Genomic DNA, 72,089 nt, shown 5'->3' on the forward strand with positions numbered 1-72,089 from the left:
CCTCTCACCTCTGCTCCTGTTGCCACATCTTCTTCTCTAAAGTTGCCCCTTGGCCTTCCTCCCATAAGAGCCGTTGTGGTTACATTTGGGGCCTCTCTGGATCATCCAGGGTGACCTCCCATCTCAAGATCCTTAACTTGTAAACATCTTCAAAGTCCCTTTTGCCATGTGAGAGATTAGGACAGGGATGTCTGTCAGGGGTGGGACACTACTCTCTCTACCACATAAATCTATTCTAATTATTGCCATGTGATTAAGGAATTGGCTTTAGGAACAGAAAAGTGACCAACTGACCAGCTAATCCTAAGAGGGAGCCCAGAAGCTGCTCTACAGATCAGTGCAAAATGAGAGTCCTCACGGGCTCTGGGAGGTCCGGGTGTGTAAGCAGGAAGAATGCCCGCTTCATTCCACACGCACGAGGTGTCCCAGGGGACTAAAGGCTTCCAGGAGAACTCGGGAGCCTCTACCTGACCTTCATGTAGGTAAATCTGAAACAAGAAACAAAAAGCACTAATTGCTCTGGAAAGGATGGATAAATTATTACACTGAAGCTACATTAAAATCTAAAGCTGCTCTTCATCAGAGAAGAGTGTGTGGACAGAACAAAAATAACAGCCCCAAAGTGGAGAAAGATATTTGCGAGCAAACGTGACTAACAGCGGGTTGTGGTTCTCAACCTAGAACGGACCAGTAGAAAGAGCGGGAGAGTCACATAAGAAGACATTTCCCAGAAACACGAGTGTCAGCAGACGTGTGAGCTGCAGGCAGCCACGTGTGCTTTCACAGCACTTCTGTGCATATGCGTAGAAGATATTTACGCTTTAGGACATATCAAAACGCTCATAAAAAGCTAATTGAAAATGAACTTAATTAGATTAGTTGTAATGAATTTCCCGTTATTTCCAAATAATGCTAAGGATCATATGAAATAAAGCGTTTTCATGTCAAAATGGATCCGTAAAACTTAAGTGTAGAAATATATTGAATTACTTTATCATTAGAGATATTTTTCCCTCCAGATGAGAATTGGGAAATGATCCTAAGCTCTTACTGAGTGCCTAGTGTGTACCGGTCTCTGCTCTCAGCACTTCATTGGGACTGGTGAAGTCCTCACCACACCATTATCACCCTGATGATAGCACCTCACTTTACATTTGGGGAGGCTGAGGCACACAGGGTGAAATAACTAACCTGCTGGAAGAGGCAGTGCGTGCCTCCCCTAAATGCCCACCCCTTGTCCGCATGTCACCTGGGGGTGTGCATCCCGGATGGAGCTGCCTGAGTGGTGGAGGTGCTGTGGGTACCAGAGGCAGAGGGAGCAGAGCCTGGACCACCACCTGCCACCCCACCCCACCCCACCCCACCTCGCTCTGCACAGGAATATTTCTGAGGTTGCTTCCCCCTCGGAGTCCCTGGAGACATCTGGCTTCCAGGTGGTGTGTCCCAGGGCTGATCTGGAGCTGGCTCTGCAGAGTGAGCAACCTTCCGAGCCCTCAGGTGAGCATCCCTCAGCTGTGGCAGATGACCCGGTGCGCCAGCCCAGGTGCTGCCCTGTGACCCCAAGTGGGTGGCAGTCCCCAGACACTTCAGCAAGAGCTGGCAGAGTGGGTGGCGGCTGCTCCCACCCTCTAGAGGAGAGAATTCGGGGTGAGGACAGGAGTCTGTTATTCCACCACTGCCATCGAGACCCCTCAGGACGGCTCCCTTCTCCTGCCCACCTGTCTCCAATGCTGGCCGCACCGCATCCTCTGTGTGCAATCTGGTGGCTTCTCCTGTCGGGACAACACATGGTTCATCCTGTTCCCGAGAGACACCGCTCACGGTCTTCACTCTCAGATGCAGGTGATTTTGTGGACCATGCCCTGGACTCTGCTGTATCGTGACACAAAAAGACTGGGGAGTTGAGATGTTTCTAACAATCCCAAATTAAAACATAAAGTTCAGTGAATTAAAAAATGTACTTCACAGTTCAAAGAGATTGCATTAAATTGCCTTCTCCACTGGTTTTAATGAATTTGCATTAGTTTCTTACATCCTGTAACTGAAATCCTTAAAACACAAAAGCCGCAATAGCTGTGATTCATTGGTGACAAGTGAGGACTGAGGCCGGGTCGTCCCCGCTCCCTTTCTGGCAGCGCAGACCTGCACCTGGTGTGGCCGGAGGAAAGCCGAGTCTCAGGGAAGAAACAGGGGACTCGGGACTGCAGCAGGATTTCGGGAGGGGGGCTCCCGAGCTGAGCGACAGGGGACGCGCTGCAGCTTCCGGTCTCCCACCCAGGGTGGCACATTTCCTCGTTCTCTGTCATTCCCTAATATGGGAACAGTTTATAAAAACCCAGTAGATAACTTCTCATTACTAGAGGAGAGAGACGACTCGATGAAACTTAGGTATTTATCATTTTCCTAACAGAGCCAAAATCATTAAATAAGTTTACTAAGAAGAAAATCGAGGAACTTTCTATATGCTGGGCGTGATTGGCTTGTTTTGCTGCTGGTTGGCAATACCGGCTCTCTTAGGACTTTGTGCAGGTGCACGACGGGTGACTATTAACCTCTGTGGCTGCATAGGTTGCATTTTCTTTCCAATCTAAAATTGGTGTTATAAAAGAAAGCATCAGGGAGTAAATAAAGGCATGGAACCTGTATTCCCAAAGCTGAGAGGCCACGGATAATTGAGAACAATGCCTTTCTACTTATATATGCGAGGAAATGGATAAATTTGTCCTGTCACCACTTCTGCTAAAATGTGAAGTGAAAGATGTTGCCATAAAAGAGATGATTTTTACTACTGCCTTGTTTCTTCATAAATCTTACCACGTTTCACTTGTAATAAAATAAATGTCTGAAAGGTGAAAACACTTTATAGCCAGCTCTTTGGAGTGTGAAATAATCCTTCCTCCCCCGTGACTGCACAGCAGCGTCACAGTCACTCCATCTCTGTGGCCTCAGAGGTGGAGCGTCCGCAATGTCGGCTCATATATTTTGTATCCTTTTGTTTTTGGGTACAAAAATATATGTGCTAAGTTTTCTCAGCAAACTTACATGAAAATCACTCATAGGAGAACTTTGCGAGCCTGATGCAGGGATCTCACACTTGCCATAATGTGGTCGGTATTAAAAAAGGTGTAGTAGCCTTACAGGGTCATTCAGGATTTTTTTTTTTTCACTGCTGAAAACCAGCAATAAAGAAAATTTTTATTTTTTATTTTTATGCCTTGCATATCCACTTTACTTATTTTTATTTTATTTTATTTTTTAAAGATAATTTATTATACATACATGTGGAGTGCAAAGTAGATTTTCAATAGTTGTGTACAAAGTATGATGGATCAGGTTAGTTAGCTTCTTCATCGTTACAAGACGGAATCATTCTTCGTGTCCATTAACCAATTTCTCATTAATCCCCCCTCCTCTCCCTCCCCTCCCCTTTTCTACCTCTAGTGACCACAGTTCTTTTCTCTCCTTCTAAAAGTTTGATGTATTATTGTGACTGTCATTTCTTTCTCTCTCTCTCTCTCTTTATTGTTTATTTGCTTATTTATGGATTCAGCTCCCACTTATGAGTGAGAACATGCAGTATTTCTCTTTCTGCATCTGGGTTGTTTCATTTAGGATAACTTTCTCCAGGCTCACCCGTGTTGCTGCAAATGGCAGAATTTCATTCTTTTTTTTTTATGATAGAGTAGTATTCTATGGTGCATATATTCCATGTTTTTCTTATCCAGTCATGCATTCATGGACATTTATGTTGGTTTCATATCTTGGCTATTGTAAAAAGAGCTGTGAAGAACATGGGGGTGCAGGTATCCCTTTGACATGATGATTTCCAATCCTCTGGATATATCCCCAGTAGTGGGATTGCTGGATCATATGGAAGTTCTTTCTGTATTTGTCTAAGGAACCTCCATACTGTTCTCTATAATGGGTATATTTACAGTCCCACCAACAGTGCAGAAGGGTTCGCCTTTCTCCACATCCTCGCCAGCATTTGTTATTCTCTGTCTATTTTATAACAGCCAGTCTGACTGGGGTGAGATGATATATCAAAGTGGTTTTGACTTGCATTTTTCTGATGATTAGCGATGTTGAGTTGAGCATTTTTTCATACCTGTGGGCCATTTGTATGCCCTCTTTGGAGAAATGTCTATTCAGCTCCTTTGCCCATTTTAAAAATTGGATTATTTTATTATTAATTATTATTGAGTTGTTTGAGTTCTTTGTATATTCTGGATATCAATCTCTTGTCAGATATATAGTTTGCAAATATTTTCTCTCATTCTGTAGGTTGTCTTTTCACTCTGTTGATTGTTTCCTTTGCTGTGCAGAAGCTTTTAGTTTGATAGAATTCCATTTGTTTTTCTTTTGTCGTCTGTGCTCTTGGGGTCTTATGCATAAAGTCTTTGCCCAGCCCTACATCCTGGAATGTTTCCCCTATGTATTCTTCTAGGAGTTTCAAAATTTCAGGTCTTATATTTAAGTCTTTAATCCATTTTGAGTTGATTTTGGTATATGGTGAGAAGTACGGGTCAAGTTTCATCCTTTACATATGGATATCCAGTTTTCCCAGCACCATTTTTTGATGAGGCAGTCTTTTCCCCAATGTATGTTCATGGTGCCGTTGTTGAAGATCAGTTGGTTGTAAATACGTATGTGGATTTCTGGGTCCTCTATTCTGTTCCATTGGTCCATGTGTCTGTTTTTATGCCAGTACCATGCTGTTTTTGTCACTATAGATTTGTAATACAGTTTGAAGTCAGGAAGAGTTATGCCTCTGGCTTTACTTTTTGCTCAGGATTGCTTTGGCTATTTGGGGTCTTTCATTGTTCCATATAAATATTAGGGTTTTTTTTTCTTCTGTTTTTGTGAAGAATGTCATTGACATTTTGATGGGGATTGCATTGAACCTGCAAATGGCTTTTGGTGGTACGAACATTTCCACAGTGCTGATTCTTCCAATCCATGAGTGAGGAATGTTTTTCCATCTTTTGTGTCCTCTTTAATTTCTTTCAGTAGTGATTTGCAGTTCTCATTGTAGAGATCTTTCACCTCCATGGTTAGATTTATTCCTAAGTATTTTATTTTTCTGGTGACTGTTTTAAATGGGCTCACTTTCTTGATTTCATTTTCTTCTAGTTTGTTGTTGGAGTGTAAAAAATGCTACAGATTTTTGTATATTGATTTTGTATCCTGCAACCTCACTGAATTCATTTCTCAGCTCTAAGAGTTTTTTGATAGAGTCTCTCAGGTTTTCTATATATGGAATCATGTCATCTGCGAACAGGGACAATTTGATTTCATCTTTATCTATTTGGATGCCCTTTATTTCTTTCTCTTGTCTAATGCTATGTTAAATAGGAGCAGTGAAAGCAAATGTCCTCTTGTTCCTGTTTTTAGTGGGAAAGATTTCAGCTTTTCTCCATTAAAGATGATACTGGCTATGGGTTTGTTGTATATAGCTTTTACTGTGTTGAGATACCTTCCTTCTATACCTAATTTGCTGAGAAGCTTAATCACGAAGAAATTTTGAATTTTGTCAAATGCTTTTTCTGCATCTATTGAGGTGATCATATGGCTTTTGTTCTTGATTTGTTGATGTGGTGTATAACATTTATTGATTTGCATGTATTTAACCAACCTTGCATCCCTGGGATGAGTCCCACTTGATCATGGTGTACTATGATTTTTACGTGTTGCTGTATTCTGTTTGCTAGTGTTTTCTTCAGTATTTTTGTGTCTAAGTTCATCAAGGATATTGGCCTGTAGTTTTCTCATTTGTTTTATCTTTTTCTGGTTTTGGTATCAGGGTAGTGCTGGCCTCATAGAATGAGTTTGAAGAATGGCTGCTGTTTCAAGTTTTTGGACTAGTCTGAAAATAATTGGTATTAATTCTTCTTTGAAGGTTTGGTAGAATTCAGCAGTGAAGCCATCCAGTCCTCAGCTTTTCTTTGTTGGGAGATATCTGATTACTCCTTCCATCTCATTACTTGTTATCAGTCTGATGGAATTTGGATGTATCCTCCTCCCAGAACTCATGTGGAAATCTGGTCCCCACTGTGGCAGTGTTGGGAGCTGTTTGAGTCATGAAGGTGGATCCCTCATGAATGGAATAATGCTCTCCCTGGGGTTGGGGTAGTGAGTGAGTTCTTGCTCTATTAGTTCCTGCAAGAGCTGGTTGTTTAAAAGACCCTGGCACCTCCCCCACTCTCTCTTGGTTCCTCTCGCCATGTGATCTGCTTGTACCTGCTGGTTGCGGTTGTGCCAGGTGCAGCTGTCCCAGACTCATAAGCCAAATAAACATCTGTTTTCTATAAATTACCCAGTCTCAGATATTCTTTTATAGCAACACAAAAAGGACTAATACACTGTCTGTTCAGTTTTTCTGTTTTCTGAGTCCAGTCTTGGTAGTTTGTATATGTCCAGAAATTTATCCATCTCCTCCAGGTTTTCATATTTGTTGGCATGTAGTTGTTCATAGTAATCTCTAGTGATTCTTTGTATTTCTGTAGTATCAGTTGTGATGTCTCCTTTTGCATTTCTGATTTTTGATTTTGGGTCTCTGCTCTATTTTTAGTTAGTCTGGTTAGTGGTTTGTCTATTTTGTTTATCTTCTCAGGAAACCAACTTTTTATTTCATTGATCTTTTGTATCATATTTTTGGTCTCTATTTCATTTAGTTCTGCTCTGATTTTAATTATTTCTTTCTGTCTACTAAGTTTGGAATTGGATTGTTCTTTTTTTCCTAGTTCTTTGAGGTGTAATGTTAGGTTGTTTATTTGAAGTCTTTCTTTTCTCTTTATGTAAGCATTTATTGCAATAAACTTTCCTCTTAGTACTGCTTTTGCAGTATCCCACAGGTTTTGGGATGATGTGGCATTATGATCATTAGTTTTGAGAAATTTTTTGATTTCCTGTTTGATTTCTTCTTTAACCCACATTTCATTCAGGAGCATGTTGTTTAATTTACAAGTGTTTGTATGGTTGCCAAAATTTTGTTTGTTATTGATTTCTAGTTTTAATCCATTGTGGTCTCAGAAGATGCATGAAATGATTTCAGTTTTTAAAAAACTTTTTGACACTTGCTTTGTGACCTAACATGTGGTCTAACTTGGAGAATGTTCCACGTGCTCATGAGAAGAATGTGTATCCTCTAGTTGTTGGGTGAAATGCTCCATATATATCCACCAAGTCCAACTGGTCTAAAGTGTAGTTTAGATCCTGTGTTTCTCTGTTGGTGTGTTGCCTAGATGATCCGTCCAGTGCTGATGGGGGTGTTCAGGTTCCCAGCTATTGCTGTATTGAGGTCTACCTCTCTCTTTAGGTGTAACAATGTTTGCTTACACCTTTATCATTGTTTAATGGCATTCTTTGTTCTTTTTATGGTTTTGCTTTAAAATCTATTTTATCTGATATAAGAATAGCTACTCCTGCTCATTTTTGGTTTCCATTTGTGTGGAATATCTTTTTCCATCCTTCCACTATTAGTCTGTGAGAGTCTTTACAGTTGAGGTGGGTTTCTTATAGGCAGCATATAGTGGGTTTAGTTTTTTAATCCATCTGACCACTCAATGTCTTTTGAGTGGGCAGTTCAATCTATTAGCATTTAGTGTTGCTATTGAAAAGTATTGTCTAACTCCTGTCATTTAACTGCTTTTGTGTGGTTGTTTTAAGTATCTTTTTTTCCTTTCTTTACCTGCTGTTCTAAGACTTTGGAGTTTATTGGTTTTTCGAGGTGGTAGAGAATAGTTTTTTTTTCTTTGCTTTCTCATTTGCCTATAGTTTTTTTTTTCTATGCTTTCTCATTTGCCTAAGACTTTGGGGTTTGTTGGTTTTTCAAGGTGGTACAGAATAGTTTTTTTTCATTGCTTTCTCATTTGCCTATGAACTTTACCTGTGGGGTCTGTTCTTCACTGTGTATTTATGGTGACAATAATTATTATTTTTTTGGATTCCAGGTGCAGAACTCCCTTGAGGGGTTTTTGTAGGGCTCTTTGTGTGGTGCTGAATTCCTATAGCTTTTGTTTATCTGGAAACACACTATTTCTCTTTCATATCTGAAGGATAGCCTTGCTGGGGATAGTATTCTTGGTTGACAGGTTTTTTTTTTTTTCGTTTAGTACTTTAAATATATCATCCTATTTGCTTCTGGCCTGTAGAGTTTCCGCTGAGAAGTCTTCTGTTAGTCTGATGGTGACTCCCTTATAGTTGACTTGACATTTTTCTCTTGCTATTTTTAGGACTCTCTTTGTCTTTGACTTTTGCCAGTTTAACAACAGTGTGCCTTGGAGAAGACCTTTTTAGACTGAATCTTTTTGGGATCTTTGAGTTTCCTGAATCTGGAAATCCATTTTTTCTACTAATACCTGGTAAGTTTTCTGCTATTATTTTGTTGAATAGGTTTTTAATGACTTTTTCTTTTTCTTCCCCTTCTGGAACAGCCATGGTTTGGATGTTTGTGCACTTGAGGATGTCTGATAGCTCTCGAAGATTTTCTTCATTTAAAAATTTTTTTTCTTTTTTTTGTCTGTTTCAGTTATTTCAAAAACACTGTCTCCAAGATCAGAAATTCTTTCTTTTGCTTGCTCTAGCCTTCTGCTAAAGCTGTTGAATGTAGTTTTTATTTCATTGAATTAGTCCTTCAGTTCCAAGACTTCTGCCACATACTTTTTAAAGGCATTAATCTCTTGCAGATTTCGTTCTTCATGTCTTGGATTGTTTTTCTCATTTCTTTCTGTTGTTTATGTGACTCTTCTCACTGATTTCCTTAAGATTGTTGCTTGGAATTCCTTTTCAGACATCTCAAGTGTTTCTTATAGATTGGGGTCTGGTATTTGAGAGTTACTGTATTCCTTTGGAGGTGTCATAGTTTCTTGTTTTTTCATATTTCTGGTATACCTACATTGATGTCTCATCATCTGATGGAGTGGTTGCTTCTTCAGTTACTCAAGTGTCTTTTCAGGAGAGACAATCCCTCCTACAGATTTGTTTTATGTTGCCTGTTAGGTAGGATGTTTCAGTTTTGATCACAGGTAGACTTTATAGTTCTAGAAGTTTTAGGTATACTCAGATGTTTCAGGTAGAGTCAGCAGACTGGGGCATGCTGACAGGTGGAGTGGGGCTGAGCATGACAGGGTCCTCATGGACGGGGACTCCTGGTGCTATGGCCTATCAGTGCTGGACTTCTGCAGTGGGAACTGTGAGGGGTGGAGCTCCAGAGGCTATGGCCTGGTGGTATGAGATTCCTGTTGCTTGACCACATGGGACAAGACTACAGAGGGTGTAGCTGAGTGGAGGCCAAGTGGGGCAGTGCTCTGCTGGCTGCTGCCTGGTGGCTAAAGGCTCCCATGGTGGAGAACATGTAGGGTGGGGTGCTGGAGGCTGTTTCCAGGAGGCCCCAGGCTCCTGTGGTGGAGGACACATGGGGTGGCAGGCTCCTGGGGCAGCTGTCCAGCAGTTCAAACCTCCCAGGGTGGGAGCTACAAGGGTAGGCCTCCCAGGGCTGGTCCTGACCAATTCTGGTCTCTAGTGGTGAAAGCTGCAAGGGGAGGGGCTCTGGGAATTGTTGCCCCCTGTCTCCAGCCTCCTGCAATGGAAGCCACGCAGGGTGGGGCTCTGGAGGCTTCAGTGGGTGGCTCGGCACTCCAATGTCCAGGACTAGGGGCCACACAGTGGCTGTAGCTGGATCTGTCCAGTGTGTGGTTCCAGAGGCTGGGGCTTCAGCTGCAGGTGTCATGGGCCATGCAGTGGTGTATGCCAGTGGCTGCTGCAGGGAGCAGGAAGAACTCCCATAGGGGGAGATGGATCCCCATTCTGGGGACAGATATGGTGCTGGCAACCTTGGTGTTGGTGAGGGTGGGCAGGAGCAGAAGCAATATTGGGTTACCTCTGGGAAGTGCTCACAGCTGAGTAGACTCTTCTCGTCTCAAGGGAGATTCTCTCCTGCGCTGATCCCAGCTGTTCACTCCCTGCTCTGGACCTTTTCTGTGGGAGAACTGCATGCTGGGCATCTGTAGTCCACCATCTCGAGCCAACAGAGGCATAATCTTACAACCTTAATGTGCACCTGCGCTGTGCTCTCCACAGGTCATTATTATAGGAAAAGAAATGATGGTCACAGGTGCTGCAGGAGGAGAGTGACCCCACACCAGTTTCTTCAGCAGTGACTGGCGGGCTCCATTCCCAGCCCAGGAGCCTCAGAACTGCCCGGAACAGTCTCCTCAGAAACAGATGTCCACGAAGATGCTTGGAGTCACAATGCAGCAAGAAGCAGCTGCTCCTGGGGTGGCAGCTGGGTGGGCTTGTGGGGGCGCAGCTCAGTCAAGGTCTGATGCTTGGATGCTCTGCTGTGGCCACTGTGAGATACTCAATAGTCATGTGCTTGAGCTTGGATTTAGGAGTGAGCCCCCGAGCACGATCCAGCATACCCCAGAGGGAGGCAGCAAGACGCTTGGGTGCACGTGGAAAGTGGGTTCTATCCAGTATAGGTCTGCACCTCCCACTTGAACTGCATCTGATCCCAGAGTAGGAAGAATGCCCAGCATTCCAGAGGCATGGAGGACTGTGGAGCCCCGTGCAGTCCTCTTGGGAAAGCCAGGCCCCTACCCTCCGCCTCCTCAGTAGAACCCAGGCAGAGTGCTGGGGGTGTGCACACAGGGAGGAGGGAAACTCGAAACGTCCAGCTGGTTCTGTGCAGCATTTCCTCTGTTCTGAGAAGAGCCAAATACACACAGATGTAGCAACCAGCAAAACCCAAATAGTGTAATTTCAGGTGGTTCTGCATACAAGTTAGACACTGTTATGTTTGCCTGTGAAACTGCATTATGCCATATAAAAACAAATGGTGAAATTCATGTTAATAATTTAAATTTTTAATTATTTTTACTTATAATAACATTAAATAGCAAATAAAAACACCACAACAAGTCTAGAGAGAGAGCATGGAGAAGAAAGGGAAAAGCATTCCTTCTATAAGTTCTATTTTGTGACTTTAGAGATGTGTTTTTGTGCTTCTGTGTTTTGCACTGGGCCCCACAAGTCGCCCTCGGGTGCCCTCACTGAAAATCCACGTGAGGGCCTCGGCTCGGCCTCAGGGCTGGAAACACGGTTCCAGTTCAATCCAGAGCAAAGTCACACTGAGAGGAGTGGCCGAGAGGCACGCAGGCAAGGGGAGAGAGGCGCAGGAGGGAACAGCAGAGACTGGAGTAAAGAGAAGCACTTTGAGGATTTGAGTCAAGGACTGGTGAGCCTGGTCTGGAGACGCACAAGGGAGGAAAATACGGGAGGATCAGACAGCGTGGGAGGAGCCGTCCGCCGCACTGCACCCCTGCAGCACCGTGCATGGCCCCATGTCCTGATGCAGATTTGATGCAGAATTTTGGGAAACATCGAGAGCTTTCCATGAAGACCCTTTTTCATTGCAGAGAATACTATGCATTAGTAATTCAAACTGACCCCACAGCGTCAGCCTTACAAGGCATCGTGTGGTTAGGCCCTTCTGCAAGGCTGGACGTTTTCTCAGCACCGTCTCCTCCATCAGCCACCCCCAGTCACCCAAACCCAAACCTGCAACCGGGGAGTTTATCTTGAGCCTCGTGACTGGGAATGGGGGTGACGTTTATAGAAACAAGCCATTTGGAAGAACCTAATCTGAGAGAGGAAATTCAGGAAGCTACGGAATGTTACATTTGATATCGGTTAATCATCCCAAAAGTCTTCTAGAAATGAGGGATTGACAATTAGGTTTAGGGATAAAACAACAGCAACCCCAAACCTGTATGTCACAGTTGAATTCACCAAGTTATCGTTTAGTCATGTGGAGAAGATGCGGAGGAAACACCCAGCGTTTGTTCCGTCTCTTATGATCCCCTTGCACCTGGCTTGGGTTTCTACCTGGGGCGAGTCACCCGTGCACACAGCTCGGAGTGCCCCACACGCTGCCTCACACACGCGGCCTTTCGTCGAGCGGGTGGCACCCCACCCAGAGGGCAGAGAATAAGCTGAAGTGAGAGTTGCTCAAGAAGCCACTGGCTTTAAAACAAGGAGTCGGGGACAGCTTTTGAGAAGGCAGAGACAGCTTCTGTGTTTCCAGGAAAGGGTTTCCTCCTTCCCACATGAGGGCTCCTGTCTCTCAAGCACGTGTCAGTTGTCACACAGAGTGTTGGGAGGTGGCATTTTCTCTTTCTGAAGGACCTGCACCAGCTGAGACCACCGCCTCACTCTCCCTGCTCCCAGCCCGGGTGTCTTGGGCAGTTTTCTCTGAGTGAAGGTGGCAAACACCGGAGGAGCTGGGAGCTGGGGACATTGTTCAGGGAGGAATGAACAGAATGAAATGCCTGCCAAGGGTGGTCTCTGTAGTTCAGTGACTCCATTTCATTCTGAGAAACCTTGATGCCAGGGACAGCAGGGCAGCCTCGCTGGTGCTCCCACAGCCAGCAAGAGCAGGTGCAGATGCTTTTCTGCCACAGCCCTTCCCTCCCGGGAGGTGTCCAAAGTTGCTCAGCAGCAGTGGAATGATGACTTCATGTGTGTCAGGCGGCACTGGGCTAAACGTATTTGTACACGTGTGTTCTGTCAGTGTCTTTTGATCTGGTGTGCGCTAAGGAGCTCCCGAAGAGACAGCTGCACCAGGCACAGGACAGAAGCCGGTTTCCCCAGTGGGCACAGCTGCCTGCAGGGATGCTTGGTCCTGAGCTGGGGCGTCCCCGCTGGGAATGTGCTGCGCTGGTGAGCGCGGAGGAAGTTAGCAGCCTGGGGTTTACCTCTGGGCTGGAGGTCTCTGGGCTGCATTCTGGGGATGAGTGAAGGATGTGGATGCAAATGAAGATCCAGCAGAGAGAACTGCACCAGGGCATGAGGAGAAGACCAGATGCTCTGGCACCTGCTGGCCACTTCATGCACATTTTACGTGTTCCATTTGTTACTCAGATGCCTCACTTTGCAAATGTGGATGTAGACTGAGCCACGTGGCAGGTATGGACGTGGACGCTGGCCCAGGTGTGCGCCGTGAACGCTCACATCCCGTGGCTGCTGACGAGCGCAGCCGTGCGGCCCACAGCCTGGTGCTCGATGCCCCTCACTCTGTGACTCCCTGGGTGCCGGGGTGAGGGCAGCCGTTTTGCTTCATTCCCATGTGACAGCAGCAATGAAGACTGTGTTCACCACATCAAAAGTATGTGAGAAATGCACGGATGGGGCTCCTGCCACAGGTCATCTTGCTGGGGAAGAGCAGGTGTGAGTTTCTGATGTCAGGAATGACAAAGCCCTGTTCCAGGGGCAGGAAGGTGACGTGTCCATGGCTGTGACGCAAAGCAGATGCCACACTTAGTGGACACCGATGCATGTTTGAGGACTGATACATGCATGTGTCTGTTATTACATGGTGTGTATGTCCCAGTACAATAGAATTTGGGGTTGTAATAAGCATTAAACCACTCACTCTAGCCTCTTTTTCTTTACAGAGGAATAAATGAGACTCATGGAAATGAGGAGACGATGTTTAAAAAAGGGTCCAGCCGGGTCTGCACTGATGTACAGACCCTCGAGGCCACACACTGCATCTTCCCATCCCATGCACTACGCTGACCGTCCATGCAAAGACATGTTTAGTGCATGCTCCAGGCTAATGTGGTCTCATAAAACCATTAGTAGCCTTTGTTAGGACACTTCTTCTAAGGATTCATGAAGTCTGGTTCTTAGTCAGAAATGCTGAGGCTGTTTTAAGAGGAAAACAAACAGAGGGGAGTTGGAGGGAGGTGGCCTCCTTGCACCCTGTGGACACGGGCCAGGGACAGCAGATGGAGCGTGAGACCTCAGGCAGATGGAGCCCTTTCCTCTGGGTTCCTGCCTGATTCGGTGAGAAAAGCGGATGCAGAGCATCCCCCGGCTGGGTTGCCCAACCCAGTCCTCCCTGGGGCTGGGGGGGGGTCTTGCTCACTGTGATAATGAAAGTGATGGGTGTTTATAACGTGTGTGTATATGTGTGTGTGTGCTGTGTGCATGTGCGTGCCTCTGTGTGTGCATGTTTGTGTGTGATGAGCGCCCGAATCCAAGGATCCCCTCTCCCTTTGCAGGGCAGCCCTCAAGCAGCAGCTCATTTCTGTGTGCACATCGACATACGTGTGTTCACAGAGGGGGTGGGTCTGTGTCTAACCCAGATGTACCGTCCCTGTTTGCAAACTTATGCAGAAGTTGACTCATGAGACAGTTCTCCTCACTCGCGTGATGTGGCAGACGACACTATCTTCTGAGTCTCCCGTGACACACACACAGTACACAGTGTGGCTGACTTCGCAGCCTTCCTGCTGGATTCTGCGGCTTCACTCCATTCAACCAAACCTTAGAAATGAGCCTCAGAGCTTTCTTGCAATTTTATGCAAATATTTCAAATTAAAATTGCATAAAGTCCAATAGATTACACAGCCAAATGTTAGACATGTACACTTCACTACATCCTGAGCTCTACGTTTGTCAGAAGCTGTCACTCACAACTTAGGTCTTTTAAAATTAAAAGAGCAGTTAAACAATTTTCCACATTTTTTGATTACATAAATACTGAATACATTATGACATCTCATCACCAAAAATTGATGTTAAATTTTAATTCAGACATGCAAATAAATGGATAAAATGAATGTTTAAACCTTCCCAACATGAGATGTGAGAACAAATGATTAAGATTAGAAATTCCATTCTAAAATGGCCAGAAGCTCAGCAGGTGATGTCCAGCAGATAAGGGTTGGGGACTTGAACCAACTCATCGTGAAAACTTGAGTGGGAAGAGAAAAGCACTTTGATGTAGGAAATAGCAAAAATGCCCTGAACAGCTCAAACAAACTAAGGGAGCCCCTGGCTCTAGCCCTGAGCGGGGGTCCCTGAGCTGGGAGGGAGTCTCTGTCCCCAGCAGTGGTGATGCCAGAGCACAGAGGCCCCCTGGTGTGGACATGCTCTGCTGGGGGAGCCAAGGGCTGGCTGCCCCCTCCCAGCTCTGAGGACCTGTTTGGTTCAACCCTTCATCTCATGTCTGGTAGATGGAGAATCCCAGCACCAGCAGAGCTCCAGGCCTCCAGAGCTCCCTCTGGGGGTACGTCACTCCAGAGTCCACTGGCTTTGTTTTCTGCGAGAGGCAGCTCTGCTAGCGCAGGCTCACCACAGTCGCTCCCGGCACCTGCTCCAGACCACTGGGATTCCAGCTGTCCCACCGCTATGTCCATTCAGAGGTGGGCGACTGATTCCAGCAGAGCCTGGAGATTCTGGGTGGCTTTTAATGATAGTTCCAGCGGAGGGGTAGAGACACAGAGACAGACAGACAGGGAGACAGACAGACACAGAGACAGAGAGACACACAAGTGGAAACTGGAAATGAAACTTCACACTGGATTCTGCATAAGATGGTGTCCCACGTCAGACGGCGGAACTGGCGCCCAGCCAAGGCCAGGGGTCAGTGCAGGAATGGGCCTGAGAGTTTAAGCTCCCAGCAGTGGCTTCCACCCTCTCCTGTTGTTTCCTGCCCCTCAAAGAGCCTCGAGGATGCACCTGAGCATTCCTATGGCAAAGATGAATCCAGCCAGCTAAAAGGAGGATCCAGGAAGCCCGCAGGTGCTATTGTGGGTCTCCACACGGCAGTTCAGGGGGGTCTCATCCTCGACAGCCATCGGGGGGAGTAACTCTGTCCCTCCCTCTTTGCTGAGCTTAATCAAACCACACGAGCGGATTCCCTTCTGCAAACACTGCACGTCAGGGACGCTGGAGCTGGAGCACGAATATGAACAAGAGACAGCGTCCGCCTTGCAGCCTCCAGCTGCACGGGGCAGACAGTGTGTTTCACGTGATCGGGAACCCGAGGCGAGGCTGCTGCCACGGGAAGGTGTGAGCTCTTGAAACTGGAGGTTGTAGGACCTCAGGCAGTGAGCGACCCTGGGGACTGCAGAGGCAGAGCAGGAAGCTGTGCTGGCAAACACACAGGAGACGGCGGCAGTCAGCAGAATTAAGAATAAATTGGCTGCAGCAACACTGGCTATTCAAGGAAGCTTTTAGAAGGTTCTTTAACACGTTATGAACACTGCATCTACCTAACTGACAGTAACGTGCCCACAGTTAACCCACACACTTGCCTTTCCCCTGTGGTCGGGTGTTCCGTACACGAATCACTCCTGATCCGGAGCATCTCAGCTTCCCCAGGCCCTGGCCGTGCACCCGGGGAACTGGGGACCGAGCGCGGCTCCCCCTCCATGCAGGCACCACGGGATGCAGGGCTCCCTGCAGGGTACAGGACACGCGACGCCGGCAGGACACAGGCGCAGCTCTCCTGCTTGGCTCTGGTGGCACGAGGCAGTCCTGGGGCCTTGGGGCAGGACTCACCCTCCGGCTGTGACCAGCGGGCACCCCCGGTTGGTCTCAGAGGAGGCAATCTGGACATGGCATGGCTGGGTGCCCTGGAGGCATCCACACAGGCCACAGGGCAGGATGCAGGGAAAAGGAGTCATGGACCTCCTGCCAGTGCTTCACAGGGAAAGGGGGCATCAGAGCAGAGCGGGCCCCTTTCTGGGCAGCCGTTGTCCTGCTCGGGCCACCTTCCTGCCTGGTGTCCCCCCATGCAGTCTCCTTGGAGAGGATGGCAGGGTGGGGTGTCCTTTTCCTTATGAGCTGCCTGCCTGGGGGACACAGCTGGCCCTGCGGAGGTCTCCTTCCTGCCTGGGCCCGGGAAAGCTGGGGCCGTCCAGGGGCTTCTTGTCCTGCTGAGGAGTGGGCTCTTCTGTGCAGACCATGGCACTCAGACGCTGGAGGGACAGAGACCTGGCGGTCAGGTGCCCCTGCTGACCCATGGGAGTGAGAGGGACTGCGGGCTGCAGACCTGCTCATCCTGTCCCCGGGGAGAATGGCTCTGGGCACCTCCTTTTCTTTTCTCTTTCCCTTTCTTTCACTTTCCTTACCCTAGCTGAGCTTCGGACCTTGTCCTGAAGGCCGTGGCTTCTGTTTCCATTCTCTTCACACCGTCTTTTACAAAGCAGAACTTTTTACTTTTAATGAAACACAACTTATCAATTTTTTCTTTCATGAATCATGCTTTTGGTGTTATATCTATGAAATCATCACCAAACCCAAGGTCATTTAGATTTTCTTGTATGTTATGTTCTAGGAATTTTATAACTTTTTGTATTTACTCTTAGATCTGTGATCCATTTTGAGTTTCTTTTCTTGAAGAGTGCAAGGTCTGTGTCCAGATACATTTTTTGTTTTTTGCATGTGGCTGTCCAGTCGCATTGCCCAAAATCATTGTTGAACACACTACCTTGGCTCCTCTGTTGAAGATCAGCTGACTGTCTTCATGTGGGTCTATTTCTGGTCTCTCTGTTCTGCTCCATTGGTCTATTTGTCTGTTCTTTCACCAATACCACATCAGCTCGATCACTGCAGCTTTACTATAAATCTTGAAGTTGGGTAGTGTCAGCCTCCAATTTTGCTCTCTTTCAGCATTGTGCTGGCTAATCTGGTCTTTTGTGTCTCCATGTAAACTTTAGAATCAGTTTATCAACACCCACAAAATAACTTGCTGGGACTTTGATTGGGATTGCACTGAATCTATCGATCAAGTAGGGAAGAAATGACATTCTGACACTATTGAATCTTTCTATCCATGAACACGGAATATATCTCCATTAATTAAGTTTTAAAATTTCATTCATGGGAGTTTTGTAGTTTTCCTTATATAGATATTATACATATTTTGTTAGATCCATACCTATTTCTTTCTTGGAGGTGCTAATGCAAGTGTTTTTGTGTTCTTAATTTTAAACTACACTTGTTCATTGCTAGTATATAGGAAAGAGAATGACTCTTGTATATTAACCTTGTATCCTGCAACCTTACTATCATAATAGTCTATTATGGTTATTATTATTATTACCATAAATAATATTATTAGTGGCTTGTAGTACTGGGAGTTTTTCAGTCCATTCTTTCTGATTTTCTACATAGATAATCATGTCATCTGGGAATAAAGACGATTTTATTTCTCCTTTACTATCTGTATACTTCTTATTTCCTTTTCTTGTCTTATCGCATTAGCTAGAACTTCCAGTGTGATGTTGAAAAGCTGCAGTGAGCAGAACATTCTCACCTTGCTCTATCTGAGCAGGAAAGCTTCTAGTTTCTCAGGTATATGTTCTTTGTAGATGTTCTTTATCAGGTTGAGGAAGTTTCTCTCTATTCCTAGCACACTGAGAGTTTTTATTATGAATCGTTGTTGGACTTGTTGAATAATCTTCTCTGCATCTGTTGATAAGACCATGTGATTTTTCTTTTTTACCCTGTTGATGTGATGGATTACATTAATTGAATTTCATATATTGAACCAGCCTTGCATACCTGGGATAAATCCCAGTTGGTTGTGGTTTGTAATTCTTTTATACATCACTGGGTCTAATTTACTAATATCTTGTTGAGAATTTTGCATTTATGTTTGAGAGGTATTGCTCTGTAGTTTTCTTGTAATGTCTTTGCCTGGTTTTGGTATTAGGGTAATGCTGGCTTCATAGAACAAGTTCGTAAATATTCTTTCTGTCAATTATTTTTTTCTCATAACTTAAGACAATGAAACACTCAAACCAGGGTGACGTTGTACTTCAAGAAGCAAAAGTAAAAAAATATATGTAACTGCAATTTAAACAAAATTTTTTATATGTAATTGAATGGGTCTTTAGTGACATTTTCATTAATTTGTACTTTGCCTGTTATTTTCAAACTTTACATTGTTTCTCTTCATCCACATAACAATGTTCAAAGTCAGCTAGACAGGAATCTTCAGCATTTGACAACTGAATAAAAAATTTTGAGAAAGGTTTTTCTTATTTGAGTCATAAAGTGAGCAGGAGACAAAGAGGATGAGGTGTGGTTTCTGTGACTGTTTTTAGTTGTTATTTTGATTTTATTCTCTCTGTGTTTGACAGAGGGCCCTCCCTTTTAGCCACATTGCAACTTCTTCCTAAAGTGGAAACTTGTAGAATGGGCACACTTTTTGAACCTGGGTGTTATTTCCCATGTGATTAGATGCGCTTAAATTTTGGCACTTTATCAAATGTGTCTCAGTGTCACCCTGAATTTGTGTAAAACACCAAGGGAGGAGAGGGTGGGGGGCTGCTGTTACAATAGCTTTCTGGTTTTCACAAGCTGATGAAATCCTATGAAAATAAGCTGCCAGGATTTTGCTCACAGCTAGGACCAATAAAAACCTGGGAAGAATTTAAAGAGATTATGTGACTCTGTGGGAGGCATTCAATATTTCTTGACTTTCATTGAAAATAAACAGCTCTCCCAAGCTAACTTACCCCAATCACAAATGTCAGCAACAAAGGACATAAGACCATTTCCTACTGATGGTTCTTCTATTTCCTTTCTCTTTCTTCTTAAGAATTGAATTACAGTGTGCCAGTAGTTTAGATTTAATTGATATTTCCTTCATTATCTGCACCCTCTCAACACTGCAAAAATTGCTACAGATTCAACCAACTATAAACAAAATTTAAAATGAAAGATAAAAATTTTACTCACTTCACTTCCATTCTTTATTGAATCAACTAAAAAGACAAGATTTATTGCTCACTGTGTACACCCAGATTTAATTATGAGGGTGTTTGCTTATAAAAACAAAACATTTTTATCAGAGCCCTGGACAATAGCACATATGCCACTGACTTTATTTATGGATATATACCATATTTGCTGTTTTCTGTACAGCTATACATTTGTTTAAATGGTCTTCAATCATAGCACACTCTCTTCAATTTATTTTAAAGAGATAGGAGCAGTTAAAATAAACAAAGAAAAATAGATCTATCTCTTCGTGCTGCAGAGATTTCAAAATGCTCAGCAGGAGCAGATGCCTACATGCCAAGCTGAAGGTCTCAGGTCTGGTTCTCACAGAATGCACCTGATGTAAGGCCTTGGGGCATGTGATTTGTCAAGGCAACGTTCCCAGGGGAGATGGATGAGGGAGCAGGAGACCAGGAGAGGGAAGGGGGCAGCCCAGCATGTGTGACCTCAGGCACAGTGTGCCAGGGAGCACCTCAGCCTGGCTCCGTGGGGGGCTCTGAGTTGTCCTAGCCTGAGGACAGGGGCTGGACCGTCATATCCTCATCCCCAAGCTGCTGGCAGAGGTGCCAGTGGGGCAGTCAGATACCAGGAATGTCCAATGAGCCTGCAGGGCACCCAGGGGAGCCCCAGCACTCCAAAGGTGTTCCTCAAGTAAGAGCTAAAGCACTGCTGGTGAAAGAAAAGCATGTATGCACAAGCACACACACACCACACATATACATGCTACACAACCACACACAACACACACAACCAAGACACAGGCAGAGGCACATGCACACACAGACAAGGTACACACATACATAAACATCACATGTACACACACAACACACACACAACCACTACACAGGCACAGGCACATACACACACAGAATCACACAAACAAGGGCACCTCAAAAAGTTAACAGAAAAATAGAATAGAAAGATCATATGAATCTTTCTGTTTTGAGGTACCTTTGTAACTATACACACAACCGTACACACATGCACACACACGTGCATCACATGCACACACAACCACACACAGCACATGCACACACATCACATGCACACACATACACAACCATCTGCAGACCAAGTGCACACATCATATGCACCTGCACATGTATACACATCCCACATGCACACACACGCCACATGCCCATACACATACATGCACACATCATATTCACACAGACCCACCTGACAACACACACCCCATGAACACACACACACACTTATGATGATCACGGCCCAGAGACACAGTTCACTGAAAGACTGGGATTTAATCACAAGATTACACAACGCTCCCCCTACCCCACACTGTGCCCACATGCCAACAGGGTCCTGGTGTGATAACTGTGGGCTGCAGAGGAGAGAGCTTGGAGACACAGGTCCTCTCTGAGGAGGAGCACCGAGGGAAGCCCGAAGGCAAGAGGGGAGACTGTCGAGGAGACGAGGAATCTGAAGACTCCGTCACACACACTTACAGCAAATGCTGCCCAACCTCAAGCCAGATTGACATAATCCTCACGCCAGAGGACAATTTCCTCAGTTTCCATCACTTGTATAGCAGGTCTGGCATTCAACAAAAATTACTAGTCGAGTTAAAAGGCAAGAAGAAAACGCCGTCCAAAGAGACCAACGAGTCATGAGAACCAAGGTCAGCTGCGCCCAGGTGTCGGGATTCTAGGTCATTCAAACATCCGTGATTAATGTGTTAAGGACGCGAGTGTGATGACGGACTGTGTAGCAGAGAGGTGAAAACCCTGAGAGAGAAGCGAAAGGAAAGGCTGCATTCAAAACCACTGTGACGGAAGCAAGGGCGCCTTCGAGGGCTTGTAGCAGATGACTCAGCTGAGGGGAGAATGTGACACGGAGCCAGTGGACACCTCCCAAACTGAAATGCAAGCAGAAGAAAGAGAAGGCAGAAGAAAGAACAGAACGTGCAGCAACAATTTAAAGCGATTTAACATCTGTGCAATGGGAATGCCAGAGAGAGAAGAAATCAGAAGAAATATTCAAAGTAGTGATGACTGAGGTCTTTCTCAGATTAATGACAGACACCAAACTGCAGCTCCAGTGTGCTCAGAGAACATCAAGAGAATAAACACACATGCATGCGTACACACACATGTGCACACACAAACACAAATACAAACAGAAAACACATGCACACATACAAGCACACATACACACAGACACACATACCCAGTGCACAAAAATACATATACACATACCCACGAACACACAAAAAACATATATACAAGCACATGTACACATATAAACACATGCACACACATACCCACAAACACATATGCCCAGTATACACAAATACATGTATCCACACACACAAACACAAAACATATACAAATATAAGCACACATACAAAAACAAACACATGTACACACACATAAACACAATACACACATACATACAAAACCACACACACACACACACACACACACACACACACACACGCACTACACCCAAACACACATCGCATACACACACATAGGCACAGATATTTAAGCTGCAGAAAATCAAAAATAAGCTGAAAGAAGCCAGAGAAAATGACACTTGAACTACAGAAGAACAAAGTTAAGAATTAAACAGACTGTTTGCCAGCAGACTTGCTCTGCAAGAAATGTTAAAGGAAGTTTTTTGGTCAGAAAGTCAGACGGTTGACCTACATAAAGAAAGGAAAAGCACTGGAGTTTCACTTGTTTAGATTATTTGTGCATGAATTACTGGTGCTGTTTGTTTACAGCAGTGCTGGTGACCACACACCGGGTGACCACAGCACATATGCAGAGAAAACGGAGGACATGAGGCAGGGACTGGGACACTTGGGCACAGGTGCCTGTGCCATGCACAGAGCTGCACTGCTTGAAGGTGGATGTGGGTCTGTAAAAACCGTGCACTGTAAATCCTTGGGCAACCACTAAAATGTTTCTGAAAAGAGGTTTTGTTGCTATGTGAAGAGAGGAAATAAAATGTAGTCATATGAAATGCTCAGTTAAAAATAGGAAAGTCAGAAAAAAAGGAGAAAAAATGAAGAATAGGCTCAGCAAATAGAAAATGGCTACAGACATGATAGAGATTGACCCAGCCATACCAATAACCACTAATAAGCAACTGTGCCCACATCAATATATAAGATCAAGTGCTTCTCTCTATGCCAGCAATGAACAACTGGGATTTAAAAAATCACCTTTCCAATAGCACGGGAAATGAAATGTTTAGTTAGAAATATTACAAAATATGTATGGGACCTGTATGCTGAAAAATGCAAAATTCTGATGAAAGAAATCAAAGATCTAATGAAACCGAGAGAGATTTTCTGTTCATGGGCCACAAGAGTCCGTGTGGTTAAGATGTCAGTCCTTCCCACCCTGATCAATAGATTCAGCACAATCCCAATCAAAGTCCCAGCAAGCTATTTTATAGATATCAACAAACTGATTAAAATCAATAGGCCCAGAATAACCAACACATTAATGAAGAGGAAGAACAAGGTTGGAGGATTAAAACTATCCGGTCTGAAGACTTATTGTGAAGTGCAATGGTCAAAACAGCACGGTGCTGGTGGAACAGCAGACACATAGATCGACGTGGCAGCACAGAGCCCAGGAGGGCACCACACGAGCGTCACCAACTGACGCCAGCAAAGGAGCCACAGCCATTTAATGAAGAAAGGATGGTCTTTGAACAGATGGCGCTGGAGCAACTGGATGCGTGTCTGCAAAAATAAATATGAACGCAGGCACAGACCTCACATCGTGCACAAAAATTAACTCAAAATGGATCATGGACCTAAATATACTGTGTAAAGCTCTTAGACTTCTGGAAGAAACCTGTGTTTTGAAATTCCTTCTCTACACAGTGGTCATGAACATTTTATTTTAGACGCTCTGTAGGCACTACACACCTGCTTGCCACTTCCAGACCACCCCAAAACTTAGATGACAAATTATTTGCTTGTGTGCTACGTATGAAATAAAAAGAAACCATGGGTTGACCTTACTTTGGAAAACAAGAAAAAAATTCTAGAACTAAAACTCAAACTTTATCTATAATGCACAAATGATATGATGTCTGGAGACTTCCAGATGAGCTTATAATACTCACTTTCCAGACATAATCATTTCATTCAATGTTTCCATGACAAAGCCTAAGAATGCTAAGCATTAATTTTAGTTTATAATGCTAAGCATTGGTTTTAGTTTCAAAGTGAGCACTACAGAGATTTTGCTACGATTTTGATGTCAGTCTAATACTCTTGACTTTCAATGACGAGATCGATTGAGCCGTGTTGGCCCAGCTGCAGCAGAGCCTATAAGAGCTCTTTAACTTTTAAGATTCTGAGTGTAATGTGTTTTCTATTCTTGTTAATATTATACTCCTAAGAAATTGATTACAGCTGAACAAAACAGTATTGTTTTTGATTACCAGTAAAGCAAAGCTAGCACATCTCTTTGGAATGACCGTGTGGGAGTCCTGGGAACTCTGCTCTGTTTGGTGCGCATTCTTTGTAATATCGTAACTTTTAATTTATCTGTTCTGAAGTTTCACATCGACACATTATCATCGGTAAGAATCAGATTTTGTTGAAAACTTTCAGGATATATTTGTGGATTACTAAAATCTCTCTTTTGAACTGCTGTAAATAACAACATATCAGAACTTGCACCTAAAAAACTTAGAATTTAATCATGTTGTTAAAAATTCTCACCACTAAAATTTAGCCCACTGTACAAAGTAAAATCCCGCACTAGCGTGAAACCAACATTTGACACACTTTCAGAGCTGAAGAGGAACTCTGATCTGTCGTCAGCTCATGAGAAGAGAAATTAAAGTTGAGGACTGAGAGGGGAGGACAGCTGTCTGCCTTTTATTACGGCTCTCGCTGCACACAGCACCGTGAGTCATCGCCAACGTGTGTGTCCTACCATTCCTGCAAACGCTCTGTAAAATCAGCACCATGGTCTCAACCTTCCACGGAGACGGCCAAAGCCTGGGGCTAGCCCGTGGGTGTCCTGAGCGGGGCTCCTGGGCTCTGCTGACTCTGATGGTCACTTACAGCACATCAGCAGCTTCCTAAGGCTGCCTGCCGTCTGCTTCGCCCAGCCTGGAGGAAGCTGCCTGCCTCCACCTCCATCAGGGACACTTGTCTGCTCAGGCACAGACTCAGAAGATGGTGCAGGGAGTGACTTATGTGTATGCAGGGGCTTTGGTTGGATGCGTTTATGATCTTTATTAAGAAGCCACATGGTCTCATTTCTTAAAATAGTTTTGGAGGAGATATGGAAACGGCTGGCCAAACTCTATCCTTACATTAACACGTCTACTGGGCACTGTTGGATAAAGGTCCACACTGCCTGGAGTCGCAGGTGGTTTTGATCTGGCATCATGAGTATTTCGTAGGCGAGCTTGAGTGAATAGTTTTATTTCTTCATCTTCACCATCTGTGTGCACACCTCTGGCTTCCTCCTGGGACAGCCCAGAGAAAGGCGTCTGGTCAGGCTAAGTGGTCAGCAGAAGACTCTAACCGTGTGTGGTGGTGGGTGTAGGGGTTCCTCCCAAAACAGACCCTGAAACAAGGGTTCATGTGCCAATCACTGTACCCAGGAGGGGTGGGAGTGGAGTCAGGCAAGCAGGACACAGCAAGGTGGGAGCCAGGTGACACCATGATTCTGGGGAAGCCCCCGCCTCAGGCTGCAGCTCCCCCAGCTGCAGAACTTCAACTGCACCCTCAGTCAGCCCCACTTCACCCCCAGTGCCTCAGGCTCCCACCTGCAGGCACGGGGAGCACAGAGGCTTTCTGCACAGCTCATGGGTGTCCAGTGCCCACGCTCCCAGGGCAATTCTTTGAGGAGGTGGGGGGAACTATTGTGATAGGTACACAGCCACTGCAATGGGATCCTGCAGTGGGGGAGAGATTGGACTCAACTCTGAATACAGCGTGGGCAAGTCGAGGTGTACAGCCAAGGAGCAGGTGGGGTCAGTGGATGGAAAATCACTAAGAGCGAGCTTCAGGGGTGAGGGGACTCTGGCCAAACCTACCTAACAGGTTTGTTGCTGAAGACAGACCAGGGTGACCAGACACCACCTGACGGGGGGTGGGGGAGGGGTGAGGATCTGATGAAGTCTCGAGCCCATGGTGGTCTTTGTGTGTGCTGTGCTTGTTCTCTGTGTAAACAGCACACAGGGCCCTGGGCAGATGGAGAGAGAGCAGGACTTCTCTGTGTGTTGTGGTTCTGGCTTCTCCACGACAAGCCAAACCTGCTACAGGAAGCAGGAATAATGACTTCCAATCCCCTTTGTGTCAGTCACTAATTTAAACAGCTGCTGGGCGTGAATACCAGACATGTCCTTTCAAGAATGAATGCATTCTGAGATAATCTGATTCTGTGAACGGTGCATCCAGGATGATTTGGGTGGATTTTGACATAAGAGAACAGCCTAGGTCTCTCTGGGCCCGAGTGGTTTTGTTCGTAAGCTCAGTTCTGTCTTCTACAAGCCTATCTGGGGAAAAAGTAATTCTGTTTGCAGCACTAAGCTGGGTACTTTTCCTGGATTTTTAAAAATGGATTTTAATGTTTTATAGAGCACTTCCCAAGTGATGTTTGCTTAAGAGTAGCTCATGACAAATAAATGTGATGGACAGACTCTGAGTCTGGCCCTCGAGTAGGGGCCTCCACGAATACTGGTGTCAGGCTGTTTGTGTTCTGTGGCCCTGCCCGCCTCAGGCAGTCCTGGCAGCAATGTGCTGTGAAAGGCAGAAGTCAGAGCCTGGTCTCCAGGGTGACCATCAGACCGCTGCTCCTCGGGCCTTAGGATGTGGTTTGCTACAAGAAGGGCCTTCCCTGTGCACCTGTTACTTCTGTCACCGCAAAGACTAACATACCAGCCAGCTCGTGCACACAGTCCAGACATCCTTTTTCTTATCAGTGCACTTGGTTGAGCATTATTTTAATTTTCAGTCCACGAAACATGCAGAGCTCTCTTTCACCACCCCCTGCCCCAACTGTGCACTATCCCACCCAGACATATAATACAAGGGGTCTTCCAAAAGTTCATGGTAAATGTGTATTATGAAAAAACTATGCATGGATTGCAAAATTTTTTTGCACCAAAATAAACTTGCACTAAGTTGTTATAACATGTCTGAACAGTATCTAGCTTGAGGCACTGAGAAGGATGAGACATCTGTTTGAAAAGAGCCCCTATCAGAGCAGACCATCCACACCAGTTTGCAAGGGAAAAAATCCATCTTGTTCATGCCCTAATTGAAGAGGACCAATGAGTAACAGCAGAAACAACAGCCAACACCATAGACATCTCACTGGCTCAGCTGACACAATTCTGACTGAAACATTGCAGTCGAGCAAACTTTCCACTCAGTGGGAGCCAAAACTGTTGTGCCCAGATCAGCTGCAGACAAGAGCAGAGCTTTCCATGGAAATGTCAAACAAGTGTCAACAAGATCCTGAAGCATTTCTTCAAAGAATTGGAAGAAGAGATAAAACACGGCTTTACCGGTACCATCCTGAAAACAAAGCACGATCTAACCCATGGCCACCAAGTGGTGGGAGTGGTCCAGGCAAAGCCAAAGGGGACCGGTCAAGAGCAAAGGTCATGGCGACAGGTTTTTTGTGGATGCTCAAGGCATTTTGCTCGTTGACTTTCTGGAGGTCCTCAGAACAATAACATCTGCTTATGATGAGAGTGTTTTGAGAAAGTTACCAAAGCTTTGGCAGAAAAATGCCCAGGAAGCTTCACTAGAGAGACCTTCTCCACCACAGCAAGGCTCCTGCTCATTCCTCTCATCAAGCAAGGGCAATTTTTTGAGAGCTTCGACGGGAAATTGTTAGGTATCCACCTTACAGAACTTACTTTGCTTGTTCTGACTTCTTTTTGTTTTCTAACCTGAGAAAGTCTTTAAAGAGCACCCGTTTTTCTTCAGTCAATGATGTAAAAAAAGACTGTTGACATGGTTAAGTTCCCAGGACCCTCAGTTCTTTAGGGATGGACTAAATGGCTGGTATGACACTGACAGAAGTGTCTCGAACTTGGTGGAGCTTATGTTGAGAAATAAACCTTATATTTTTCATTTTTATCTTTTAATTCATTTCCCATAACCTTTTGAAGTCCCCATGTATAATACAATATTATAAAAGTAGCAGACAAGGACGGCTGTTATAAAGATATCTATTATAGATGTAATCTAGAAACTGAACATAAGCATAACAAAGAGCAAAATAAAAGATACACAAAATAACCAAACAGAATGCCTAGATTTAAGAAAGGAATTGCTACAGTGAAAACGTACCAGATTTGATTCTCACCAGGCTGCCATTCAAACGTGTAATTCAAATGTGTTCAAATGGCTTATGGTTTAACAACAATTAGGGAAATTCATCATATAACCAAAATAAATGAAAATTCCTGTGATTTTTCAATGGATAGAGAAAAAAATCGACAAAATTAAGTCTCATATACAATAAAAGATCTCATAAAACTAGGAAAAGGAGGGATAGTACTCAGTGTGGTAAATCACCTCTACAAAAGACCAACAGCAAAAGGCACAGGCAACAAAAGAAAAATACGGACCAATCTGACCTCATGAGAATTCATCAAAAGACACTGTTAATGGAATAAAAAGGCAACCCACAGAATGGGATAAGGGGTTAATCTCCAGAATGTAAATTGATCTCCTAGAACTCAACAGCAACGAAACAAATAACCCGATTCAAAAATGAGCAAAGCACTTGAAGAGATGTTTCTCCAAAGTGGATCTGTGAGTGGCCAATAACTGCATGGAAACATGCTTGGCATCAGGGAAAGGCAAGTCCAAACCAAAGTGATTCCGCCTCACATCACTGGCATAGCAACGTTCAAGAAACGAGAACACAGCGAGTGTTGGAGGGAAGGCGGAGAGATGGGAACCCTCGTGTACTGTGTGGGGATGTGAAAAGATGCAGCCACTGCGGAAAACAGCAGGGCAGCTCCACTGCTGGGTGCACACCCCAGAGGACTGGCAGCAGCACTTCAAGGAGATATGTGCACACCCATGTTCACAGCAGCATGATTCAGGTTAGTCGAGGTATGGAGGCAACCCAACTGTCTGTCAACAGATGAGCGGTCAAGCAAAACGTGGCACATAACAGAGCACGATTCAGCCTTGAAAATGAAGGAAATCCTGACACGCGCTATGACACGGAGAACCTTGAGGACGTTATCTACGTGAAATAAGCCAGTCACCAAAAGACAAAGGTCGTGCGATTCCTCGTATATGAGGTGCCTGGAGCCGCCAGTCACAGAGACAGACGTAGAAGTGCGGTGCCAGGAGACAGATCGTGGTGATGGTTGCACAACATTTAATGTGCTTAACACCACTGAACTGTACACTTAAGAGTGGTTAAGATGGTACATTTTATGTTCTGTGTATTTTGTGAGAATAAGGAAAAATTGAAAGGGAAAGAGGCCAGTGGCAAACATCACACTTCCAGGTGAGGGCTGAGTGCTTCGCTAAGATTGGGGACAAGGTGGGGTGCTTGTCCCCACCACCCGCTGTGGACTGGGCCCTCCCCACCCAACCTCCAGGAGGCTTAATCCCCACTGTGAGTGCTAAGAGGGTGGGAAATCCGATTATGGCCATTGATGGATGATTGGATTGTAGGACCCTGCAGTAGTGGATGGATTCACAATGGTGGTCAGGGGCGAGGTTCTGAGGGATTTAGGAGAAGACGGACTGAGGACGTTGCTCTCTCTGCTCCTCCACAGTTTCCATGTGACACGCTCAGATGCTGTAGTCACCACCAGGAACAGACCTGCACCAGAGGTGTTCCCTGGACTTCGGACTTCCTAGCCTCCCAAAAGATAAGCAATAAATTTTGTTTCATTTATAAAATATCCAGTTCCTTGTATTTTGTTATAAACAACAGAAACGGACTAACACACCACCTCTAATCAGTGTCACACCGGAGGTCCTAGACACAACAGTAAAAGAAAATACAAGACATTAATATTGTAAATGAAAACCAAGCTTGTCTCCTACTTACAGATGACATGGGTTTTTTATGTAGAAAATTCTCATCAATCTATAATTACTGGAACTAGCAAATCTCAATAAAGTTGATAAAAATAAATGTGATTGCATTTATATGATATTTCTCTAAATATGCTTAATTCAGTGGAATATGGGTGAAAGCTTTGAATTATGCTTCTGAAGTTGGAAAATTTTGAGTAATAATAATGAAATTAAGATGTAACATTGAAAAAATATAACACTGTTCTTACAAAGAACAGGTCCTTCAAAAATCTTGCTTAATTCATTTTAGTATTTATTTTTAATTTGAAATCATTTCAAATTTCAATTATTTCAATATTATTTTTAAAAGCTAATTCAATATAAATAATTCTGGCTTTCAGTTTTAAATATTGAATGCATTCTGTTTTTGCTCAGTGATACTTCGTGGTCAAAGAAACATGGTGAAATCTAAGTAGGATAAATAAAGACAGCTTTCAAATGAGAGGACTCTAAATTGACAAAGTTTTTCTAAATATTTTCAATATTTCTCCCTCCCTGTGTGCTCATGTAATCACTCCGTCAACGTTAACCGAGCACTAGCTACGTGCCAAGGAGAAGCTGTGGCTAAGGTCCCGCGTTCCTGAGGCTTCCACTCCGGTTGAGAGGAAGTCAACACGCAAGTCGGTGGGTACACAGACCGTACTGTCTCTGCCTCCGCTAGAGCTTGACCTACAGCTACACAGGTGCCATGATGGAGGGTGTTCCATGTCCAAGAGAGAAGGGGATTGTTTCAGCTGGACAGCGGAGAGGGCTCCCGGGGAGAGGGCCCACGATGTGAGATAAGACAAACCGGCAAGGGATGACTGGGAGGCCTGGCAAGTGCAAAGGTCCTGAGGCTGCTGCTGGAGCACCTTCGAAGGTCAGAGAGGCCAGCATGGCAGGCCTGGACAGTGGTCAGGGTAGGAGCCAGGGGCCACGGCGGACTTCTTCAGGAGGTCAGGTTCAATTCAAGTTTGATGGAGAGCCCTCGGGAGTTTCAAACAGAGGAATGAGAAGATGAGATAGGAGTTTTACAGCAGGACCTTGAGGAAAATGGGTTCAGCTGGGCAGGGGTGGAAGCCCAGTCTGGAGGAGAGGCGTGGCATGCCCTGTGGGGGCGAGTCACACGTGAAGGAAGAGCAACAGTGGGCGTGGTGGGTGTGGCTGGTGGCACCCATGTTTGGGGCCAAAGCAGTGGGAGCTGTCTGCAATGATGGATGGAGACCCAAGGGTGTGAGTCTGTGACCGAGGGGCCGGCTAGTGCTGGGGACAGGGGGCAGGACGCCCACTGCAAGACCAGCTTCTGCTGCGTTCCAGGGGCAGGGAAGCCCTAACTAACCCTGCACTGGGAGGTCTCCCAGGGCAGGGGCAGAAAAGGGGGCAGCTGGAAGCCAGAGCCGGGGGAGGGAGGGTTTCCATGGAGTAGACACGGGCTGGTTTATACAAAGCTGCGGCCATGCTGACACTGGCTATTTGTCTAATTGTTGCAAATGAATAATTTCCTACAGATAAATGTATTTTGATAACAGAGGTTTCCGTTTTGACTTCTTTAGCCCTAACAGGAGCGTTTCTTCTACATCAGCACTGCTATGCAGGAAGGGAGCTGACACTCTCCACAGTGGCCCTGGCGGGAGAGTCATCTGTTTCTTGAAAAAGTGCACGTGTCTACCCCCGTGTGACGGTTACTGACTACCATGTGGTGCTAGAGAGTCCTTGCGGGAGTATTCCAAGATCGCTTCATCACAGGCTGGGTTCTCTGGGTCACAGATGCCAGGAGGGAGTTGGCAGTGTGCAGTTTGCTGGGGACAAGTGCCCGTAGAAAAGGGTGGAGGGGGCAGGGTTCGGCGGGAGCCAGCAGACCACCGTGTCCACCTGGCAGAGACCCATTAGCACAAGTGGTCAGGTCCTGCCCTTGCTCCTCCACGGCCTGGGCCTCCCCGGGATGCCTGTGACCTCCATTTACTGCTGAGCAGATCCAGGAGCTCCCAGCTGCCTCTGAAGGACGCCTGCTCTGCTTTATGGCCCGAGCTTCAGCCACACTGTCCTTCACTGTCGTTTGCACCAATGACCGTCTCTCTCCGGGACATAAACTGCCCTCCCCACGCACACCAACATGGCTGTGAGACAGCCCCCATGGGTCACAGAGGACAGGAGAGACGCTCTGCTGCAGTGTGAAACGTTTTACCGAAGCAATTGCATTTTAAACGTGATAATGAAGATGTGTAAAAATAGCTTGGATTTCTAGAACAGATTACGACAGTTGGAACTTCATGTCTGGGAGGCCGAGCTTTCTGGTGACCTAATACCCACACAGATGATGTCTCGTCACCTGTGTAAGACAGCAGGTGAATGTGGGATTCTGGGAGGAAGGAGACGGCACCCTCAGTTTGGGACGGTTGGGGAGAATTTTAAAAGAGGCTTTTCCCAGAAGTGTGGGCAGTTGCTGGAGACCCACGGGAGGAGCAGCGTCTCCCAGGGGCACAAGCAGGAGGCTCCTGGAGAGGCCTGTGGAGTGGGCTGCAGAACCGGAAGACCCACAGCCTCCCAGAGACGCCCCTACCCAGGGACAAGGCCTGGGGTCGGGGTGCAGCTGGTCCACACACCAGCGTGGGGGAGCCAGAAGGATACGGCATCTCCTGCGTCCCAGTTCCACTTCCCGCTGCCCACTGCTTTGGTGCCCACAGGTCAGTGCCCCAGACACAGAGCAGGACGGAGCCTGCATCTGCAGTCGGGGCTCAGTCTGCAGCTTTGGGCCCGCTGGGATCAGCCCCCCTGTTCGGGGTCTGCTTCTGGCCAGCACTGTGGCCCTTGGGCTGGGTCCCTGAGAACAGGTCCCTGGAAAAGATTTCGGGGATATCATAGTTCCCCTTCAAACACATCTATTTTCCTAGAAACACACTCCACAATTAGTTGTGAAATGTAACTCTGGTTTGGGAAGTTCCATTACCCAGAACATCATTGAAAAATGTGTCCTTATGCGCAGGAAAAAGTGTTGCTCAAGAGTGAAACTTGCCTGTTGATATTTCCCGGCTAGTGTAACACCCCAGTGCTAACACGTGCACAATTCACGGGAAAGTGGAGGAAAAGGCCGGCTCCAGATGGAGTTAAAGCAGGGAGCGGGCACGCGTGGGAGTGAGCTTCTGCCTGGAGGGGTCGGAGCAGCGGGGACAGAGAGGGGCAGTCACGTGATAGCCAGGAAGAGGCAGCCCCTGAAGGAGTGGCCTCAAAATCCAAATCCTGAAGGGAAAGAAAGCCCCCAGAAAGCCAGTGTGACAGCTGGAAGAAAAGCAACAGCAGGACGAACAAAAGAGGAGGGAGGGTGGTCCCGCGTGTCAGGCCGAGCGGACCCCGCAGAGGAGGGGACAGTGGACACGTTCCACCGTACAGGAGGCGCAGCACGGGAGCAGCCGCCCGCCCGAACTGTCAGTGCCCTCCTGTGCACCTGCACGGGCCGGCGGAGCAGGATCGTGCCTCAGGCTCCACAGAGACATTAATATGGAATGAAAATCTAGGATAAAAGGAGGGTTTCCGCACACTTTCATTTTCCAATGTGCTCTCTCTGGGCTGTGAGAATCCTCTGGGCAGATCAACATGCATTGCTAGGATGCCCTGGAAAGGAGCAAATGCTCTCATGATCCAAAATGCACCAGGGCCAGCACTGACCCATCATCCCTGGTTATGACAGATTTGGACTCAGGTGGGGAAGTGTCTGCAAACCCCACTGACCTCTGAAGTGTTGAGGAGAATGCAGCAGCCTGGGCGGCGCTGGCTGGGTTTGTCCTCCATGCAGGGACCACGGGCTGCTGCCATACCCTGCCTCTGGCTGCTTGGTGCTGCAGGAGCATTTGGGAGCTGAGGTTTGTGGCCAGAGAGTTCCTCCTCAGTGTCTGCAACTCGTGTGCACTGAGATATTACGTAAGCTCTCAATGCCCTGTACTTAGAACGCTCCTGGACTAAACTCTAGGCAGGTCCCCTGAGTCCCCCTCTCCATGAGGCCTTGGGCCCATCCCTGATCTGCTGAGCCCAGTCTATAGAGAATCCTGCTGGGTCAGATTGGCAACAACGCTGGACTGGCACCTGCTCATGCGGGCCTGTACTCAGCAGGACCCTGTGGGGTCGGCTTGGTGAGAACCTCCCCTTGAGGCCTCCTCTAGGTAACCTCCCATCTGCTGACCCCGCTCTGCTCCTTGGCTGCACGTCTCCTGGTCGGTCTCTGTGGCAGTCAGAGAGGAGCCCTGTCTCTCCTTGTCACAATAGTCCTGAGCGAGGTCTCCCTCACCGTCTCAGTAGGTGTCAGGACACCGTTTCCTCCATGAGGGCTTGTTCCTGCCTGTCTCCAGCAGCTGGAGAGGAGCCGGTGGAGAGCAGGGCCGTGCGTGAGTCTCCCGTCTCACAGATGTGGCTGCTGGCCGACACAGCCAAGTGTGGAGCCCTCTTGTGAGTTGCCTTTAAGTTTTCTCCTTTTAGTTTTGGTCAGGGTCTTTTTATCTGCAAGGACCAGAAGACCAGAAGCCCATCCACCCTGAACTCTCCAGAGGGCGTGTGTGTTTGTATGTGTGGTGCGCATGTGTGTGTGTGTGTTTGTGTGTATGTGTGTGTGTGTGTTTGTGTGTATATGTGTGTCTGAGTGTGTGCACATGCTGTGTGTGCTGTTTGTGCATGTTTGTGTGTGCATATGCTGTGTGTGGCGTGTGTACACGTGTGTTCTGTGAGTGTGTGTATATGGGTGTGTGCATGCCCACGTTTTGTATGGGGTGTGTTTATGTGTGTACATGTGTGGTGTGTGCAGGTGGTGTGTGTATGTGCATGTTTGTGTGTGCATGTGTGTGGGCATTGTGTATGTCTGTGGTGTGTGGTGTGTGTATCTGTGTGTTTGCACATCATGTGGGTGTATTTGTATATGTGTGTGTGTGTATGTGCACATCGTGTGGGTATATGTGTGTGTGTGTCTGCATGTGTGATGTGTCTGTGTGTGCACAACCATGTATGTGTGCACAGAGGAGGTCTGGGTGTGTTGGGGTCGGCTGTGCCTGCTTTGGCCAGCAGGGCTGTGGGGGTCATGGTAAAGGGGCCCCTTCTGAGGACTGTGGAGCAGGGGCCCCTAGGGTCAGCCCCCAAATGTCTGTGGCATCATTTCTCGATAATTTCCAGAGAGGCATTTTTAGGGAAGGTAAAATGTCGCTGTACTCCCTGCAGTCTCCCACAGAGCCCTAGCTGCGGCCCTGACCTTGCCGCGGGGGTCTTTGCCCTCAGCTGCAGACGTGGGAACCCAGCCCGGGTCAGTGCCCACCCGTCCTGCCTCAGCTGTGTGTCCTTGTGAAAATAACACCTGCCCAGGCACTCGGCATCTGGGTAGTAAAACAAGAGGAAGCTGCTTTCTCAAAGATAAGCGTCTTGTGGTGAAATCCCACCGTTTCCTCCATCTGCCGCGCAGGGTCGTGCAGGGCGAACGCTTCAGGCTGTGTGCTTGCCACCCTTCCCCATCACTGCAGGGACTCGGGTTTCTTTGTTCGCACTTCTGGAAAATGTCAGGAAAGGGGGCAGACTTTAGTTCCGAATAAAGGCTGTGATAAAGAAAGAGTAGGTGATGGAACACGCGCCCTGAGGGTGAAATCAGGGCCTCGGAAACACACGCGCCGGCCTCCTCGCCTTTAAACGGAGGCAGATGTTCGCTCCCTCAGCTGCTCTGCACAGGGCACGTGACCCTTGTCTAGAGCTGTCTGTGCTCTTTCCTGGTTGTTCTTTACTAAATGCATTTTATTAAAAATATGAATTCCACCAGTGGTGATTTCAGGAAAAGCCAGAAAGGCACCTAAATCAATGCATAAGCCATTGTCTTCAAGGCAAATCAAATTTTAATAATGTGTCAGCCAAAAGAAAACAAAAAAATAAATAAGTAAATGCCACATTGCAGGTAAACTATTTGTCTGGGAAATACGATGTGCCCGCACAGTGATCCGCGCTGGCTGTTTGGATCTATCGTATCTGCATCAAGCCACAGGACGCTCTCCTCCCAAACAGAGTGATATCTTGTCCTCTACAGAGTCATGCTTTTATCTGACACACTATGGGTTCCGGCACACGTGGAACAGTGTCTCAGGACATGGAGTTTAGCACTTGACTGGTGTCCCTGGGTGCTGTTTAGTGTCACAGAGGATCCGGACTCCCCCAGGCCTGGGTGGAGACCCAGCTGCCCCTGCTTCTCTGCTGTGGATTGCGCCCCCAGCCGTGGAGCCGCCCCCCCCCCCAAGTTGTCCAGCCTTTGTCATCAGGTTGAAATGAGCAAGAGCCTCAGGTAGATCAGCACAGTATTTACCAGGTCCTCAATAAATACTCATCAATATTATTCATTGTTGGGTTGCTATATCTTCAGGGCATTTCTATTGATGAGATTATTCTTCTGCAATCAATACTAGGAAGTACATAGATATAAAAAAAATACCATGATAGTATTAAAAAGCTAACAAAAGGTAAACTGGTTCTTTTTTTTCAACTGAGGATAATAAGTTTTCACATTACAAATGCACGTACACCTGAGGTCTTACAGAGGATGCACATGGATTGCAGCGGGTGGTCAGGGCTGAAGCTGCAAACTCATGTACACGTGGCCGAGTTTCCAAGAGGGACTCACCAGCCAGTTCCTCAGCTCCATTGTGATCAGCTACACACGGGGTGAATGGCCTGGTTCACCTTTGTCTTTGTGGCCATTGTCAGCCCGTTAGTGAAGCTTGACCCTGTCCTGCTGGTGCCCTGGTTTCACGTGAGTAGACTGGGAGGACCCTCACAGCCCTCGGCAGCGCACAGAAGGAACAGTGGCAGAGCTCGCTGGAGGGCCGTCTTGCTGCCCGCTGTCCTCAAGCCTGTCTTTGATTTGTGTAACAATTTTAAGTCACGTTTCCTCAACACAGGGCAGGAGGATTAGAATTTGCAGGAGTGTCTGCACTCTTAAGTGGAGTAGCGACAAGTCTGCCCTGCCTGGATTCCTTCCCCGGGGCCTCTGCCCTGCTTTCTCCAAGCATGTTGACTTCATTGCTGGTCCAGCACCCCGAGGAGCCCACACTCAGTGGGGTGAGGCTTGTGCAGCAAATCCAGGATGCAGAACCTACCATTCCCAGAAAAAGATTAACACGGAAGTCCAAATACTACCACAATGCAGATTTTAGAAAATATCCCTAATACAGTGTGTGATGTGTTCAAAGACATTGTGTATTAACGGGCTAGTGTACTTGCTCTATGACGGGCATGTTCCCCAATTAGTGGCTCTAGTAGTAATGTTTTCTGAGGGAAGACAGGAAGGAGCCCATCTCAGGACACTGAGAGTTGCTGCCAACTCTTGTAGATACACATATAGGTATAGACACATGTGTAGATATAGGTGCTCGTGTAGATACAGGGATACAAGCAGGCGCAGGTGTAGGTACTGGTATAGGTGTGTGCGTGCATATATACTGGGTGCAAGTTCGTTACGGGTGTGTGCTGTGTATGTTGTGAATATCTTCTCTCGCTTGATTTGGGTTTTCCTTTCACGTCACCGTCTACCAATCACTCATCATCTGTCATCAATGTCTGTGTGTGGCGTGAGTAGAGATCATTCTAGTTTTCTTTGTTTTCACTCCCTCCCTGCTTTTAGACATGCAATTAACCAAGCACAGGTTAGTGCGAAGACCACTTCTCCCCACTGCATCAACGTCGTTGTCCTACATCAAGTGTGCCCGCGTGGGATGTGTTCCCATGGTCTGTTGGTATCACCTGCACCAATACCACACTTCCTAGTTACAGTCGGTCTGTGATGAGACTCGATGTGCTGACGAGGAGACTGTATTTCTCTGATCCTTGAGAGTGTTTTGGCTGTTCTCGATCTGTTGCATCGTTATATAAACTTTACAATTCACTTAGTCTGCTCAAAAAGGCCTTTTGTAGTATTGAAAGGGATTGCATGAAGTCTACAGATCAGTCGAGGAAGATTTGCTATCTTTACAACATTGAATGTTCTGGTAGAGCCTCTCACATATTGCACTAGAAACATTTGTAGTTATTCTGTACTTTTGACATTATAAGTGGAATTTATTAAAATTATTTTCTGTCTGTTGCTATTATATAGAAATAAAAACGGTTTTGCCTATTGTCCTTACAGCTAGCACTCTTGCTAAAACAGCTTATTAATTCTGAACATTATCTGAAGATTCTTCTGCATTTTCTACATTACCTAGAAAAAATGTTAGTGTGTTTATTATTTTACAAATCTTTCCTGATTCTGTTTGCCTTATTGTACTGCCTTGAATTTTCAATATAATATTGAATACAAGTGATGGACATCGAGGTCTCACTCCCTATTAACATAATGTAAGAGGCTGGTTTTCTTCAGATATCACAAATCTGAATATAGTTTTCATTTCTTCCCATAGAAATTTATCAACTCTTTTTCCTGAATTTGTTTCAATAATTGCATAAATTTTTTATTCTTAAGGTTCCAGTATGAGTGAATTACATTGATTCACATTAAAAAAATATTAAACCAGATTTTTATTCACGGAACAAATCCTATTGAGTTCTGATGTATTATCGTGTTTTTATATTTTGCTGAGTTTTTTTTTTGGTGCCTTTTTTTGATGATACTTTTATCTATGTTTATGGCTGAGGTTGTTCTCTAATATTACTTCCTTTTAATGCCATCTCAGGTTTCAATGTCGGAGTTTTTTGGCCCATAAATCGAGCTGCAAAGTGTTTCATCTTTGTCTATTTTTAAAAAGATCTTGTTTAGTATTGCTGCTTTATTTTCCCCTCTTAAACATTTGGAACAATTCACTGGAGAATCATATTGGTCTTTGTGGAAATATTTTAAATTTCAGGTTTGGTTATTTTGATAGATGTAAACCTGTTCAGGTGACGTTTTCCGCGTATTGGTTGAGGTTTGTTGTATTTACTGATCTTCTTAGGAGTTTTACCCCCTTCGTCTTGTTTTCTTACCCCATTGGTTTTTTCTTCTGTGTTATTACTTGTTTCCTTCTATTACTTGTGGTTTAATTTGGTAATATTAGTTTTCTTTTTTATTACTCCCTGAGTTGAATTCTTATATCACTAATTTTATATTCTAATGTGTTATTAATTCTAAAAGTTAGGCTATAAACCTCACTATTAACATGGCCGTGGGTGGAACCCACTAGTTTTGGCATGTAGCATTTTCACTTACATTGGGTTCAAATATTTTTAAATTTGTGCTTAGATTTTTTCCCTTTGCTTATCCATGGGTTTTCTTAGAACTTTATTTTAAAAATTTTGAACACATGAGCATTTTTTCGGTGTATTTTAGGTATTGATTTCCAGTTTATTACACACTTGTTAGAAAAGGCACACTGTATAAATATCCTGTGAAATTTCTTGAAAGTTCCTTGGAAACCAGACATGTGATTGAGTTTTTACACATTTCATGTGAATTTCCAAATAACGTACACTTTGTGGTAGCTGGGTGCAATTTTCTGTAGGTGTCTATTAAATGTGTTAATCATATTTTTCAAAGATCACATCTTCTAAATGACAATTCTTGTTTCATTTTATCAATTATCTTGAGAAATGTATTAACATTTCTTAATGATTATTTTACTATTTTTATTTCTCTCATTTTTCCTTTGTTAGATTTCATCTTATTAATTATATAAATATTGAATTGCTTAGATATTCTTGCAGAAGTCGATTTTATCCGTGTAAAATTCACTTATTTTTCTCTTAACCTGCTGAAGATGAGCCTGTCTGCTTACGTGGCTGTGCTGGCTCCGTATTCGGTGCGTAGCTCTGTCTTCTCTCGTCCTCCCTTTCTCCACCTTGAAGCTGCAGGTGGGTGTGTTTTAGCTGCACAGCATTGGGTTTGTTTTACTTTATATCCCCTGGTGCCATCTTAATTTTTGGATTGGAGATTTTACTCCATCTCATTTTAGTTAATTATGGAAATATTCGAATTTATCGTCTTGTTAGTAGTTTATTGCTTGTTGCCTTTGGTTGATTGACTATTCTATTAGGGTTCTCCAGAGAAACAGAACCAATAGGAGATACAGCTATAGATTTATTTTAAGAAACTGGTTTGCGTAATTGTAGGGCCTGGCAAGTCTGATACACACAGAGCCGGCTTGTGGGTTGGAAATTCAGGGAAGAGTTGATACGGCATTGAGTGCAAACTGTGCAGGACAGGGTGGTGGAAATTCAAATGGCATTCTCTGCACTCTTGAGGCAGGATTACTTCTTCAGGCAAACACTGTCTTTGCTCTCAAGACCGTTGACTGGTTGAGTGAGACCCACTCATGTTATGGAGGGTGATGTGTTTTACTCAAACTCCACTGATTTAAATGTTGGTCACACCTAAAAAATACTTTCTTAGCAACATCTAGAAAGCTGTTTGACCAAACAGCTGCCTCGGTATAGCCTAGTAAAGTTGTTACACGAAATTGACCATCACAACAAAAGCCTGTGATTTTCCTCTCCACTGGTTTTGTAGTTACATATCGCTTTACTATTGTCTTAGTGGTTACTCTAGATCAAGATGCATATGCTTGGATTCATCGGGGTCTGATAGGAACTACTGCTTTTGACTCTTGTCAGACAATGCAATACAAAGAACTTAGAACACACTTACTTCATATAAGCTCTTTCCGACACATATGCTATGGTTATTCACTTCCTCTTGTGTGTTCAAGACCCCAGAAGACACTAATGCCTTCATTTTAAGTAGTTTATGTTTGACCACATATTACATTTTTTATTGATATTTATTCCATCCTTGTGGTATCATTTTTCTTTTGCCTCAAGAAAATCTTTTAGTATTTCCTTCAGTTACTGCCTATTGGTAAAAGAAATGTCCCTTCTTCTAATAAAAAGTTTTGTTTCACCTAATTTTGAAGTTTAGTGTTTGTTGTGTAAAATTTATAGTTGGCTATCATTTCCTTTCATTACAGTGAGGGTTAATTAACCTTTTCTCCAATGCGTTGATCTTGAAACATTAGCCATTTGTCTTACTGTTTTTCCTTGAAAATAACCTGTCTTTTTTTTTTTTTTTTGGTCTACTTTTAGGGTTTTCTGTTTGTCTTTGGTTATAACGATTTTTTTCTGTTGTGTCTTAAAAAATTTATGGCTTGTCTTCTCTCAGCTTTTGAAAATGTCCAGTCATAATACCTTAAAACATTGTTACTATCCTGTGTTTCTTCTTTCACTCTATAAGTCTATGTGCATGCACGTTAGACCTTCTCACTTTCTCATTCTCTCTTGATTCATGCTGTGTATTTTCTTCTGACCCATCTCCCAGTTTAGTAATTCTCTTTTCAGCTGTGTCTAATATAATGTTAAACTCGTCTGTTGAGTCTTCAGTTTCCATTTATGTTATTTTATCTATAGAATTTTATTTTGTTATGTTTTAAATTGTTTTTAATGTTTTCATCTTGTATGTTACTTTCTTGATCATATTAACTATAGATATTTAAATGCCTATGCCTAATAACTCTACTTCTTTGGGTTTTCTTATATTAGCTGTTAATTCTCTTAAATTTTGACTACGTTTTGTCTACTCATATGCTTGGTTACATTTCTTTGTATGTGTGTGTATCCGTGAGAGAGAAAGAACAAATATGAAACATGCAGAGAGAGAGTTTGGAGTTCAGGATGATGTCCTTTTACTCCAGAAAAGATTTAACTTTGACCTGGAAATGAAGAAAGGCATAAAAATGAATTGACAGTAAAGAACAAATGTAGATAACAACAAAAGAAAATCCAGTATATGTATAACAAGAGCACTAAAATAAGAAAATAAGAATAAGAAAATAAGAAAATTTAAGAAAATAAAATCAAGGGACCAGGCAAAATACTAAAAATACTAAATCCTGTAAATCAATTCAAAATTTTCTCATTGAAGCACATTTTGAAAGAACATACCATCTACATGTGAAAATTAAATCAGTCTGATCAATGTCAATGCTAAATACAGTAAAATTATTTAACTAGAAATATATTTTATCATTCATGTTCAAGAAGTTTAAGTTACTTAAAAGGGAAACATATTAAGATTATTATCAGACCTTTTAACATTGAAAATTTAAAACAGAATAAAATAAAATAATATGTTTTTTGGTACTATATGAAATAAAATGTAGGCCAAATATTTTATGTCCAATCAGAGTGAATTTCAAGTTGAAAGATTGGAGAGTGTTATCAGTATGAAAGAATTCACAGAATATTGAAAAATCTGCCAGAGAACAACCAAAATAATTGGAAAGATAATCAACATCAATATAATGGTTGTGATTATTAAATGTATGTTTGCTTGTATCATTAGGACAAATTGAGACTGAAAGGGAGGTAGTAAAAAATTGAAGAACTCTGTGATTTGATAGCATACTTACTATTCAAATATTAAGTAGCGGGGAAGGCATGAAGAAATGTGGAAAAAATAACCGCACAAAAAATCTACCTGCTCTAGACATATTATTATTATCATGTTCGTATTTTTATTCTAGGACTATAGTTTACAAAATATGGGATTAAGCTGTGAATCACTGTGAAATATTTCAATTCTGTTATTTCCTGTGTACTAAAGAAATAAATGTTTTATTATACAAGTAAGCATATATATGTGTACATATGATAAAAACTTAAATACAAGTCTGTAAGTCTTAGTTTTAAATTGGAAGTATCAGTACAAACTGATATATTAACATGACATATGTTTGTGTATGTGTGTGTATATGTGTACATATCTCCTATATATCTCCAGTTAAAAAGCCTAGAAATTATGATCAGTGTTATGTCAATGTACACCTATATTGTGGTCTTAAAATAAAATTTCCACTAAAGAAATCCTCATTCATCGAATAAATGATGGGTTCCAAATCAGCCCGCAAAAGCACAAGATGTGTCTAATAGGAAGAAAGCTACTAAAGATCACACTTGCATAATAATAAAAAAATAATGAAGAAAACTAAGGAACTTGTTTTGCTTCTTTTTTTTTATATCGTTTATGCATATTTATGGGGTACAAAGCTGACTGTCACCACTTGTGCCCAAGATGTAATGGCCAGATCAATTCTATCAGCATGCCCATTACCACAAATTGCGATTATTCCCTGTGTCCCCCACTCAATTAATCTCTGACCTCCCTCCCCCTCCCCCGTCCTCTACCCCTTTCTGCAACCCTGGGTCTGCTCTCTCCGTCTGCAAACCCAACACACCACTGTGGTCTTTGTTTTCTTCCCCTTTTCTCTCTTAGCTCCCACTTAAGAGTGAGGGCATGTGGTGTTTTCCCCTCTATGTCTGGCTTATTTCACTCAACATAATTTTCTCCAAGATCATCCATGTTGCTGAAAATGGCAGAATTTCATTCTTTTTTATGGCAGAGTAGTATACCATGGTGTATATAATACACCACATTTTCCTTATCCAATCATCCATCACTGGACACTTAGTTGCTTCCATATCCTGGCTATTGTGAACACAGCTGCGATGAACGTGGAAGTGCAGGTGTCCCTTCAACATGATGATTTCCATTCCTCTGGGCATATACCCAGAAGAGGGATTGCTGGATTGTATGGTAGGTCTATCTGTAGTTTGAGAAACCTCCATACTGTTTTGCATAGTGGTTGTACTAATTTACAGTCCCACCAATCCCACCAACAGTGCAGTAGTGCTGCCTTCTCGCCACACCCTCACCAGCATTTGTTATTCTCCGTCTTTTTGATTATAGCCAGTCTACCTGGGGTGAGGTGGTATCTCCATGTGGTTTTAATTTGCATTTCCCTGATGACTAGTGATGTTGAGCATTTTTTCATGTATCTGTTGGCCATTTGTATGTCTTCCTTAGAAAAATGTCTATTCAGCTCCTTTGCCCATTTTTTAATTGAGTTATTTGTTTTTTTACTGTGTAATTGCTTGAATTCCTTGTATATTCTGGATATTAATCCCTTGTCAGATGTTTAGTTTGCAAATATTTACTCCCATTCTTAAGGCTGTCATTTCACTCTGTTGATTGTTTTGTTTGCTGTGCAAAAGTTTTTAGTTTGATATAGTCCCATTTATTTATTTTTTCTTTTGTTACTTTTGCTTTTGGGGCCTTGTTAATAAAGTCTGTTCGCAGTCCTAGTTCCTGAAGTGTTTCCCTTATATTTTCCCTTAGTAGTTTTACAGTTTCAGGTCTGACACTTAAGTCTTTAATCCATTTTGAGTTGATTTTGTGAGAGAAGCAGATCTAGTTTCATTCTTCTGCATACGTATATCCAATTTTCCCAGCACTACTTATTGAAGAGGCAGTCTTTTCCCCACTGTATGTTTTTGTTGCCTTTGTCAAATATCAATTGGCTGTAAGTCTGTGGGGTTGATTTCTGTTTTCTTTGTTCTGTTCCACTGGTCCTAGTGTCTATTTTTATGCCAATACCATGTTGTTTTGGTTACTATAGCTTTGTAGTATAATTTGTTTGTTTTTTCAGTTTTTATTGATTCATAATTGATCATACATATTTTTGGGGTTCAACATTGACATATGCTGATCAAATCAATATTACTAGCATATATATTGTTACAAATTGTACTTATTCTTTATGCTCCTTGTCCAATCTCTTCCCATTCCCCTCTCCCTCCCCCCGCCCCCTCTAATTACTCTAGATTTCTTCTCTCCTTCTGAAAGAGTAGTGATTACTCTGTTGATTTGTTGCCTAGATGAACTGTCCAATGCACCCGGGTTGTATAGAAACACTGGTCTGGGCCTGAGTCTTTTCATCAAACTGCACCCCATGCAATTGTGTATTCCTGACCAGTCTCCTCTGAGTGGTCCTGTGCTGATTGGGGGCAGATCAGCTGTCCTTGCTGTGTCCCAGTGTTCTCCCAGTAGGCCTGTCTCCCCCACCACCCATGCTGCAAATACTTCCCATGGGACAGGCTGTATGCCAGTCCCTTGTGATGACTCACCAGCCTCTGAGTGGCTCCTTTTTTTCAGTTGTTGTGGCTCCTGGCTCCTATGTGGGTCCATGGGAATCCTATTAGCGGTCCTGCTGGCCTGGGAGTTGCCATGGTGCTCTTCTTCCCTGCTGCTTTCAAGCAACTTCATCTGAAGGGCACAGCTGTGGCTTTTGCCAGCTCCTGCTCCATGTGCTCAGCAGCTCTAGCCTGGAAGTAGCTGGTGCTCAAAACGGTCGGAGAGGTTTTTTCTTTCTCTCATTGTGGCTTCTCCTGCCTTCATGCACTCTGTAGGTCTCTCTCATCCTCTTCCACTGAGTTCTAGTGGCCACAGCTTGGCTGTCATTGCTTTTTAATACTTGCAAATTAGTTGACTTGTGGAAGAGAGTGGTGCTGGGGACCGTATATTCTGCCATCTTGACCTGAAGTCCCAGCTTTGTAGTATAATTTGAAGTCAGGTTGTGTTATACCTCTGACTTTATTTTTTTTTGCTCAGGATTACTTTGGCTATTCAGGGTATTTTGTTGTTCCATATGAATGTTAGCATTGTTTTTCTATTTCTGTGAAGAAGGTCATTGGTATTTTGATGGAGATTGCATTGAATCTGTAGATTGCTTTGTGTAGTGTGGACATTTTCACAATATTTTCTTCTGACCCAAGAACATGGAATATCTTTCCATCTTTTGTGTCTTATTTAATTTCTTTCAGTAGTGGTTTGTAGTTCTTATTGTAGAGATCTTTCACCTCCATGGTTAAATTGATACCTAGGTTATTATTATTTTTTTTTGGTGGCTATTGTAAATGGGCTTACTTTCTTGATTTCTCTTTCTGTTAGCTCATTACTGGAAAATATAAATGCAATTGATTTGGGGGCATTGATTCTGTGTCCTTCAATATTACTAAAATTATTAAGCAGCTCTAAGAATTTTTAGATAGAGTCTTTAGGTTTTTCTATATATAGGATCATGTCATCTGTAAATAGGGACAATTTGACTTCATCTTCTCCAATCTGGATGTCCTTTATTTCTTTCTCTTGCTTGATTGCTCTGGCTAGTACCTCCAGTACTATGTTAAATAGGAGTGGTAAGAGTGGGCATCCTTTTCTTTTTCCTGTTCTTAAGGGAAAGGCCTTCAGGTTTTCTGCATTCAGAATGATACTAGCGGTGGGCTTGTCATAAATGGCTTTTATTGTGTTGAGATACTTTCCTTCTATACCTAATTTGCTGAGAATCTTTTCATGAAGTGATGTTGAATTTTGTCAAATGCTTTTTCTGTATCTATTGAGATAATCATATAGTTTTTGTCCTTGATTTTATTGATGTGATGTGTCACATTTATTGACTTGTGTATGTATGTTGATCCATCCTTGCTACTCTGGAATGAATCCCACTTGACCATGGTGTATAATTTTTTGATGTACTGCTGTGTTCTGATTGCTAGTATTTTATTGAGGATTTCTGCATCTATGTTCATCCGAGACTTTGGTCTGTAGTTTTCTTTTTTTTGTTTTTTAATCTTTGTCTGGTTTGGGTATCAAGGTGATGCTGGCCTCATAAAATGAGTTTTGGAGAGTGGCCTCTGTTTCAGTTTTTTGGAATAGTTTCACGAGAATTGGCATCAATTCCTCTTTACAGGTTTTGTTGAATTCATCAGTAAAGCCCTCTGGTCCTGGGCTTTCTTTGTTGGGAGACTGCTGATTACAGCTTTAACCTTGTTGCCTGTTATAGGCCTGCAGGTTTTCTATGTCTCCATGACTCAGTCTCAGTAGTTTGTGTGTGTCCAGAAATTTATTCATTTCCTCCAATTTTCAAATTTGTTAGCATATAGTTGCTTATAATAGTCTTTAATAATTTTTTTTATTTCTGTGGAATCAGTTGTAATGTCTGCTCTTTCATTTCTGATTTTTGTTATTTGGGTCTTCTCTCTTCTCCTTTCTGTTAACCTAGTTAATAGTTTGTCTGTTTTGTTTATCTTCTCAAAAAACCAACTTTTTATTTCATTGGCCTTTTGTATTTTTTTGGGGGGGGTCTCTATATTATTTAGTTCTGCTCTAATCTTAATCATTTCTTTCCATCTACTAAATTTAGGATTGGATTGTTCTTGTTTTTCTTGTTCTTTTAGGTGTAGAGTTAGGTTGCTTACTTGAAATCTTTCTATTTTTTTAATGTAAGCATTAATTGCTATAACCTTCCCTCTTTATACTGCTTTTGCAGTATCCCACAGGGTTTTGATATGAAGTGTCTTTATTTTTGTTGTTTTCTAGAAATTTTTTGATTTCCTGTTTAGTGTCTTCTTGGACCCATAGGGCATTCAGGAGTCTGTTGTTTAATTTCCATGTATTTGTATAGAGTCCTGAGTTTTTCTTGTTATTAATTTCTAGTTTTAACCCATTGTGGTCTGAAAAGATAGTTGAGGCAATTTTGATTTTTTAAAGTTATTGAGAGTTGATTTGTGACCTAACATGTGGTCTATCCAGGAGAAAGTTCTGTGTGCCAATGAGAAGAATGCGTATTCTGTAATTGTTGGATGAAATGTTCTGTAGATGTCTGCCCACTCCAATTGGTCTAAAGTGTAGTTTAAATCCTGTGTTTCTCTTCTGGTTTGTCACCTAGATGATCTGTCCTGTGCTGAGAGGGTGGTGTTCAGGTCCCAACTATTACTGTATAGAGGCCTATCTTTCTCCCTATACCCAGGAAGGTTTTCATTGAATAGATTTTCAATGCCTTTTCCCCTCCTCTTCAGGAACATCCATGATTCAGATGTTTGTGTGCTTAAGGTTGTGTGCTAGCTCTCTTAGACATTCTTCATTTTCTTAAATTCTTTTTTCCTTCTTCTTGTCTGCCTGAGTTATTTCATAAAGACCATCTTGGAGCCCGATATTCTTTTAGCTTGTTCTAACCTGCTGCTTAAGCCCTTGGTAGTGCTTTCTATTTCACTGAATGTGTCTTTCAATTCCAGGAGTTCTGTTACATTCTTTTTAAAGGTATTAATCTCTTCATAAATTTCATCCTTCATATCCTGGATATTTTTTCTCATTTCACTGTGTTGTCTTACAGAGTCCTCTTTTATCTCATTGAGTTTCCTTAAGATAGTTGCTCAGAATTCCTTTGCAGTCCTTTCAAGGGTTTCCTGTTCTAAAGGGTCTCATATTTTCTGATTTTTTTCATATTTCTAGTATCTCTATGTTGATTTTTGGTCATGTGGTAGTCAAATCGCTTCTTCTATTACTCTGGACTTGCAGGAGGAAGAGTTCTTCCTCTTTTCCCAGGCTCCTCCAGTGACTCTCCTTGTGTCGGTGAAGTCAAATGTATAGTAGGCCACCTGCATAGTGGTCTTGCGAGCCATCCTTGCAACAGTATTAGCTGTGGTGGTTGCTGCTGTGGGCCACCTCTGTGGAAGCTGTGTGAAGCCTCCTGGTGGTGACATGACATGTGGAGTCTTGCCTTCTGTATATGTAGGGCTGGCCTGGGTGGGTGGCTGGCCTGTTCTCCTGCTTGCCTGGGTGCCTCGCCTATTGGCAGGGGCACAGTGCAGAGTCCTAGGACATTGTTTTTTTAGGTTGTTCTGGGGGGGAGGATGGGATTGTTGCTGAGAGGGGGACTTGAAGGGGCTTCTCAGATGACTAGAAATTTATATTACTTGAAAGGCAGTAACGATGGTGTCTGCCCTGTACTAACTGATTACACATTTTAATATTTACCTATTTATAATTATTTAGTATTTCATATAATAAGTAATTTTTAAAATAAAAGAACTGGATCTTTAACATAAGTGTTGAGAACGGGCCACTAGTCCACCACACAGTCTGAATTAAAGACAGTAGCTCGCCACTCCCTCTTTCCAGCACATTTAAAACCATCTGAGACTTTTGGGGTTTCCCCGCACTTCCCGCTGAAACTGGCCTGGCCAAGATACAGTTGAGGTGTGGGGAGTTCAAGGCAGACAGGAGTGAATCCAGACATGTCTGGGTCTAGCCACGTTCTTACTGATGGTTTCAAGTTCCTGGAGAACCGGCACAAAGAATGGATTAAGCCAAGTTTGTTTTCATACATTCCTGTTATGTTATTAACAGTTATGTTTATAAGTTTTAGAGAGACCAGTGAAGGAAACAAGAGTTAGAGCCACACAGGATGTCTTGTATAAACAGAGATAATCAATATTTGACTATATATTCCTGTTAAATATTCTAGCTCTTACCATAATCTTAGAGCAATATAAACTTTGTTGAACTCTAGAGTTTTATGTCCAATCAAATTAACTCAACCAATTATCACAGTTTCCTAAAAGGAAATAGCCCGAATGATATGAAAGGATGCTCTGAAAACTAACGAGAGTGGGAGGCTCTAAACCACACGTCCGTCTTCTGTCTGTGTTAAATGCCTCATGGCCTTTAGGCTTGTATAGAATGTGACAATTATACTTTTTAAAACTGTTACCAATGGAGATATAAACCTTAAAAAAGAACCAACGAAACTTTTTATAAGCGTGTTTGGGTAAACCTAGTTTCCCTGTAATGAACTGAAAATCACTAGAGCATTAAGTGTGCAGTTGCAGACTTGTTGGTGCTATGTTTGTGAAGAACCTTTAGGCATTCAATTACTATTTAACACAATAGCTTGGACCAATTTAATTTGATACCCAGGGGTTAGAATTTTTAGCTGTGGATGTCTAATTAACTCTCCTCCAGTTATCTTCTTTGAACACACGTTCGGTGAAACACTATCTTAAAAGGCTTTACTTTTGTGGAAGTCAGAATTTGGATTCTACACAAATTCTGCAAAAATATAATTGGTGTCCATGAGTTAAGGAAACATTAATAAAGAAACTGGTATATCCTGAGCGAGTTCCAGATCAATTGGATGAAAACACACCCAGGTGTTCTCAGAGGCCAGAGGCACCGTCTTTGCTGGAGGCAGGTGCCCCGCCTATTCTGCCAACAGGCCCAGAGCACAGCAGTGTTGCGGCAGGATTCAGCTGCAAAATGATGTTTGATAGAAACAAAATCCAAAGCAATGTTATTTAACTAGGACAATGAAAAAAAAAAGGCCTATATGAGGCCCTTTCAGGATAAAGATTTAGTAATTAATACATTGGAAAATAAATCAAGAACACTTGAATTTCATAATACAGTTGTGTTATGTGTGTTCTGTTATCTCCTGGATCAGCAATCTCCAAAGTTTCCCCTGGATTTCTCATGATATTTCAGAATAAAAGAGGGTGAATAGCCAAACTCTTGGAGATTATAAAGCATATTAACATGTTAACAGTTTTGAGAGATCTTTTGGTAAAAGACTACATTTACCAAACATGTTCGGCTACCGAGCATATTTCACAATACCCCTCTTCATAACCTCTAAAGCTAGTTTCTACAGGACACATGGTAGTTGGCATCAGCACAGAGAAAAGCATGAGTCTAAGGAAGCCTCTAGGGCTGACAGGAGTTAGGAATCGCGCCGTGCACGGGTGCACGCGGCAGTCCACAGTCACTTGATTCCTGGAATGACGATTGTTGCCTCATTTCTCACCTGGGGAACACATAAGAGACCACTCATTTCTTCCCGTCCACAGATCACGAAGAGTCTAGTCCTACGTTACTCGGCCCCAACACATCTCCCAGGTGGCCTGTTTCTCCTCCCGATCACGCTCCTTTGCCGACTTTCCTCCTAGAAGACGCCGAGTCCCTTCATGCCTGGGACCTCCATGAGGCAGTCCCTCACCACCGAGCACCCCAGCTCCTGTGGCACGGCCAGTCTGCACTCACACCTGGGCATGGAGTCTGGAACCACGAGGACAGACAGTGCACCTGTGGGCTCACAGACACAATAGTGTCAGGCAGGGTGAAGGAACAGATGGCGGTGATGGGCATATGTTCAAACGCAGACACGTCCCTTTTTGACATGCCCAGCAAAGGTGGTTCTTCTGGGGGCATTCTCCTGTGATCGCCCCCCATGCTTTAAACTGAACTGCGGGAATTGTACAGCAAACACTGTCCTCGGATGAGTTAGTGCACTGCGGGCAGGACAGGACCCATCACCTGGCACCAAGTCAGTAAGTTACGCCCAAATTTCTTTCAATACTAGGTTTACAATGCGCTACCCAGTTCTTCCTCCAGCCCCCCGCCATATGCGTTTAGCACAAGATGCACAAAATGAGGCCAGCTCTTCTAATGAGCATTTTAGCTGTTGCTAAAAGCACAATCATGTTTGTTTTCTTTCCTCATTTCCTCATCTCATCAAAAGGGTAACTTCAGTGATACCATCTATGTAAATCTGCACCAATCAGAGGAAGGTGATTAGAGGAAAATGTTCTCATTTTGCGAAATCAATGCAAACAGCACATTCTTCTGAGTGAATGCGATTATTCACCCATCAAATATTTACTGAGCATCTGTTGCATGTAAGTTGTGGCTCTGGGTGCTATGGAGGGTGGAAATGAGCAACAGCAGGTGCTCGTTGTCACTTGGCAATGAGTGTGCTGGGGATTTATAAATCCTTCCAAGCAAAGAAACATTTTCTCCACTTATCATAGCAGGGGCAGAGTGTTTCCATTTCACAGAAGGGCTCAAGCGGGACCAGGGAACTATGCCCTGTGATTGCAAAGAGCTCTCTGACCTGGAGCACATGCCCCCAGCTGGACGAGACCAGCAGTCAGGGCTTTTCTGCAACCTCAGGCAGCTTATATATTAGAATGACGCCACTGTGGTAATGATGTTTGCACTGATGAGATATGAAGCCTTAAGCAGAATGCTCCCAGATTACGCCTTCTTTACCACCTCAGAAATCAGCTTTTGGCTCATGGGATGATATTAGAAGCTGTCGCAGAGCAGGTTTAACACACAAACAGGCTTGCAGTCTGAGGGCCCCAGCTGCTTTGAGAAACCCCACACAGCACAGTAGATCATGGGGACAGACGGAGTGTGCCTGGGGGGATTTCAAAATGCTATTTTTCACATAATTTTTCCAGGAGGTGTTGGGAACATTAAGAATTATTAAGGAGCATGTCTCTAACTCTGAAAAATTACAGTGGAGTGCAGGAGAATCTGTCTTCCATATCAAAGAGAAATACATTTGGGAAAAATACAGCAATTTAAATTAAAAAACAGATGGCTAGGATTAGATGATGCTGGAGAAGTAGTTTTTAAGGCGACTTTTTGCTTTGCTAGATGCCCCATTTTAAATTACAAAATTTTTTATTGAATATGAAATAAAAGGGGATAAATTTACTCCATTCTTATCTGATGGGTCTTATAAAACCAGCTACTTCCTAGAAACTGGGGGTTATATATTTAAACTTTTCTTTCACCTTTTATAATGTAAGATTTGAGTAGATAATGAAAACTGGACTCAATTGTTGTATTTTATGCCTCGGCTGAAGGTGTTTCCCACGTCCGTACATATCTAGGAAGGTGATTCCTCCTTGCAGAGAAAAGTGAGAGGATGCGGGGAAGTGTCACCTCCACACCACAGTCGGCACCAGGCGGCTGCAGGTGGTGGAACCTCCCACAAGCTCCCCCTGCAAATTCCTGGATGTCACTGCCACGCCTGCACAGCGGTGGCGAAAGTGCTCCTTTATCAAAGAAGGGGCTTGGCTGTCGGTTACGATCACACAGAGAAATGCTCTGGAGCTGCAGGGACGTGCACAGAGTTACTGTCCTTGCTTCAGTCATTTATTCCACGTTGTGCTGAAGGGGTGGTCTGTTTTATTCTGAGGTTTGGTGTGTTTCTTCTTACAACATATAAAAATGTTACTTTAAATCAAATGAATTCTGAATAAAAAGGACTTGGCATGGATTTCAATATCCTTCACACTCTTACCCGTGTTTACTTGTTTCGGGTTCTGTGTCCCATTAATCGTGGGCCACCTTCCTTGACTTTTCTGTGACATTCCTCCATCCGTGACTGTCTGATGCAGTCTTTCTCCTCGTGCCCTGAGCTTCACTGACCACAGATGAGCAAGGGGTCTGCTGTCAGCCCACTGGGCTCTGCAAATCCAGGCTCTATGGCCTTGGGCGAGTAACACAGACACTGCTGACTCGGTTTCCTTCTTGAGAGCATCACGTGACCCGGGGAGGGTGACACTTTTGCAAGGATCTGCCATTTCCTCCAGTACTTTGTTATTGTCTGCTTACTTTATTATTTTGATGTTGCTGGTGACCTCGATGATGGGGGTGGCCCATAGTTCGTTGTCACTCTCTGTAGTATTGTAGCTGCACAGAACTAATATAGTGTTTTAAAAACTACGCTACTAGCAAACAATGTTTCACAAAGGGAAGACAAAACTCAATGGAAACATAACAATAATTCATGAAGAAGCATTTTAAAATCACCCGTATCTCTTTTGCAAGATTGCAACTAGTCCCAACTAAGCTTTGAAATATATGAAGTACTTGGGGTTTCAGCTAGAGTGGGTAGAGTTTGGAAGTTGTCATTCCCGTTCCTACAACAAGAAAAATGCGCATGAACTAAAATAAATGTCTTTTCTTGTACTTAGAGACCTGAGGATACAGAACGAAATGCTGCCTGGAAATCAAGAGAGACGGGTGCCCAGGGAGGGTCATGCCGAGTCCCAAGGACCTGGGCAGAAGCTGCTGGAGCCGCTAACTTCGCCTTTAAATGGCAGCCTGGAGGAGTCGCCAGAGACTGAGTGTGGTTAAGCGGAGGGAGGGGCTCTGGGGTCTGGTGTGGGGCCTCCGCCAGCTTCTCGAGAGAAGCTTTGAGGAGGATTCCGTGGCTGTGGCAGTGGTCGGGGAAATAGCAGCCACGTGAACTCCTCAGAGTGCTCTGCCCCACAGAGGCCCCCGCTCCAGGGGAAGACTTCACTGGAGATTTACCCCACATGCGAGAAGGGATTTCTCAGATCTCAGCTAAGGAGATGGAAAGAGCTAGAAACTGCTTGTGAAGGTCACAGCCCACAGACAAAGGACAACTAAATGTCTGCGATTTAATCACAGGGTTTTAGGATGCTCGCGTCCCCCAGCAGCCCACCAGCAGGGCTCCAGTCCAGGCACCGTGAATTACAGCTGACGGCCACAAGGCACAGAGACAGAGAGACCCAGGGAGAGAAAGCTCCAATGTTAGAAATGGAAGAGGTCCATCACTACCCATCCAAGAAAATAGTGAAGGAATAGGACAAATGACTCTATTCCCACAAACTAGATAACTTGGATGAAATGGACCAATTGCCTGAAAGATACTGTAAAGCAAACCTGAGAGAACTCAAGGAGAAGTGGAAAAATCCATGGTACAGCGATGGATATTAAAACAGTTTCCTGCAGAGCTCTTAGAGGAATGGGCAAAGCTCAGTGGAGCTGTGGGAACGCAAATGTAAAGGGACATGGGGTTTCCTGCACACACGACAGCAGCTCGCCCAGCCATGGTGAGCCCACGTCCTCTTCTGCTGCACACTGAATATTTGTCACAATTAACCCTGTGGTGGCTTATGAATGAACTCAACAGATTTTCAGATGTACGTCATCTGAACTCTGTGGAATTCAGCTTGTAGTCTATAGATGAAGATAATCAGAAAATCTGGGAATTTTCCTTGGAAATATTTCTGCTTAGAGATTAAACAATATACTCTAAATAGTCCTTGGTTCAAAGCAAAAAAAGTCACTTCAGAAATTTAGGGGGCCGGCCCCGTGGCTCACTTGGGAGAGTGCGGCACTGGGATCACCGAGGCCGCAGGTTCGGATCCTATATAGGGATGGCCGGTGCGCTCACTGGCTGAGCGCAGTGCGGGTGACACCAAGCCAAGGGTTATGATCCCCTTACCGGTCACAACAACAGCAACAACAACAACAACAACAACAACAACAACAACAACAAAGAAATTTGGGAAATATCTTAGAGTGAATGTTAGTAAAAGAAAAGAATTATTAAAATTTGCAACTAAAGCAGGGCAAAGCCTTATGTTCATGTAAGAGAAAAATGAGTAAAGTCTGAACAAGCATTGATCTGATTCCCATTTTAAGAGCCTAGGAAATATGTGAATAATGAATCCGGCAAGGTAAAAGGCAGGAGCGAACTCTTATCTTTCATTTAAAGAACCCGTGTTCCCTCTCTCTCTCTCCCCCCCTCCCTCTCTCTCTCTCTCTCTCTCTCTCCCTCAATGCAACTTGGCACCTTTCTGTCGTGGTGTACTTCAGTCGAGCAGGTCCCTCAGGTGTGGCCGTGCTCACTTCTGTGTGTGTGTGGGGGGGGGCAGGATCTGCAGTCCCTGTGTGTAGTCGGTGCCCTTCTGCCTTATTCTCCCCTGAACTTCAAGCTTCCTTGGCTGCTGATCACTTTCCTTGCTGAATAGATGCATCAGGGTGAATGGATCACTCTGGAAGATAAGGACACCGAGGGAGCTAATGGGATGGGGAAATTATCAGGGTGTTGGGAGCAGGAGAGAGCGCCCGGGTCTCTGCTGTGCACAGGGCTGGTGGTGCAGTGGTCATGGGTGCTGCAGGGAGCATGTGGGGTTCACAGGTCACATGCTCTGTGGCGCTTGGAGACCCCAGCACAGCGGTGACCACACATGGGCTGATCTGACTCTGCACACGGCTGTCTCCTTCGCACGCCAGCCTCCTGAATGTTTGCTGTCGGCCCTTCGCCCGCAGACTCTATGCCCCACAACAAATAGTCCTCAGAAGCTGAGCTCATGCACTGCACTGAAACTGCACCAAGAGCAGGGCTCTGGTGGGACTAAGGATCTCTGCACACACACCACGGTGACTTGGTGGTCAACCCACCCGTGACTCCATGACCTCTGAGGCTGCCATGCCGGTGCTTCATGTGGGAGCTGAAGGGTGTGTGAGTGGGTAACCCTGTCACTTTGCAGATGGCAGACACTTCCTTTTGCTATAGATGGTTCTTACAGAGAGTCTTGGAGAAATCAAGACCAGCTTGTGGCAGAATTTGGGAGGAAAAAACCTGAGAAAATTGGCTCACAGCCAATTAAATAGGGAGACTAGAGGGAGTTTGGTGGCATCTCAGCAGAGGGTGACAGAAGACACTGGACAGTACCAGATGCACCAGCAGGGATGCCATGCAGGGGAGTGTGGGCAGAGCTGAGAATGTCGATGCCTCGTGCTTACAATTCAGTGGTGTTTATGCTGCTCCTGAAGCTTGTCCTCTGTGTTCTGCATGCTCTGATACTTCAGTTTAGTCTGCTTTAGACAACACACACATGGTGCCACGTGTGAGGTGTGCACCCGTGTGGCTGTGGGGAGAAGAAACAAACTTTCATCTCCCTTGAAAACAGGCAGAGCAGAAAGTGCCCACTCGGGGCAGGGAAGCAGCAGAATCCCCGGGCCGAGGGCACCAGGGGTCCCAGCTTCAGGGATCAGCAGAGTCACGGGCAGATTTCACTCCCGAGGCTTAGAGCTTAAGGTTTAAAGCATCCCGTTGAAGCCTCAGCTGGCAGAAGTGCCCGGTCTGACTGCAGGCTGGAGGGGCAAGCAGGGCGGCTGGCTGATTCGGTCAAGCCTAACCTGAAGCTTAGCTTTTTCCCTCATCTGGACTGCCTGGGGAGGGAGCAGAAAGCGTGGGCCACCGGTTAAGTGCCTCCAGGAGCCAGCGACCAGCTGGGCCTTCTGGGCAGGGGAGGAGGCCAGTCTGGCTGTGGTGAGGAAGGCGGAGGGGATGGTAGAAAACACGCTCCATAACGAGAGAGTGGGCAACTTACACACAAAAAAGAGGGAAAGGGGACACTTGGAGTAACAGCTGATTTTCCCTGTGAATGGACCAGAATAAAATAAAACAAAGCACAGCCGGTAAACACTCAAACAGCCCCAAGCCTTTCCACAGCATGCATGCTTGTGAAAGGTGCCAAAACACTCGTCACTTCACTGTGGGTCGAATGTGTCCCCCAAAGTTCCCTGTGTTGGAAACTTAATCCCCACTGCGACAGTGTTAAGAGGGTGGGAATCCTATTGGTAACTAAAAGGTGAGGCCTTATAGAGGGATTAGATTGTGAGGACTGAGCCCTGGTGGATGGATTGACCGGTTCATGGAATGAGGGGTGTGGCTCTGATGGCTTTGTAAGGGGGACGAGTGAGCAGCTCAGCTCTCTCTGGGCCAGCCCACTGGCCGCACGATACCCTGTGTTGCTGTAGAGTCACCACCAAAAAGACCCTCCGCAGCTGCAACCGTTGGACTGTGGACTTCACAGTGTGGGAACTGTAAGAAATAAATTTCATTTCTTTATAAATTACTCAGTTTCGCGTATTCTGTTATAAGCAACAGAAACAGACTGATATTATGTTTGTTTTTTAAACCTTCTGATAGTGGAGTTTGGGTGCCCTGTTTAGCTGGCACTGGTGAGGTTGCAATTAGGCAAAAGTCTGGAGCAAATAGTTGGAAAGTCTCAGACACTGGTGGCCTCCCTTGAGAATTTGTCCTTGTCACGTTGAAGCTTAATGAAACATAGGGAGTGCGTGGCCAGACTCAAAACAGAGTCAGCAGACGTGGCAGCAGGTTCTGCTCAACCCTTGCATCTGGGAACGTTGGTCAGAAGGTAGCCACACACAGGGTGGGTTCTAACACCAGGCTCGGAAAGTCCTGGAGGAACAGTCACAAAAATGTTGTCACCGTCAACAACAGCAATCACCAGCGCTGTTATTCAGTCGGGTAATACGATTTGAAATCATGTGAAAATCTACTAGTACACCTAATGGAAGAAGGACTGTGAGACAAAAGTTTGAAGGCCAGTGATAAAAACACATAGTATTTGCCTTCATGACAGAAGAGTTTACTATGAACAAAATTAGTGATTTAGGCAATTTATTGCTGAAGGTGTTGTCTTTCCAGATGTAGTCATTTTGATGAAAAATAGTCATCATCGTCTTGTCTGTAATGCGGTCAAGAGCTGGGCCTCTGCGGACAGATCCCACAGGACCTGGCTCACATCTTGGCATCACCACTGACTCTCTGGGTGACCCTGAGAGGTCACTTCACTCTTTAGGCTTCAGTTGTGAGTTTGGGGAAACTGAGTCAGTGACGAGACTAATCACACTCTGTTGTCAATTAAACAGGTGGACATACACAAAGACCTTTGCTCCATGCCTGCAAGGCAGCAAATCTTCAAATACTACTTGCTATTATTACTACATTTTTCCCAAATACTTTCTATACATTAGTCAATGCAGCTGGAAAAGATGGCGCGGTATTCTAATACACAAAATAAGAATTCACACACACACACACACCACACACACACACACACACACACACACACACACACACACAGCAGCATGAGAAACGTGGCTCTGGGCATGGGGTGAGTATTGTGCTATGAATTTGTGTGAGCAAGCAGTGGACATTAGTATGTTTTCTCTCCATATCAAATTAAGGCTTTTGCTGAGACCACATCCTGCCTGGCTGGCGGACGTTCTGTCTCAGTCCTTCTCTGGAGGAAGGAGGTGTCCAGTCACTAAAGAAGCTTGGGGATTTGGGAGTCCTAATTGGATCCTAGAAAAGAAAGCCCTGCTATCTCCCATCCATGGGAGGCCCCTCTGAGCTGCTGTCCCCTTTGCCAGATGTGCATGGTACCCTGAGGTCAGGCAGCTTGTTTACAGAAGTCTGTGTGCAAAACTGTCCCTGAGGATGAAGCAACTTCCTGGTACCCAGATCTCCACTGACCTCTGACCTCCTCCTGCCAGGAAAGGTTTGGGAAGTGGTCATGAGCCACCCTCTCCCGGCACCCAGAAACCCAACTTGTTCATTTGTGCGGCATCCTCCACCGTCAGTCTGGTGTTATCTGTGGGGCATCCTCCACCATCAGTCTGGTGTTATCTGTGGGGCGTCCTCCACCGTCAGTCTGGTGTTATCTGTGGGGCATCCTCCACCGTCAGTCTGGTGTATCTGTGGGGCATCCTCCACCGTCAGTCTGGTGTATCTGTGGGGCATCCTCCACCGTCAGTCTGGTGTATCTGTGGGGCATCCTCCACCGTCAGTCTGGTGTATCTGTGGGGCATCCTCCACCGTCAGTCTGGTGTATCTGTGGGGCATCCTGCACCGTCCATCTGCACAACCCAGCAACTTGGATAGGGGTAAAGATCATGTGTCATGGAAAACATGCCATTTCACAGAAATAATGGCTTTAGTGAGGATGGAGTCACTCATGCAAAAGGTTAAAGGTCAAGGTTAAATAAAATATTATAAAATTGGGGTGTGGAAACAATAGTATTTCAAAACTGAAATGGTCTTTAAATATGATTTGATTTTAAAGACTGCACAATTAAATATTCTTTTTTTTTTTAAAGATGACCAGTAAGGGGATCTTAACCCTTGACTTGGTGGTGTCAGCACCTCTCCCAAGTGAGCCACGGGCCAGCCCTGAACAATTAAATATTCTAAGTACACACTAAACAACTTAATATGCGTCTCTGAAAGTTTTAATATTTAAGTGGGTCAAATATCCTTGAGATCACCTCACCGTATAACTGGAGTGTTGCACATTCAAGGCTAGATTGGGCTCATGCATTTATGGTTTTTAGTCAACTTTATCAAGCCTTTCATTCTACATGCAAAATTAGATGAATTTTCTCTAAATCCTCACATAAAAAATTGCAGAGGGAGATGTCTCACTCTAGCTGTAATTAGCCACATTCACAATTCAGGAATAGTAAGAGATTAGTGGGATTGTGTCCAGGTTGTCTATTTTTTGGCAGAAGTGTGTCAATGACTATAGATTCCATGTTTTGTGCAGAGCCCTTATGAGTAATTCATGCTCCTCTGGATCACCTATTTCAAACTTTAAAATGACAAATAGTATTGAATTCTATCAATTTGTTTTTATGTTGCTAATTATGTTTAACATTTAAAAAATACTGTGTTAAGTATGTCGTAATTTCTATAGTATGTTTGTACCAAATTTTCACAAACTTCTTGGAATCGAGCTTTTCCTGAACACCATGTATGTTAAGTACTCTGGACAACTACCAGTCCCGTCATGGCACGTGTCTGTTAGGAAGGCACACCTCCAGTCTCCCTCCACTGGCACCTGCTCCAGGCCACCACAGTGACAAATATCCAGCTGCACCTAGGCATCTGTTTCCTGCATTATTGGTACATATTTACTCGGGGATTTATGTAGCAGCCTAAAGCATGAGCACGTCCTTCTTGACACAGGACTCAGAAGCACACACACTGCACAAGCCTGGTGGCGTTGTCATGCGTGCGAGGGAGGGTGACGTTGAAGAGGTGGCCACAGGAAGCTCTCTCCAGGAGTAACTCAAGTTCGACTGACATTTGTAACATTGTTTTAAAGAAACTTCATCTATTCATACAGTGAGCTTTATGCTATTTGATAATATTTGGTGTTCAATAAAATTGTAAAATGTGTTTATTGACATGCATTTTATCAAGGACAATGAGAAGGAGCATTGCCACCTGCCCTGACACCGTCCTCCCCGCGAACCCACATCCACTCTGACGTAAAGAGCAGGGGGCACTTTCCAAATTTAAGTGCAGTCATATTACGGGGAGCTTACATTTTACAGCTTTCTAGTACTCAAACACAAACGCAGTGAGTGCAATTCTCTCTTTTCAGAAATGACAGGCTTTAACGAAGTCGGATTTGAAGTGAACTTTTGGGTAATGAATCATTTTTTCCTTAGCTTCCTCTCTGAATTCCCCCCACATTACTAAGTGGAAACCTTGGAAAAGACAGAGCAGAGGATTCTTCTTGCTGGGGACAGCAGCGTGCAGGGAGCAGTGGCTGTTCTTTTCAGCATTTTTTTAACTAGAAAACACTATGCATGAAATGAGAAGACTATCCCTTGTGTCTTGGACTGTCCTGGCTCCAGAGGTCTCTCCCCCCTTTCTCTTTACTGTGGGAATTTGCGGTATTTTCTAGGGAAAATGACTGCATGGCGATATTTTCCCAGGAAACTCCATGTCCCACATGGCATTATCCAGTATGGCATTAACACAACATTATAAAAAATAAATAATATTAAAAAGATGAAGCTTATTAAGAGATTATCCTAATTTCCTTGCAATGATAGTTTTGCATTTTCTTTTTTTCAAATTTGAATGGAAAATAAACAGCCTTCATCCAGGCAAATTCAATATAACTTCAACATTTCATGACACATCCATCTTGTCTGTTCACAAATATATTTTGATTTGATTGTTTCAAATTGTCAAATGGTACTTCCACCTCAGTAATTATGGAGTGTGACCCTACAGGATTACACCTCCAGAGAAAACAAGTTGAAAATTGAGGCATGGCGGCAAGAAACTGCCTGTGTCCTGGTTCTGGAGGGCACAGCTTGGAAGATGGTGGTGTGCAAGGTGGGTTTCCAGGTTTTCTGGGCTTTGTCCCTAGTCCACATCTAGTGGGTCAGGAGCAGGTGAGGTGGCGGAAGCATGGTGGACACACATGGACATGTCAGTAAGAGGAAATGGTAAATTGAAGCTTGGGGACCAGGACTGCAAAAAGAGGGAGAAATCCTGGAAAACAAGGGAACAGAGAAGGACCCCCAAATCTCTACCTGCACCTCTGACTTGCTGCTGACCTCAACTGCATGGAGCAGATCTAAATCTCCTCCTCCAGTGATGGAAACTCAAACTGATACTGGAGCACAGCCCCGAAGAGAACACACATGTCACATCCAGTCAAGACTATCCCCTGCTGAGATGGAAAAGACAACACAAATCAGAAAAATAAAGAACCTCTGGTCTCGAGACTTGACATTCATAATGGCCAGATTAGAATCAACATCGCTCAACATGCAGAGACCTGGGGAAATGAGCACATTCTCAAGAATCAACTGAGATTGAACCCAAGGTGACCAAATGTTTTAACTCATAGACAAGGATTTAAAATCAGCTATTATGACTGTCCTCAATGAAATAAAATATGTTCAAAATGAATATGACAATCTCATCAGAGAAATAGAAACAAGCAAAAACCCCAAATAGGAATTTTAAAAATAATAAAAAAACCAATATTTGGAACAGAGCCTGAGGGACCTGTTAGGTAACTATAAGTGACTCAAATTATGCGTGGTCTAACTGAAGTCTCAAAGGAGAGGAGAGAGACAATAGGCAGAAAAAAAATCTGAAAAATAATGATTAAAAATTTCCTAAATTTGGTAAAAAACTAGTAATTTAAGTTAAAAGATACTCAATGAATCCAGACCACTATAAACGAAGAAGCCAATAACAGGGCATATCACTGTCAACCTGTTGAAAGTCAGGGATGAAGAAAGAATTTTTCTCTTGAAAGAGCAAGAGAAAAATTAACACATCACATACCTGAGAGCAACTGAAATGATCCCAGATGGAGACACACAGGAGGAAATGAAAAGCACCAGAAATGGCAGATATCTTGGTAAATGCAGAATACCAGTTTCCATTTTTCTCCTAATTTATTTATAAAACATGTGAATGTTTTAAACAAAAATTACAACTAAATTTTGTGGGGTTTATGGCACATGTGGATTGTAATTTACAAAGCATCTATAGCAACCACAGCAGAAAAGATTGAAGAGTTATGAAACTATGTGTTTGCCAGGGATCTACCTTTTAGTTGAACTCGTACAATATTTAATGTTATTGGAGTAGGAAAATAACAAGTATTATTGTTAATCATCAAGAGTAATCATCAAAAGATAAAATAAAATAATGTGAAGGGGTATAGCTAAAAAACCAACAGAAAAATTTAAATGAAACTTTAAAAAACATTCAAATAATCAAAATAAAATTCAAGAAAGAAAGAAGAGATGTACAAAAAACAGAAGGGACAAATAGAAAACAAACAATAAAACACAAAGTTATGTAGATAAATAATTACACTAAATGTACTGGACTAAACATTTTATTTAAAGACAGAGATTGTCAGAATGTATTTCAAAAATCAACTACATGCTGTATACAAGAAATACACTTTAAATCTAAACATACAGCTGAGATAACATAAATAGAAAGTTGACCATGTAAACATAAGCATAAAAAGGCTGGAGTATATATTTTAATTTCAAGCAAATGGATTTCAGGATAAAATGCTTTGCCAGTAATAAAAAAGCACTTTACATAATGATAACAAGTCAACTTATTGAAAAGCCATAACAATTACAATTATGTATGCACCTAATCACAAAGCTTCAAATGCATGAGGCAAAAATTGTCAGTATTACTAGAAGAATGGACAATTCTACAACCATAGCAGATTTATCATCCCTCTCAGCAATTGATAGAACACCTGCACAATGAGCCAGCAAAGACACAGAATGTCCGGACAAAGCTATCAACCACCTTGACTTAATTAATAATTATATGTACTAGGATAGATTGTATACTAAGACAGAAAATAAATCCAAATAAACCTAAAAGGTTGAGATCATGCAAAGTACATTATCTGAGCATAACATCCCGCTCCTGAGACCTAGCAGTTCCATTCCTAAAAATAATAAAATTAAAATAGAAAGCAATAATAATTACTAGGAAAACCAAAATATTAGGAAAGTAAACAGCATACTTCTAAATAATGTATGGATCAAAGAAGAATCACAATGAAAATCTGAAACTATGTTGAACTGAGTAAAAATAAAAATGTGACACCACGATTTGTGCGAGGCAGCTAAAGGCATTACTTAGAGACATATTTATAACATTAATTACTTACATTAGAAGATAACAAAGGTCCAAAATCAATTATACTCATATGATTTGTCATGTTAGGACATTAGAAAAATAAATTAAACCCAAACTAACTAGGAGGATGAAAAGATTAAAAGTAAGAATGTCTTAGTTCATGTTGTGTTGCTATAGCAGAGTACCTGAGAGTGGGTAATTTACAAAGAAAAGAGGGTTATTCAGCTCTTGGTTCTGCTGGCAGGGAAGCTCAAGACTGGGTGACTCCATCTGGGGCTTCTGGAGAGGGCCTCCTGCTGAGCTGAAATGTGGCAGAGAAACAGAAGGGAAAATGGGCACATGTGAAAACTGCAAACAGGAGTGGCAACCTTGCTTTATAACAACCTGCCCTCCTGGGAACTAACCATTCCCACAAGAAGTAACGAAGTCTCTTGAGAAAGACACTAACCCATCTTAATGACCTAATCACCTCTTAAAGGCATCACCCCCTAATGCTGCCACACTGGGGGCCAAGCCTCAACAAGAGTTTTGATGGGGATGAACCGTATTCAAACCACAGCAAAGAGGAAAAGTCAATTAAGTAGAAAATTTTAAAAATAGCTAATGTAATCTTTAGAAAGAAGAACAAAGCTGGAGGCACCACACTTCCTGATTTCAAAATATATTATAGAGCTGCAGTAATTAGGACAGTATGGTACTGGCATAAAAACAGACACAAAGACCAATGGAACAGAATAAAGAGCCCAGATGTAACCTACACATTAACAGTCGGCTGTTCTTGTACCAAGAACACACAATGGAGAAAGGACAGTCTCTTCAACAAATCGTGCTGGGAAAATGAGATATCCACATGCAAAAGAACGGAATCGGACACTCTTCTTACACCATAGACAAAAGTCAACTCAAAATGGATTAGAGATTTAAGTGTAAGACCCAAAACTGTGAAACTAGAAGAAAACATAAGGGAAAAGCTTCATGATAGTTGTTTATGCAATGACTTTCTGATTATGATACCAAAAAGCACAAGCAACAAAAGCAAAAATAGACAAATGAGGCTAGATTAAACTCTGCACAGCAAAGGATCAATCAACAAAACAAAAAGGCAGCCTAAAAATTGGGAGAAAATATTGTGAACCATATATTTATAAGGGATTAATATCCAGTATATATAAGTAACTCATATAACTCAGTAAAAACAAACAATTCAACAATAACAACAGAACCCCAAATAACTTGATTAAAACACTAGGCAAAGAAATTGAACAGGCATTTCTCCAAAGAAGACATACACATCACCAAGTATATAAAAGAATGGCTGACATCACTAATCATTAGGAAAATGCAAATTAAAGCAAAAATGAGATGTCACCTCACACCTATTAGAATGGCTATCATCCAAAAGACAAGAGATAAAAGGAGCTGGCAGGATGTGGGGAAGAAGGAATCCTTGTGTACTGTTGGTGTGAATGTAAAATGATGTAGCTGCCGTGGAAAACAGTATGGAGGTTCCTCAAAAAGTGAAAATAGAGCTACCATATGATCCAGCAATGACAATTCTAGGTATATATCCAAACTAATTAAAATCAGGATCTCAAAGAGGTATCTTCATTCCCATGTTCATTGCAGCATTATTCACAGTAGCCAAGATACACAAACAACCTCAATGTCCATCAACAGATGAATGGATACAGAAAATGTAGTATATACACACAATGAAATACTATTCAGCCGAGAAAAGAAGGAAATCCTGCCACATGCAACAACACGGGTGAACCTTGAGGACATCATGATAAATGAAATAAGACAGGAATAGAAAGACAAATACAGTATAATCTCACTTGTATGTGGAATCTAAAAAAGTGGAACTCATTGAAACAGAGAGTAGAATGGTGGTTTCCAGGGACCAAGATGGGGCGGAACACGGGGAGCAGCTGTTGAACAGGTGCGATGTTTCAGTCACTCAAGGTGAGCAGGTTCTGGAGACCTGCGGGACGGCACTGCGCCTGCAGTCAACAACTGTTCGTGTTGTTCACATAAAACCTTATGACAGTAGACCTCATGTTGTATTCTTATCACAATAAAAAGAAGAAAATCATCAAAGTCAAAATTTGTTCTTTGAAATGACTAACAAGATGTATAAACCTGTACCCAAAATGATCAAGGGAAAAAGAGCAAACATACAAATGATCAAAATCAGCAACATATACTGTACTTATATTAAAAGAATAATAAGAGAATATTTTATCAAAATTTATGCCATTAAATTTAATTACTGAAGATAATACCCCTCATGAATAAAAAACTAAAATTCGAAACAAAATTTTAGTCAATTGCATCCAGCAACATATAAAAGCAATAATTTCTTATGATGATCAAGATTCTAGCACTGAAAGCTTACTTTAACATCTGAAAAGCAAAGAATTTCATTCTGTTAATAGAATAAGGAGAAAAATGACTTATTCAACAGGTAAAATACAACTGACAAAATTCAATTGCCAAAAAAACAAAAACAAAAAACTTTTCACAAAATAGGAATCAGGAGCCAGGCAGGAATGTTCAGCCTCCTCAAACACTGCACCTGAGGTCCTTGCCAGTGTCATAAAAATAAATAGAAAAGCATGATGATTGCATACGAAGGAGAAAAGCTGTCTTTATCTGCAGATGACATGACCACACATGCAGAAAACCTGATGGATTCTACTCTAAATACCAGAGGCGTTGAGGGAGTTTAGCAGGATACATGCCACAAGGTCAGTACGTGAAAAGTGTTTCTGTATTTATGTACTTGTGCTAGTACAAACAATTAGAAAATGACACAAATAAAACCTTTTCATCCCCAATAGCACCACAAAATGTACAGTATTTTTAAATAAGTTTAACAAGTCATGTGGAAGCTATGTTCACCAGAATTACAAAATATTGTATGAGAAAGTCAGGAAGAACAAACTGCTGGTGCTTGCATGGACTTGGCGAGCGTCAAGGATGGCTGCTGAGGAGTCAGACGAGAGAGACTGCAGGCGGTGACTCCGTGTGCACCTGCGATTGTGCAATGTCAGAACCACAGAGAGGAGGCGGGTCGGTGGCTGTCAGGCCACATGTCCACGGAGGCCTCGCCTGCAAACGGGGTGAGGAAATGACCTAGGCTGGCTGCGGTATTCCACAGTGTGATGTCTCCTGACCGCGTAAAGCTGCCAAGGTCCATCCAACTGTGCATTTAAAATTGACGAGACTTCTTTATAAAGTACACCTCAATAAAGCTGAAAAGATTTAAAGGGGTAGAAAGTAGCTTTTTGATGTCCACTCAATCAAAGCATTTTTCTGTTATTTAGTACCCTTCTTCATATAATATTCAGCTATTTAATATAAAAAATTGAAATTATAAATAAATACTCCTCATGTTAGAATTACAAAACTACACAGAGGTTTTTTTTTTTTTTTTTTTTTTTGCAGATGGAAAAAGCATTAATAGGTAAAACCAATATAAATGGATTAAAAATTTTTTTTTTGTTAAGGACAAAAAAATTCAAGCTTAGCAGAGAACAATGAGATGTGCATGGACATATTAAAATAACTAGACGACTATTGTGTGTGTGTCATTTTTAAATAATTTAATTACAGTTTGATTCTTGAGCACCAGAAAGTATTTCCAGTTGTCACATCTAAGAAAACCATGAGAAGCTGCGAGACTGAACTGTCTTTGTTTGAACCAATTTAACACTCTCTTTACTAAAATGTTCAATTTTTTGCAAATCAATCTTTTGAACTACACAGCATAAAACATGTCTCAAGTGCATGAAAACATGGGTACAGGGCATCACCCTCCTGATTCCGCTGTCCACGTTGTGTGGATGGTTCCACTGTAGGTGGCTAAGTCTAGAGATGATGGAAACTAGAAAGTGACGTAGTCTATGGAGATAAATGTGAAACGACATCGTAGAGGATCTCACGCAGCTGTCGCAGAGAGTGGGGCAGAAATGTGCCCTCAATCAAGGCAGACACACGCAAAAATAACACATCAAAACTTCACATTAGATGGATGAAAATGCATAAAGAATGTGATTTCTGTCTTGGGAAAACCCATTTAAATTTCTTGTATCATTAGCATCTACTAAGAAATGAACTGTTTCTTCCTAGGAGATCACAGTATTTTTGTCACTTTGATCTCTGCAGGACTATCTTTAAAGTTCCTGTATGACACTGAATAATCATGTAACTTATTTAAATTTTACTGAAAACTCTAAAATATTCTATTTGAGAAATGAGATTTTTTCCTTTTATATATGAATATTCCAATAGTACAACAGTACTCTAGCCTAAATTCGAAAATGGAACAATTGGGGTATTGTCTCCAAAATTTTATTTAGTTAAAACAAAAGACATTTTATTTAATTAGCAGGGACACTAATTAATTTGTATAATTGTAATCATACAAATGTGCTATCACTGACATGTCCAGGGTCACTTTATACTGGAAAGCATGATTGCAGTATTTCTAATTCCTGTATCGTATTTAAACAGAGGGAGTTTGGGGGACGCCACCTGGGCACCACCAAGCACTCTCCAGATGCAGAAAGGGCCAAGGACAGACCACACAAAGGCAGTTGCCTTCTCTGTCCCTGCCCAGCAGGGCCTGAGGTGGCCTCACAGGACCTTGGGGAGACACAGAGGATGGCCTCAGTCTCTGCTCAGGCTCCTCCCTGGTTGGTGTGTCCTGCGCTTCTGTTCCACATAAAGAAATGCACTCGAGATGTTACCAGGTGGCAGGGTAGGGCTGGGAGCCCTGTACCTGGCTCTACCTGCACTGTGGCTACCTCAAGACTATTTTCTTCACCGGTGACATTGTAAGAGGAAGGAGTTGCGGGCTAGGGACACGACTAGCTGCAGAATTGCGCTGCTCGGTAGTTCTGGCAGAGAACATCCAACTTTAACTTCTCTGGGCTTTCCTGACTGCTCTGATTTGTTTTCAGGACTTTAGCCAGAACACACGGCAGAGCAGAGCAAGGCCCCGGGGCGCCCTGCACATGTCTACCAGCCCACGGAGCCTTGATGTGAGGCGTGGAAGATGTGGAAGGCTTTCGAGGGGCTAAGGGACTAAAATGCAATGTATTTCCATAATCATTATATCACATGTCCAGTTTAGTATGTGCTGAAAGGTAGGACTGGTAATTTCAGCAAATTACACTAGCTATTAATAGACCAGTTTTACACAAAACGCCGGCATGAAACCTGCCCACTGTCCTCTCCCCGACCCCATATCAAATTCAACAAGGAACCTGTAGTTTTTCCCAGGCCCATGACTTTGCCCAGACCATGGGTTCTGGCTGTGTGTCCCGTGTTTTCCTGACCCTGTGCCGCAACCCTCTTTATCTCGCATGCAGGCCACATGAGACCCCTTCCCTCTACCAGGGCACTCGGGACCCGCTGGAAGAAAACCACCTCTTGTTGCCCACGTGCTCCTCCCCAGGGACCTCACCGGCCCCCTTCCCTGCACAATTCCTCTGTGCCGGATACGAAAACACGCCAGGTGTCCATCTACCCCATTGCAGGGGTAGTCTCCCGGAGCTGTGTACCTTGTAACACAGTGAGCCAGAACGTAAGAGAACACCCTGTCTGAGAGCAGGTCAGGATCTCTCTGCACAGCCTCTCTGGTCGCGAGGGTCACCCGGCAAGCCGTTGTGCATTGGGCAACCCCTGCTCTGCAGGTGTGGAGATGTTCAAAGTCCAACAGCTGGGGCAGAGCTCCATGTGCAGACCCCGAGCAGTCCAGGTGAAGGAGGCACAGAGTAGCACTTGTGGGGCTCCCAATCTCGAGACACAGGCCTGGCGCCACATCTCCAGCGTGATGAGCTCTGTGGGCAGAGAGGCGGACACGTGCTCAAAGGGGACCTTCAAGGATGCAGGGAGGGTGGGCAGGGAAGAGACATGAAGAACTGACCTGGGAGAGGGAGCCCATGAACCCCACACAGAGGAGGCAGGTGGGGAGGGTGGGCACAGGTGGCCAAGAAAAATGGGAGAACAGGAAACCAGGACAAGACAGAAGGTCCAGGGGGTGATGGGGTGTCCTGGATGGCCACGGGGTTCAGGGCTCTGGGTTTGGAGGAACCCAGGCGCCCTCAGCCGCTGAGGCCTGCACTCTGCCCTCCATCCTGCAACCGTGGGAGCAGCACTGCTGGTAATGTCACTGCAGAATTTGACTGCACTTTAGTCAAAAAGAAACAAAGACAGTCTTCTGGCTGGAGCAGTCGGGCTATTTTATGTTCATTTTTCTTTTTTGTAACATAAATTTACACAAATTCACAGCTGCTTCCTCTCCCCACCAGGGTCCTCCTGGTGTGCGCACCCACTCCCCGCATGTGGCTTCCCTTGAGAGGCCTCCACGAGGGCGATGTGTCTACTGTTTCTGAAACAGGAGGGCTTTTCCAGAAGCACGGGCCTTTGGCCGCCCCGTGAGTCTGCACCCCTCTGGAGGCCGTGGCGTTCTGAGAGCTGGAGGGCTCTGCCCCACCTGGCCATTTCGACACTGTCCTCCACATGCTTTGGTTAAAGTGCACGTTTCTGGGAACTGGCCACGTGACAGACCCTCCTTCCTTTCCAATTTCCCATCAGGGTGAGTCTCCCGGTCATGCAGAGAGACTCTGGCACAGACAACACACCCAATGCAGGTCCTCCGAGGCTTGGGTGGTGCTGCCCCGGCTTATCAGTGCTGGATGGAGAGAAACTTCCAGTTTCTGCCCTGTGGACTCTTCCCTCTGGGGCTGAGGACAGGTGGGAGCTGCCGTGAGCACAACCGTGGGTCAGGGGGCTGCTGTGGCCGTGCACAGCTCAGACAGGGTGGGCTAGGTTAGTCCCCGCTCTTTCCTCCTCCCCCCGGCTTTTAATTTTGCTTCTTCCTATCCACTGAAAGAAGCGGTTAAGAATCCACCCGTAAGCCAAAATGTAAAGGTAGGAATTTGCCAATTGAAGGAGAAAATTACTGTTTTTTTAAAAATTGAAAAATCAGCAATATTATGATTAGTTTGAATCATATACAGTAGGTTTATATAGGAAAACATTATAATTTGTAAAATTTATTTCACTTAAAGCAATAAAGATTATGCTTTAGAATGCAAATTACTTAAAAAATTTCAAACGATCCCTGAAACTGCGCCTCCTCTTCAAGGCTACATTCTGTTCTAGCTATTAATTCTGTAGAAATGAGTAGAGTTTCCGAAACGTGTGTACATTTGGTGTTTTTGTCAGTGATGCGTGTGACATTGGGATGCTGGAAGAGGCTAAGTGTGCAGCAGAGGGGCTGGCAGATGAATACCTGGCCAGGCTGGATGTCGGAGTGTGCTGGCCAGACTGCGGACAGGCCGTGGAGTCCAAAACACATGCCAAATTAACACAATTTCCTCACACGTCCATGCATGTGCATTTGGTCCCTGAATGTAAATGTGCAGGTCTGCAGCCACACACACACACAGGTACTAGAAAGAGACCTCTGAATGGGGCTGGGTGTCCTAGAGACAGAGCTAGAAGGACAGAGTGAGGCATGTGGATTTCAACTTCATTTTATATTTACTGGCACTGACATTTAAAAAATGAATTCTACCATGAAAGCAGGCAGCCAGTCAGTCTTACATTGTCCTCTATATCACTTTAAAAGCTGTGCCTTTTAACCCAACAGAAAATGGGCTAAATTCTGAGAAAACTGTCATTATAATAGTGAATCCCTTCTGGTGCCGTAATCCTGTAAGGGTCTGTAGCAAGTCTGGAGCATTCTTGTCCACATCTCATGCTTTGGCGCGGCTCCCCCAGTGCCTCCCAGCCCAGGGCCCTGGGGGCTGTGAACACACGGCTGTGGCCGTCTCGTCCCTTGATTCTTGATCCCTGGACAGAGTGACTGGGGGGGGCCCCCGGGATCTGCACTTTTCCTGTAGCACAGTGCGATGTCATGATGTTGAGTGGAGATGGAGCTGCCTCTGGCAGACTCAGCAGGCACCGAGTTCTGTTTCCTTCCACCCCAATCCCTCCTGCCTCTGTGACCTGTTTTCTCTCCCCTGTGATTCGGGATTCTGGGCCTGCTTCTTCCTGCCAAGGCCAAAGTTTTCAGAGATGCTGCAGCCTGCACTGACCATCCTCACCTGCCCACCTACCCTCGTGTCTCCCATATGCTGTTGCGTCTTCCTGCCCCTCTGGATCCATCACTTTCTTTCCCAACATTACCCACGACCTCTTTCCCAGCTCCTATCATCTGTCTGGGGAGGCTGACATGCTGTGTCCCCCAGGATGTCTCCACATGTGGGAATGGAGGCATCTGCTCATGAAGTCCCAGCACAGCTACAACTAATCGGGTGCAAGGTCTGTGACTGCCACAGCGAGGAAGGCTGTTGCCAGTGGCGGGCTTAGTGGATGAGGGGAGCCACTGCGGACCACCTGCCTGCCACTGTTCACCCTGTAAGTGACCTCAGGTTGTGTAAGAAGCTTTCTGCAGACACAAGGTTTCCAGGGCTAACGGGGAATGAGGATCCCCATGGGCACGCCGGATGTGCTTCTCACCATGCACAAGTCTGTGGATTCCTAAGAAGAAATTTTAACTGAGTTTGCTGGAAGATGGGTTCATGGTTCATGTTTTGATGACACTAGCAAAGTTGTCATTCCCAACAGCTTATTTTTAAAATAATAAATTACATAAAACAATGAGCAAAAAAGCCCCAGTCAAAAGGTCCCCTTCCCCAGGTCCCTGCTGAAGTTCCTCAGAATCTCTTGATTCGGGGATGTGTCGTCAAAGGGATGCACCTGGGGAAGGGAACCGCCCATGAGCTTTCCCCAAATGCTTGACAGTCTCGAAAGGATTTACAGGAGAGACTACAGAGTGCGCTGGGTCCCAATGGATCCACGTCTGTCAGTGTCCCCCGTCAAGCCCAGCGGATGGTCCCACAACCCAGTTATCCACGAGATGCTCCTGA

The sequence above is a fragment of the Cynocephalus volans genome, chromosome 1 (assembly GCF_027409185.1).
Source record: "Cynocephalus volans isolate mCynVol1 chromosome 1, mCynVol1.pri, whole genome shotgun sequence".
In the NCBI taxonomy this organism is placed as follows: Eukaryota; Metazoa; Chordata; class Mammalia; order Dermoptera; family Cynocephalidae; genus Cynocephalus; species Cynocephalus volans.